The sequence below is a fragment of the Rhipicephalus microplus genome, chromosome 2 (genome assembly GCF_043290135.1).
Source record: "Rhipicephalus microplus isolate Deutch F79 chromosome 2, USDA_Rmic, whole genome shotgun sequence".
NCBI lineage: Eukaryota > Metazoa > Arthropoda > Arachnida > Ixodida > Ixodidae > Rhipicephalus > Rhipicephalus microplus.
Genome location: NC_134701.1, coordinates 154759151 through 154831239, shown reverse-complemented (window position 1 = coordinate 154831239; position 72089 = coordinate 154759151). Strand labels below are relative to the sequence as shown.

The 72089-nt window shown below is 45.9% G+C and overlaps 10 non-coding genes across 10 annotated transcripts; all 10 read right to left on the bottom strand.

The window, feature by feature from the left end:
• Nucleotides 1–29271: 29271 nt before the first annotated feature.
• Nucleotides 29272–29344, bottom strand: TRNAM-CAU (transfer RNA methionine (anticodon CAU)). The gene has a single exon. It is a non-coding gene; the product is annotated as a tRNA-Met (tRNA).
• A 383-nt stretch (nucleotides 29345–29727) lies between these two features.
• Nucleotides 29728–29800, bottom strand: TRNAM-CAU (transfer RNA methionine (anticodon CAU)). The gene has a single exon. It is a non-coding gene; the product is annotated as a tRNA-Met (tRNA).
• A 383-nt stretch (nucleotides 29801–30183) lies between these two features.
• Nucleotides 30184–30256, bottom strand: TRNAM-CAU (transfer RNA methionine (anticodon CAU)). Its single transcript has one exon. It is a non-coding gene; the product is annotated as a tRNA-Met (tRNA).
• Nucleotides 30257–30639: 383 nt separating this feature from the next.
• On the bottom strand, nucleotides 30640–30712 carry TRNAM-CAU (transfer RNA methionine (anticodon CAU)). Its single transcript has one exon. It is a non-coding gene; the product is annotated as a tRNA-Met (tRNA).
• Nucleotides 30713–31095: 383 nt separating this feature from the next.
• On the bottom strand, nucleotides 31096–31168 carry TRNAM-CAU (transfer RNA methionine (anticodon CAU)). Its single transcript has one exon. It is a non-coding gene; the product is annotated as a tRNA-Met (tRNA).
• A 383-nt stretch (nucleotides 31169–31551) lies between these two features.
• On the bottom strand, nucleotides 31552–31624 carry TRNAM-CAU (transfer RNA methionine (anticodon CAU)). Its single transcript has one exon. It is a non-coding gene; the product is annotated as a tRNA-Met (tRNA).
• A 383-nt stretch (nucleotides 31625–32007) lies between these two features.
• Nucleotides 32008–32080, bottom strand: TRNAM-CAU (transfer RNA methionine (anticodon CAU)). The gene has a single exon. It is a non-coding gene; the product is annotated as a tRNA-Met (tRNA).
• A 383-nt stretch (nucleotides 32081–32463) lies between these two features.
• Nucleotides 32464–32536, bottom strand: TRNAM-CAU (transfer RNA methionine (anticodon CAU)). The gene has a single exon. It is a non-coding gene; the product is annotated as a tRNA-Met (tRNA).
• A 383-nt stretch (nucleotides 32537–32919) lies between these two features.
• On the bottom strand, nucleotides 32920–32992 carry TRNAM-CAU (transfer RNA methionine (anticodon CAU)). The gene has a single exon. It is a non-coding gene; the product is annotated as a tRNA-Met (tRNA).
• A 383-nt stretch (nucleotides 32993–33375) lies between these two features.
• Nucleotides 33376–33448, bottom strand: TRNAM-CAU (transfer RNA methionine (anticodon CAU)). The gene has a single exon. It is a non-coding gene; the product is annotated as a tRNA-Met (tRNA).
• Nucleotides 33449–72089: the final 38641 nt, after the last annotated feature.

Below are 72089 nucleotides of genomic sequence, written 5' to 3'. Positions count from 1 at the left end.
AAAAGAAAACGCCACAAACCAACAATACTCGGCTTAGACGGGTACTTGCTTATCAATCGAATACAAAGGGGAGACCTGCACCGAAAGAAGTGAGCGTATAGGCAGATCGTTTATGCTTTTTACGAGGAGAATCGTCATCGATAGGCTTCCTTTTTGCCGCAAGGATAAAAGCAAACCAAACTCATGCAAGTGTTGGTGGTGCGAGAAAAACGCAAGCGATGGCTATAGGCTGAGAATGCATCGATTATATACGATCTTGCCAAGGACTTGCCTCTCAGCACTCTGAGTACAAGCATCTGAATAGAATGGTACTTTGTGTATACAACGCGAGTCTTTTATGCCTAACAATACATCATGTGTAGGGGGGAGGGGTGTTGAGTTTAGAAAAAAATACTGTTCGTACAGACAGGCTGTACGTCCGGGAGTTCTATACAGTACGTTTTTTTTTACTTTTGACATTCCTTATTTACGCAGACAAACGCCTACTGTGATAAGAAAGCAGCAACCTATGCAAATTCTTTATTGTATTTATGTGCACCGGCGGATCTCTCGCGTTGCACTTACGAAAAATAAGAGAAACTGAACGAAGATCACACAGGCTTCGCTGGGCCGGTCAGTGCGTGGAATACTGGCGTGGAGAAAGGAACAATGCTCAAGTGCCCGTGGGTGATATAGCATGGAAGCGAAGAAATAAGCACCAACTTCAGTGATAGAACGCAGCGTGTGCAATAAATTGCGATGGTAATTCCTGCCGGCCGTGCATTGGCTACCATCTCTTTTATACAGCTCTTGTGGCAATAGACCACCTGGTTGCCGACATACTGTTTCTCATTGGCGCTTTTATTTGATTTCATGTGTATTTAACAGCTAGTGGCTTGTTGTCAGCAGCTGGTTTGGTTTGGTTCTGCTAACTAAGTGGTGCTCGTTTAGAGCAGCAGCTGTGTTAGCATTGTTTCAGTTCATCTCATGGTTCTCGGGGTGTCCACTTCCCCTGGTTTGTTCCTTTAGCATCCGTTCCTGATCTTCCGGTTTCCACATGGCCCTTGCGACAGTGCCAGACTTTATCAAAACACGTAGCGAAGAATGTGTGCCGATGGTTCCCTCATACCTGATATTAGCTGCTGCCCTGTTTGTTCGGCAGGTGTGGGCATTACGAGCCCGCGGCGTAGCCCGTCAGAGAACGCCGTCACGAACTATAGACGTCGCACAATACAGGAGCGCGAGATCTCTTTGCCGCTCTTTGTGTTGACATCCCGATGTCAGAAATTCCGTTTTCCGGTTTTTGCGGGATGAACGCCATTTCAGCAGCGCCGTAGGCCCTAACGATTTTCAACCCTACTTGGGAACTGTACTGCGTTACCTTTCCTCGGTGTCAAGACAAAAAAAAATGTTTTCTTGCTCTTCTCTTCGTACGCAAGCGCCAGCTGAAATGGCGCGCAAAGAGGCACTGACGCTATATGAAGGAAGTTGCCTCAGGGCAGTGTCGCGATCACCATCTTTCTTAGTTTCGTTCCCTCACTGCAATTCTCGTCAAGAGTTTATGTAGAGAGAGCAGAATCGGGTTGAAGGTATGAAATAGGCTGTATCTATGGTCCTTCTTCTTTTTGTTCTTCTTTTAGAGCAGCCCAATAAACTTAAACAAAGAGGAAAGTGGGGAAAGTGCAGACTGACAATTTTCACCTAGAGGAGCACAACACCTGCCTGCTCTTTCGGGAGAAGGGTAGATATAGACGAACGCAAGATCGAAGGAAAGAGAAGGAAAACAAGATAGAAACTAAAGAAAAAGTAATACAAAGACTTAGGCAAAAATAACTAAAAGCGTTGAACAAAAAGAAAAGTCTCTTAATGACCACGTTTGTTTGGTTAATAAAAGGGAGCAGGTCCCAATGTGTGTGGTGAAGTCGACCGAGGCACTTTCGGTTTTGTAAGTATTGCAGCGGTAAAACCCTACAAACCATATACAGAGTTAGGAGAGAGAGAGAGAGAGAAAGTGAAACGGCTACACCCTAGTAATGCGAATACTGAAATATCAGCGAAGCTGGTGCCGTTTCTTTTTGCTTTTCCACCTCTTCACTATCACTTCACTTTCCCAGCACTTGCTGTACAATACGATGCAATGCTTCACGATTTCCCTCTCTCAGAAAACACTCTTTGTCACCCTCATTTTCCTTTTCGATGGTTTGATATCATATGCTATACGTTTTATATCATATGCTATGCCCTGATTCCGCAGACACTGCAAAATCAGGGCGTAGATGAAGTATATATAAACATTCTGGAAGAAATCTACAGGGGATCAACTGCTGCCAAAGTGCTTCATAAAGAAAGCAACAGAATACCAATCAAGAAGGGTGTAAGGCAGGGGGACACAATCTCCCCATTGCTATTTACCGCGTGCTTACAGGAGGTTTTCAGAAGCCTAGAATGGGAACAGTTAGGGATAAGAGTTAAGGGAGAGTACCTTAGTAACCTGCGCTTCACCGATGACATTGCATTGCTGAGTAACTCAGGGGACGAATTGCAACTCATGATTACGGAGTTAGACAAGGAGATCAGAAAGGTGGGTCTTAAAATTAATCTGCAGAAAACAAAAGTAATGTACAACCACCTCGGAAAAGAGCAGCGCTTCGAGATAGGTAATAGTGCTCTTCTGGTTGTAAAAGACTATGTCTACTTAGGGCAGGTAATAACCGCACAGCCGAACCACGAGATTGAAGTAACTAGAATAGTAAGAATGGGGTGGAGCACATTTGGCAAGCACTCTCAAATTATGACAGGTAGATTGTCACTATCTCTCAAGAGGAAGGTATATAACAGCTGTATTTTGCTGGTACTTAGCTACGGAGCATAAACCTGGAGACTTACAAAGGGGGTTGAGCTTAAATTGAGGTCGACGCAGCGAGCAATGGAAAGAAAAATGGTAGGAGTAAACTTAAGAGACAAGAAGAGGGCAGAGTGTATTAGGGAATAAACGGGGGTTAAGGATATCATAGTTGAAATAAAGAAGAGAAAATGGACATGGGCCGGGCATGTAGCGCGTAGACAGGATAACCGCTGGTCATTAAGGGTAACAACTGGATTTCCAGAGAAGGGAAGCGGGTTAGGTGGAGACAGAAGGTTAGGTGGGCAGATGAGATCAAGAAGTTTGCGGGTATAAATTGGCAGCAGCAAGCACAGGACCGGGTTAACTGGCGGAACATGGGAGAGGCCTTTGTCCTGCAGTGGACGTAGTCAGGCTGATGATGATGATGATGATGCTATACGTGGCTACCGCTTGTTGTACTACTCTAATACACTATACTATACAATATAATACCATGCTTTACAATACTATATTATACTACTATACTATAGTAGTTATGCTGTCATTCACCTTAGCGCCTCCTCTTTCCGACTCATTCATATATCATGCTATACATGGCTATTCTGTGTCTCACTCTCTCCCACATATCTCTCCCTACTCACGCTTTGTTGTTGGAGTTTCTCAGATGAATTCTATACTGTACTATACGGGTCCACGGTTTGGTGTTTTCTGCCTTCGTCTTTATTTCCGTTTCTTTCTCTCTCTTTACTCCATATTTGTAATTTTATCCTTATATTCACTTCCCTTTCTTTGTTGCTCTATTGTTTTATATTTAGTTTTCGTATATTATTCAACTTTGATTTATCTCTGTCATTCTTTGTTCTCCCGTATTTTTATCTCTTAATATCTATCTTCGATTCCCTGCTGTATTTATATCTCTCTATTTCTAACTCTTTATCTCTTTAATACTTGTTTCGCCCATCAGGGCTACTGTATCCCACACTAGACAGATCGGCTCACATGTTGTGGGAGTGAAGCAGAGAACCAATTTGTATTAGCATGAAGAAACACATCAAAATACCAAACTGCCTGAGGAACAGCTACAGACTCCACGTCCAAATATACAAGGTTTTTCTGTCGTAAGTGCTCTCCACAATTGGCCAGTGTGATTCGTTAACGATATGCTATTAATTAGTTCGGATTGGCTGGGGTTTCGCACTGAGCACACGTTTAGCGTGACATGTTTTTGGGAAGAAGGGAGGCTAGTTGCGTAGCCATGGTGTACACCGAGTCTGTGCCCATCACCGAAATCGTTTGACCATGGCATGCACATCTGCTTGTCCGGCTCTCATTTCAAACCAAGAAAGTCTCTCCTCCCTTCCCCCTCTCCCCAACTTCGAAGAAATGTTCCGCGCATGCCTCTGACAACGGCACACATGGATTCACAGTCTCACGTAGGCACAAAAGCGAGGTGTATACTTTTTGTACTGATTCGAAAAATTGTCACTTATTTTTTTCAAGGCAGTGATGTCGCTGCAGGTGGACAAAGAAATGGTATCGATAATAAAGGTTCACTCGACACACTGCTGTTTTTAGGCAGTGTCGACATTGTTATAAATAAAGCCAAAATCTTATGGTCTGCGTTTCAAGGCTTCACGTTGCGTACAAAAACGGAAACGAAATATAATAGTGTACATGCTAAAAGCGTTGTATGAAAGATAAACTGTATAAAAGAATTAAGGAGAGAAGTTTACAGCCTGCGTAACCAGAATACCGTTTGCAACATTATTCATCATCAGGGAGGATGGAAAGCAGGATGTACTTGCGGCGCGGAATAGAGAGAGGGATAAAACACACGCTTACAACGCACAATGTCATAGTGATGAGCTGGTTATGCTAATCACTATGACAGCCCGTAGTCACAGGTGGTGAAAGAGTCGCCAATAAAGACTAGTGTGGTTTGCACAGTTTTGGTATACTGAAGATTCCTACTTCCTACATCAGCTAGAAAAGTTTGTGAGGCTGGAATTGACACTATTTGCCCTGACTGCGGTTGCCTGTGATTGGCAGGCAAAAATCTTTTCGCCCATGTTTCTGACTAAAAAACAGCGGTGTTATCGAGCAAGATTGTTAGCGAGCGAGCACTATTATGCTTTATGCTATACACAGGGCACTCTTCGCGACACGGGACAAACACCTAACATGCACAAAATCTTGTAATTGATCAATATTTGTAAATGAAACTTTCAAAAAATGAAATATTGCGTAGTTTAAGGAAGGTTGCAGTCTGCGAACTGCTGTCCCGCATTCAGAGCGCGCACGAGGCAATGTTACGGGAGAGGTCACCAGATGGCGCCAGCTATCCACACGCTTCAACTCGGTCGCATTTTGCTCATCTTTGGTGGACAAGACCACATCATCCTTTGCGCATCGGTGCAGCTTTGTATAGTTTGTGCCACCAGGTTTCGTATGTTTGTTCGTTTGAGGGACGGGAAAGGGACGTAGGCGTGTGCATGAGGCGGTGCGGAGAGTAAGCGGGCAGAAGGTGCAGCTGCCTCGCCTAATCACTAGCCCCGCCCCGGTGGTCTAGTGGCCAAGGTACTCGGCTGCTGACCCGCAGGTCGTGGGTTCGAATTCCGGCGGTGGCGGCTGCATTTCCGATGAAGACGGAAATGTTGTAGGCCCGTGTGCTCAGATTTGGGCGCACGTTAAAGAACCCCAGGTGGTCGAAATTTCCGGAGCCCTCTACTATGGCGTCTCTCATAATCATATGGTGGTTTTGGGACGTTAAACCCTACATATCAATCAATCGCCTAATCACCAAGGGGCGCCGCCAATTCTCCCACAGCCAGGAAGAATTTTCATTATTTCAGAATGCTGAACCAACTAGCCGGGATCTCCACTATGCTCAGCGGAACCTTTTGCGTCACTTTCAACTGGGTAGTGTTTTGGCTACGTATAGTTTTGACCAGTATTTCTCAGCCATGGATGTTTCGAGGACGTCTCGTGACCTATGGAATTGAGAGGGACCCGTAGTAGCGAGTGAAAAAGGGAGTGAAGAGGGTGGCGGAGCGTCATAAATGAACACATGATGCAGTGTGAATTTGGCGCCTTTTATTACTCCCTGGCAAACAACGGCAAAACTAAATTGGCGCGTAAATTCGGTCTCCACAGCTTGTCTGTAAGTTGCGCGGCCTGCAGTCACATTCGAGTTGTTTCTAGCTGCGTTGGCGCTTCAAACTTGCAAGCCTAGAGAAAGTGTGCTCACGTGTCGTAGATATCTGCAACAAAAGCTTTACAGCCATTTCCTGGAGAAGGGGATAGGTGGCAAAGAATGATGGAAATGCGGAAAGGTAAACCAGACGCGAGTCCGCTCTGCTATCCTGCAATGGGAAAAGCTGAATGAGACATTAAACGATTGGGAGATAGAAAAAAAGAGAGCAAACGGAAAACTGCTGCGTTCCTTGGCAGTGAACGCATGATCTCGAGTGGTAGACGAGCAATGGTGCTTACTAAAGACTTGCTAGTGCTGAACGCATGCCATCTAGCGCTTGTTGCACGGGCTGAGCGCATGATGATTTGAGCTTGTCGACGAACATGCGAAGTGTGTTTAGGAGTGATTGAAGAACTATAAGGATTGCTTTGTCTCTTTCGGGCCGTTGGACAGTCGCCGATTCAGTGTTCACTGTTACCGATGTGCACTGTGACTCAGCACGTCGCTGCGACTGTCACGGCCTACATTAATGGTCATAAAGGAGTCCGCATGTTTAGAGGTGTGCCAATAGTGAAATGGCGAAACGAATCAAATATGAATTGAATATAAGAATTGAATAGTGATCATACCAAATTAAATAGGAATATGAATAGAATACTAATACATAGCTTTCAAATAGCGAGGAAACAATTTTCAGAACGGTAACATTACCGTTACAGATTATCGATCAGAGATGTGAGCTAGAGAGAGGCATGGTGGCTCCTTGGCTTCCTTCTACCGTAAACTTTTTCGTGAGAAGTTTCTGATAAAGATATGAAGGATGAGTCGTCTACCTAAAAAAAGAAAACGTCTTTACCGGATTGCAACCATTGATAACTTGCAGATGAAGGCGCGTTACCAAAAAGTGCATCGTAGAGCACCTTTTATGAGATATTGGCGTTAAGCAGCATTGACACCGTGATAGCAACACCTAAATAAACACTACCGCCGTCATGAGCTGACTCGCTCACCACATTCTTACCAAACCGTAAGTTTGAGTGTAAAAGAGCCGGGTTTGGTAACATTTTGATAAAGTTAGGTATGAAGGAGCCCGGCTGAGAATAAAATTAGTTAGTGTCCAAGCGAGCCGCAACCTCCAGATATCTGTATTGAATCTGAGTCAGATCCCCATTTTTTTTGCTGACATACGGCTCGAGCTGCCTCCTAACTGTAGGATGAATACCGAAGTAATTTCGGAATTCACGGTGGTACTTGTCTAAAATTTTGAATAATACTTCATGAATGAACATAACGAATCTCATGAAAATGATAGTGAATCGAGAACACAATCGTTTTGGTGAGCCGGGATTTTAAAGCAAATATTTCTTCATCGGTTGAAGACTGGAGCGTTCCCGGAAAAGTTGGAACTGCTGGGATCTTGGGAATTGTGTGATTAATTGATTAGTTACCGACCCATATCCCTAACCAGCGTCTGTTCAAAAATAATGGAACATATAATTTCTGAAATTGCTAATTTCCTCGCCTCAGTTAAGTTTTTTCACCCTAACCAACACGGATTCCAAAAAGGACTCTCATGCGATACTAAGCTTGCATTATTCATTCATGACTTAAGCGCAAGTGTAGACCTTAACATACCAGTTGACACCATTTTTATAGATTTCGAGAAGGCATTTGACAAAGTTCCGCACAACCGCCTTCTACTAAAGCTCTCTCATTTAAACCTTAACCATCTTGTCTACAATTGGATTAAAGACTTTCTCACTAACCGTCAGCAATTCGTTGAAGCTAATGATACGTCTTCGTCCCTTTCTAACGTCATTTCCGGTGTACCACAGGGAACAGTTCTGGGCCCTCTCCTCTTCTTAATTTACATATATGACTTACCCGATAACACTTCATCCAACATTCGCCTGTTTGCAGATGACTGTGTAATATACCGACCCATTATTAACGTTTCAGATAGAGTTACTCTCCAGCGTGACCTACTAAAACTTGGCGAGTGGTGCAGTAAATGGCTCGTGGTTTTAAATACTAATAAAACTGCACTTGTTTCGCTGCTGCTAACTATATAATTAATGACTGCACAGTTTCTTCCCTCAGCTGGGTTAAATACCTTGGCGTTAACATTTCACAGAATCTAAACTGGTCTTCTCATGTAAGTAAAATAGCTAACAATGCTAACAAAACTCTTGGTTACTACCGTCGTAACATACATCTTGCCATCCTTCAGTAAAATTACTAGCCTACAAAACTTTAATTCGCCCTAAACTAGAATACGCATGCGCCATTTGGGACCCACCACAAAGTAACCTAAGTAAATTCATTGAACTATTTGAAAACCATGCAGTTAGATTCATCTATTCTGACTACTCATACCACACCAGTGTGTGGTATGAGTAGTCACCCTTAAAAGTAGAGCAGGATTACCTAACCTTCACCTACGTCGTAAGATTTCTAGACTCTCATTGTACCACAAAATGTATCATGCGTTTCATCATAACTCCCTTATTCAGCCAGCCCATCGGACTTCAGCCCGCACCAGTCACCACAAGGTCGTGTACCCCCCTCGTGCTTGCACTACAGCCCACCTTAATTCCTTCTGCCCTCAGGCAGCCAGCGACTGGAACGATCTTCCCTCAAGTGTCGCCAACCATTCCAACACAGATACATTCAGGAATGCCATAGAATCGTTGTTTTACTCAATCTTTATTTTTCGCCCACTCTCTCATGTAATTCCCTCTCTTGAGGGCCTTTGAGATGTAATCAATCAATAAATAAAATTAAAATAAATAAATACGAGAAAAATGATGTTTCACTCTTTTATCGTGTTGTTCCTTTGGAGTTTTGCTGTCGATGTGGATTATTCGAAAAGTAGTAGAAAAATATTCAACATATGAGATATGAACTATTCAATTGAAGTACTAAAACGAATATATGCCACTCAAATGTCCATTTGAAATTTTGAAATTTTGGTTCTACGCTACTAACGTTGCATCAATGAAGTGTTTCCTTCTTGCTCTCAATACCGCAGAAAGCCATGGACAAATCACAGGCTTATGCAAGAAGCACTCCATCGCTTCGTTTTCTTTTTGCCTTACATTTCGGAGCTCGTTTTCTTTTCGGACTCGACGATTAGAAGAACCGAGCGTTGGGCGAGTTCGTACTGAATTGTGTATGACAGTTTGCGCTTAAAATACGAACAAGAAGAAGGCCATCGGTGAACATGCGTATAATCTCGCCGCCATCGTGTTACATAAATAAGCGCGTGTTCTTGCTTTTTTTATATGCCAGTTTTTTGACCACAAACTTGCAGTAGTTAGTCTGCGGCTGTTTGTGCTTTGTTACCTTTTGCATGTTTTTTGTTTTTTTTGTGTGTGCAAAATGCCATTCACTCGACCGATATAGGAAGGAGTACGGGGGGGGGGGGGCAGGTCAATGCCGCCTATGTAGTTTTAGGCCTGCTCACCGCTTCTGCCGTGGGCTCTGACGTCACTCAGTTTAGATCACTGTGTTTCTCTGCACAGACGTGCCTACGCTTGCTCACGTCGCTTGACAGACATCAATTGCCAAGCCTGATGAGTGTTTTTGTCGCGTGATGGTGTAGTCATTGGCGACTCAAGAAGACCGTGTTGTTCTGCGTCCGTGAACGGAGCATGAATATGTGATGCGGTTTGTGCACTGGATATTCGCGATGTGTACGGCTGCAAATCCGAATGGTTGGGCGATGCTGTGCGGCGAATTGTCGCGGAAAACAGGCAGAAGTTACCGGTGTTCTCGTTTCCTAAGGACAACCGAAGAAGAAAATCACAGCTCGTCGTCCGTCAATCTCACGTCGACATCTGTGTTCTTCGTGACCCGAAGGTACGTGTGCTTGTGCTACATATTTCGAAGCGTTTCCAATGGCCCTATCGCCACCGTGTTCAGTTCTTGCTCTAAAATAAATGTGTTGTGAGGGCTTGTGACTTGTTGCCGTAAGCCCTGGTAATAAAATAATAAACGTGGGGTCAGTAAGCATTTGCTATTGGCGATTAATAGCACCGCGCGGACTTCTTGCATTACCTCCGTTTACTTGTTTGAGAAAAAAGTGCATCGGTATCATGCATAGTGTTTTCTTGCTAGTGTACCAATCACATTATTGCGGTATTATAACTTTGTGCCAGTCTCGCCAGCACCTTCGTCTGAAATGTTTCCTAGAAATTTAGATGCCTGTATACGCTTAAGGTGAAGCGCTTTCTTAGTGTGAGCTCCATTTTAAGCTACAAAATTAAAAAAAAAACACCAGGCCTGCGCGGAAGGCGCAGCAGTAGAAGTAGAAGAAGCAGTGCAGTAGAAGCACCCACGGGTCCTACACGTTTTAATATACACTCAGTACTAACATTTTTCCCAGGTCCTAAGTTCTATGACTGACTACGCATCACTGCGAGAGGGCTGAGCAAAACAGGAAACGCCGCTCCTTGTGTCTGTCACAGGAGATTTCGGTGAAACAAAAAATTTGGTTTTCTCTCGCAATGCGTGGTCATCGCCCTGACATTATGCTGAATAACAAACGTGTGGCAGCAGCACACCCACTCCTCAATAATTATGTGTCTATGAAGACAGATGTTCGAAAGGGTACAAATTAAACTGCAGAAACTCTGCAAAAGAGTAGGAACAATTTTTCTCCATGCTCTAGATAGTGTGTGTGTGTGTGCGTGTGAGTGTGTGTGTGTGTGTGTGTGTGTGTGTGTGTGTGGCCATCAAATTTTGCTCCTATAGGTCAACCATACATTCAATAGCGCACCATTTTTCTCACTTTTTGGTGGAAAAAATGGCTCACAGATAAATGTTGAAACGCTTTCAAGCATATTACATTACCTAAACCAGCGCCTCTTTTGACGCAAAAGGCAGAATGAAGCTGTTGAACATGCAAAACTCGCCGCGAACCCTTTATCTTTTAACAAGAGACGATTGGGGCAATGGATTCACAACCTCTCGTACGCGCGCTCGCTCGGGCAAAACGAGTGACGTCATAGCGGCAGTGAAGAGGCCTGAAAATATTTTTTTTTTCCTAGGTGGCATTGGTTCAAGTACTGCGGGGAAACTTAACCCCCTCCCATCTTTCCACCTCCCTTACTCGTTGTTGGAAAACGCCGCGAAGGCATTCTGGATGACGGGTGGCTGGTAAAAGAAAACGTTAAAGCCCATGGCACTTGGTTTCAGTTTAGCCAACTAACGCATTTCTCTAGTCTAACAATCAAGAACGGCAAATGGCCATAAGTAGCGTCACAAACTCTTGCGTGGCTGCTCGTTATGATTTTGAAAGTCAATTCATGTCATGAAAGCGAATGGACAAAGTGAAAGGAAACCTTTCATTGATGTTTTAGGCTAACACAAACCACTTGTGTGCTCGAAATTCAGTGAAGCTGTAAAATGGTGGTTTCCGAAGCCTTAGGGCAATCTCGCTTACCGCTAGCTAAAATATGGGTGCCTGAGGTACTGCTTACTTTATGCCCCTCTGAAATGCTTTTCGTTGCAATCCAGTCTATAAAGACTCTTCAGTATGTTGGAGGTTAGTGTTTCGATAATTTCCACTATACACATTTGGGAGAATATTATTGCTTCGAAACAGTGAATAAATAGAGCAGTTGGAAAATGATGAGAATCTCAGAAATGCAGCTGCACTCCAGTGCTCGTACGATAAGGACACTCTCACCGCAATTTGTCTACACGAAGGATCTAGATCTATACATCCACAATTGTACGCATGTATGCTTATCTATGCATTCTTCGTGCATCTGTGCCAAGAATAAAAATGTCTATACAATTTGCTCGCTAGAGAGCGACTTTGCGGAATAGGCGGATAGTTCAAACAGTGCGAAATCGAAAATATTTTTTTGCCATATTCTCCCTAACAAACACGTGTCGTATCCAACAAACACGTCTTTGATCTTATGGTTATGTGTAGAGCTGTTAGCATGATTTATCGCTGCACGCTGTTGGTGACTAGTCTTTTAATTGTGAGAGCACGCGTGGATTAGGAATCGGTTACCTGCGTATATATGCAACCGCTGCTGGCTGAAGGTGATGTGTGAGTTGTATCTTCACGCAGGTAGTAAAATCATTGTTGTTTATTCAGAATACGTACTAAGCACACAAGACGTCCTGGTAAACACACACACCCAAGCATGCGTGCGCGCATGCTTGGGTGGGTGTGTGGGTGGGCGCACGCACGCACGCACGCACACACACACACGCACACACACACACACACACGCACACACACACACACACACACACACACACACACACACACACACACACACACACACACACACACACACACACACACACACACACATTACAAGAAAAAGAGTCTGACGAACACACGAAAATACTTTTTTAAAGTTTTCGGCCGTGGGCCCGGCCTTCGTCAAAATGAAGCGAAACACTGCTGGAACGGTCTCGCTTTATATGCCAGTGGGTCACATCAATTACAGATTGGTACTGTCGATGCAAGTGGGGAAAAATATTATTATCAGGCTCATCGCAATTACGCGCACGCAATAAAAAGAGAAAGAAACAGATTTGTCAGGGAATGTGAAAAACAATGAGAGCGGGGCATATGGAAAGAAAATCGATACCTGTAAATTAAGAACTAAACTACTAACAAAGGACATCCTGTGTACAGCAATAAATCAAGGAGATCAATGCACATGGCATATTATGTTCGCAAGAACATTATTGCGCCCTTCATCGCTATGGCCCCGCTGTGCTGGTCTAGTGGATAAGGTACTCGGCTGCAGACCCGCAGGTTGCGGGTTCAAATCCCGGCGGTGGCGGCTGCATTTCCGATGGATTCGGAAATGTTGTAGGCCCGTGGGCTCAGATTTGGGTGCACGTTAAAGAACCCTAGGTGGTCGAAATTTCCGGAGCCCTCCACTACTTCGTCTCTCATAATCGTATGGTGGTTTTGGGACGTTGAACCCCACATATCAATCATCAACCTTCATCGCTATGTCAAGCTGAATGCAGTAACATTCGGGCTGTTTCTAGCTGCGTTGGCGCTTCGAACTTGCAAGCCTAGAGGAAGTGTGCTTGCGTGTCGTAGATATCTGTAACAAAAGCTTCACAGCCATTTCCTGGAGAAGGGGATAGGTGGCAAAGAATGAAGGAAATGCAGAAAGGTCAACCAGACGCGAGTCCGCTCTGCTATCCTGCAATGGGGAAAGCTGAATGAGACATTAAACGATTGGGAGAATGAGACATTAAACATATCAATCATCAACCTTCATCGCTATGTCAAGCTGAATGCTTCACCTTTTTTTGAGCTGCGAAGCGGCTTATGCACAGTTAAATCCGGTGGTGTGCGGCGTGACCGCCCTTACTGCGCATGCGCAGCAGCTGGCCCAAGCACTGGCAGAACGCGCTCACGTTCTAGCGTGTTCAGGCCTGCGTAAGTGGCTGTGGACTTTCCCCCCTTACAGCCCATCAGCAATCACGTGATTGCGTCGGGGAACCTTATTGTGCAGACGCGCAATGAATGCACGTGCTCCCGCATGACATGGGGATGAACCCGGACGGCGTGCTCCAACAAGAGTTCGGGACGAGTAACAGCAGCAGAAACTACAGCGAATTCATTGTGTGCTTTACTTGCAAGGACGCTTTCAAATCGGGCAAGGTGTCCGTGATAAACGGAACTTCTAAGTTGACCCATTCACTCCTTTGCATGCTACTCATGGTTTTCCTTTAGTGGGAGATGGCGTAATTTCTCTCTTTCTCTTTGCTTATGTCACTGTCATTTTATCTATCTGTTTCTTTCCTACTATATATTTTATTTCTTTTTATCTCTCTCTATCACGTGTTTCTCTTGGTGCACTTCGCCGAGCAGAGTTTTAGCTTAAGAGTCACACCTGTTGTAAATAGTAATGGGGCGTGCCTAATTCCTGTGGCGCATACCCGCCTGAAAAAATGACAGACAAAAAAAGTCACAGCTTTGCCCCAGAGGCGAAGCAATGAACGCGATACAACAAATTGTAAGGTCGCGCGAAGAATGGCAAGCAGATCGTAACGTGTCCCGCATTTCTTAAGCACAAATGACTTACGAACCGTACTCACAGATACAGATGAATGCGAATAAGTGTATCAGTTGTTACTTCGCTATGTCTGAAAGGCGTGCTTTTTTCACAAACGAAGGCGGTGCAACGATTGTTGTGACATTTGTGCCCCCAGTAACTACAACAGAATCGTTCCGGTAAAAGTCCAAAGCGTACAATTCTCCCAATACGCGAGATTAGAGCGCGAACGCAAGAGCGTTCACCCCCACCCCATTTTCCGTGGTGCAAAGTACACGTGGGAGATGAGAGCGTGTGCCACCGCGTCGAGACGATCTGGCGATGCGCACTTCTTGCGCCATCTCGCTGGTAATGTTGAAATCGCACTAGGTCCCCCGAGATCAGCGTCGCTTGCGGTGAGTGGTAGATAGAAAAAGCTTGCCGTTTGAACGTTCAAGCGGTGCTCCATCGTGACTCAGTGCCAATGCTCCGCCCTCACAATTGCGTGCACCAGAACCTTTTTCTGAATAAATTTTTCTTGCATATATATATATATATATATATATATATATATATATATATATATATATATATATATATATATATATATATATATATATATATATATATATATATATATATTTAAGAGAGATCTAACACACAGTTACGCCAAGAATGTATAGGGAAAGTTATTAGAACAAATAGAATGTAAATAAGAAGAAAGAAAAGTGGGTTAAAAAATAACCAGCCGTGAGTAGGAATCAAACCTACAACCTTCGAATAACGCGTTCGATGCCCTCACCACTGATCTATCACAGCGGCCTTCTCTCCATCCACTTTTTTTGGTTTATATGTGAATTTAGAAGTAGTAGTGTCAGTCACACACGCACGCGCGCGCGCACACACACACACACACACACACACACACACACACACACACACACACACACACACACACACACACACACACACACACACACACACACACACACACACACATATATATATATATACATATATATTGACGCGCATATGTGCCAGTGCCAGTGGTGAGGACAACGAAGGAGCGCGAGTGTCTTTGGCCGAGGGCAAAAGACGAAGAAGTCGTTGCAGTCTGTTTCCTGCGATCGATAAATCGTATTTGTTTGAGGCGCTTTGTGTGCTCGTCAATCTCGCGTCGTCACACTGGTGGAGGTGCTGGGTAAACCCTTCGGCGTCTGTCTCATCGCCATCAATTTCATGAGGGAGCATTGCGTCTAACGTTGTTGTAACCTCGCGTCCGTAAAGGAGACTAAAGGGTGTCTTCCGAGTGATTTCTTGACGAGCCGTGTTGTACGCGAACGTGACGTAGGGCAAAATGATGTCCCAGTTCTTGTGCTCTACATATACGTACATGCTTATCATGTCAGCCAGGGTCTTGTTGAGGCGTTCGGTGAGCCCGTTGGTCTGGGTATGATACGACGTTGTCTTCCTGTGAGCTGTACCACTTAGTCAGAAAATGGTGTCCAAAAGCTCGGCCATGAACACAGTACCTCTGTCGGTGATGACTATTGCGGGGGCACCGTGTCTTAAGACGATGGCTTCGATGAAAAATTGCGCCGCTTCAGCTGCCGTTGCCCGTGGCAGAGCGCCTGTCTCCGCGTATCGGGTCAGGTAATCCGTGGCGACGATTATCCACCTGTTTCCAGTGGCAGACTTTGGGAAGGGGCCCAGAAAATGCATGCCAATTTGTGCAAACGGTGTCGCCGGCACTCGAACAGGCTGCAGCAGGCCAGCTGGTTTGATGGATGGTGGCTTGCGGCGCTGGCAATCTAGACATGCCTGCACGTAAGTTTCAACAACTTCGGCAAGGCTTGGCCAGTAATGGTTCTGCCTTATCTTCGCCAATGTTCTTGCGTAACACAAGTGACCAGCGGTAGGTTTGTCGTGACAGGCTTGCAGTACCTCACGGCGAAGCGAAGAAGGAACGACGAGCAAGTAGCTGCTGCCGGTGGGTGAAAAGTTCCTCTTATAAAGAACGTCATTTCTCAAGTAGTACGACGGCAGCCCTCTCGCAAATAACTTCGGAACGCTATTCGCTCGCCCTTGTAGGTAATCTATAAGTTGTAGCAGCTCAGCATCGCCACGCTGCTGTTGAGAAAAGGTGGCAGTGTCCACAATTCCGAGAAAGGCCGTGTCGTCATCGTCGTTGTCCGGGGATGCTGTCTCACTAGGAGACCGAGAACCACAGTCGGCATCGGTGTGTCGTTTTTCCGACTTGTAGGCAACAGTGAAGTCAAATTCTTGGAGCCGAAGACTCCATCGTGCAAGGTGGCCAGACGGATCTTTCAAGTTGACTAACCAACAGAGAGAGTGGTGATCGCTGATAACGGTGAATGGGCGGCCGTACAAATAAGGACGAAACTTCAGGACTGCCCATACCATTGCAAGACATTCTTTTTCCGTCGTAGTGTAATTAGCTTCAGCTCGGGATAGCGTCCCGCTGGCATAGGGGATCACGTTTTCATAGTTGTCCTTCGACTGTACGAGCACTGCTCCAAGACCTACATTACTAGCGTCTGTATGAAGTATTGTCGGCGCGTCTTCATCGAAGTGGGCCAGCACGGGGGGTGTTTGCATTCGCTGACGAACCTCAGAAACTTTGACCAAGGGCAAAAACACTCGCGCTCCTTCGTTGTCCTCACAACTGGCACATACGCGCGTCAATATATATATATATATATATATATATATATATATATATATATATATATATATATATATATATATATATATATATATTTATATATATATATATTGCCACCTGGTGTTTTGTGCCAGTGAACGAAGAAGATGAAGACGAGCAACCGGTGCCAGCGAAGACGTCCTTCTTTGTGTCTTAGATTTTGACAGTTGATTGATTGATATGTGGGGTTTAACGTCCCTAAACCACTATATGATGATGAGAGACGCCGTAGTGGAGGGCTCCGGAAATTTAGACCACCTGGGGTTCTTTAACGTGCACCCAAATCTGAGCACACGGGCCTACAACATTTCCGCCTCCATCGGAAATGCAGCCGCCGCAGCCGGGATTCGAACCCGCGCCCTGCGGGTCAGCAGCCGAGTACCTTAGCCACTAGACCACCGCGGCGGGGCTAGATTTTGACAGTCGCGTCTCTTTGTACGTTTCTTCGTGCTCTTAGCGCGTGACAACTGGTTGAGGTGTGGGGTACCCTATGCACCAAACCCCTCCCAGTACAAGAAGCTCCAGCCCCATACCAGTGGTTACGCCTGTTCACCATGCTAGCCGAAGGATCCGTGGACTGGACCCTGAGTTCGGACTTCTCTCAGAGAGGATGGCGGCCCCAACTATCCCAGGCAGCGCCGTCCCAAGCGGCACCAACTCAGCAGGTATGAAAGGCGCAACGCCAATGGACTATGCGCTGTTCATACCACGAACGCCGAATCCCTTTCATGGTGCTGTCCATGAGGATGTTGAGGATTGGCTAGTCCACTATGACTTCGCTGCCGCTCATAACATGTGGAATGACACAGATAAGCTCCGACATGTCTACTTCAGTTTGAATGACGGGGCGCGTGTTTGGTATGAAAACCGGGCAGGCCTGTTCACGTCACGGGTCGACTTCCAACGCCGGCTTCCCGAAGCGTATGCAAGTCCCGATCACCTATAGAGAGCTGAACGTGAACTCCAGTGCCGAATGCAAATGTTAAATGAAGGCGTAGCAAGGTAAGTTGAGGACATGACGCGTCTTTTTCGACGAACCGACCCTCACATGCCGGAAAAGAAGGTGCGATACCTGATGCGTGGAGTGAAGGAGCAGTTGTTCGGTGGTCTTGTACGCAACCCGCCCCCAAAACTACGTCAGAGTTTCTTGCTGAAGCCGTCCTAATTGAAAGCGCGCTTCGGCAACGGACACAGACGTACGAGCGACAAGTGAACTTTGCCTGTGCTACGGACTACATGGGCGGTCTTGGGGGCCACGTCGACTTCTTCCGAGAGCTCATACGCTCGGTTATGCGCGAAGAACTGCAAAAGTTTTCGGTACCCTTAGCCCCCACTGCCAGTTCTTTGTCCGGTGTCGTCCGAGATGAAGTTCAGCACGCACTACGAGAACCGTCCTGTCAAACAAAGCCACGGCCCCTAAATGACTTCCCTCGCATGTCGTATGCGCAAACTCTGCTCCACCTTTGGCTACGCCTCCCATCGCGGCCCCTGCCATGCTTCCGGCAGACCAAACTCTGCGCCAACCTGCACCGCATTTCACTCCGCCTCATACCCCGGCCCCAGCCATGCTTCAGGCAGTCCAAGCGGGCCCATACCTCAGCGACCGCCGACCGATTCCGTGAAAATCAGACGTGTGGCGGGCCTCTGGTCGACGTCGTCTTTGTATGACTGTGGCGAACCTGGGCACATCTACCGAGAGTGCAATTATCGTGAGCTGGGACTTCGTGGTTTTTCGGCCAACTCCTCACCTCTTCGGTTCGGCCAGCGGCTTCCGGAAATCGTGGACTACGTTGCCTAGCATCGCGGATCGACATCTCGGCACCACTCACGTTCTCCATCACCGCGGCGGTTCTCGCCGAATAATCACACCTATTCGGGCGTTGTGCAGGGCCGGTCACCTGGCCCGCGTCGGGAAAACTAGCCACAGCGACTTTCGGGGGCAAAGCCACTCAGACTGGTCATGCTCAAGGCCCTCTATCGAGGCGGAGTGAAGGTACCAACGATACATCGACAACGACATCACCGGCTGATTGCGGAAGAGTTTCCTCAGATATTCCTGTTCTGCTAGATGGTCAGGAAGTCAGCGCTTTAGTGGACACCGGTGCGGACCATTCCATAATTAGCTAAAAACGGGCCGCCCTTCTGAAGAAAGTAACGACTCTTTGGAACCGCACGCCAATTCGTACTGCTGGCGGGCATATCGCCACGCCACTCGGTATGTGCACGGCAAGATTGCGAGTCCATGGTTATACGTTTCTTGCCAGTCTTAGCGTTCTCCAACAGTGCTCTCGAGACCTGATCATTGGCATGGATTTTCTCAGGGAGCTTGGTGCTATAATTGACATTCGACGACGTCTAGTCACTTTCGCAACTACAAACGCCACAACAGCTTACGCCGACCCCAGCCACTCCCATGTGTCTCTTCGGGTTATCGACGACGCTGTCATGTTACTACCCCGTGCAACTGTTGAGGTTCAGGTGGCGTGGAACGGTGTGATGCATGGTGAAGCAGTCGTGGAAAGCAATCACTCGCTTTTGCTGTTTCAGGGTATCTGCGTAGCGAGAAGCCTTGTTGACTTTCGTGATGATCACTGTGACGCTTTTGTCCCAAACTTTATCTACGAGCACCGGCACATTTTTCTTGGAACTATCATCGCCTACGGCGACCCAGTCGCAAAAAACACCGAGTGTTTTGCTTCCGAGACCACCGGCACTGCTGAAACGCCTTTCCGCAGCATCGACCTCAATGCAACGCTTTCTGAAGCGAACAAGCAGCGTTTGAGCGAGCTGTTGCTAGAATTCTACACATGCTTCGCATGTTCTTGAAAGATACGTCAAACACCGATAACTAAACAACGTATTATCACCTACGACGACGCGCAACCCATACGGCAGCGGCCTTGTCGTGTTTCGTCAACCGAACGGCACGCGATTCAAACGCAGGTTAAGGAAATGTTTCAGAATGGCGTGATACAGCCTTCAAGCAGCCCTTCGTCATCACCAGTCGTTCTTGTGAAAAATAAAGATGGAACGCTTCGCTTTTGTGTCGACTACAGGAAGTTGAACTACGTCACAAAGAAAGACGTGTACCCGTTGCCCAGAGTGGAGAATTCTCTGGACAGGCTGCGCCGCGCGAAGTATTCTTCGTCCGACGACTTGAAGAGTGGTTATCGGCAAAGAGAGGTCGATGAACTTGACCGGGAAAAGACCGCTTTTGTAACGCCGGATGGCCTTTATGAATTCAAAGTGCTCCCTTTGTGCCCCTGTTCCGCTCCAGCACATTCCAGCGAATGATGGACACCGTCCTGGCAGACCTCAAGTAGAAAAGCTGTCTTGTCTACATCGATGACGTCGTTGTGTTTTCAGAAACGTTTGACGAGCATCTTCGTCGCCTTCGGAATGTGTTCGAAGCCATTAGATCGGCCAATCTCACACTCAAGCCTTAGAAATGTCATTTCGGCTATGAGGAATTAAAGTTTCTTGGTCACGTCGTGAGCGCCGTTGGTGTTCGGCCTGATCCTGACAAAACTGCTGCCGTCGCCGTTTTTCCTACTCCACTTCACAAGAAAAGTCTTGGACGATTTCTGGGTCTGCGCGCATATTACTTACGCTTTATTGAAAATTTCTCCAACATCGCGGAGCCACTAGTACGCCTCACGCATGATGACACACCATTTGTCTGAGCTGACGAACAGCAGACTGCCTTTGCGGAACTACAGCACCGGCTCTCTTCCCCTCCCGTGCTAGGCCAATTCGATGAAGATGCTGACACAGAAGTACGCACTGATCCCAGCAATATTGGTCTTGGAGCTATTTGGTACAACGATACGACGGCATTGAACGGGTAATATCATACACAAGTCGCACACTGTCTCGCGCAGAATTTAACTATTCTACATCAGAGAAAGAATGTCTCGCGGTCATTTGGGCAATTACAATGTTTAGGGCATATCTCTACGGAAGACCATTTAAAGTGGTGACTGATCACCATGCTTTGTGCTGGTGGACCAATCTACGAGACCCTTCAGGATGATTAGAACGATGGAGTCTGCGCCTACAGGAATTTGATGTTACCATCGTGTACAAGTCAGGCAATAAGCACGAAGATGCCGACACGCTATCACGAAAACCTCTTCAATCCGCCAGTACAAACGGAGAAGAGGACGGCGCCTTCGTGGCAACTATGAACGGGCGGGATCTGATGTCTCATCAACGAAATGACGCCGATCTATGAATGATTATAGATCACTTAGAAGTTGGCACCGCGGCCATTCCTCGTCCGATGTCGCGAACGTTGCCATCATTTTGCCTACGAAATGACGCCTTATACAAAAAGAACACTGGTGCTGGTGACAGATCGCATCTTCTCGTCATGCCTGAAGCCCTCCGCGATGACGCCTTACCAGCTTGCCACGACAAGCCAACATCCGGCCATCTGGGCTACTCGAGAACTATGGATCGGGTGCGACAACACTACTACTGGCCTAAAATGTCTGCCTTTGTCAAACGCTACGCGAAGGATGCCGTGAATGCCAGCGTCACAAGTCACCACCCTTAAAGCCTGCATGACATCTACAACCGATTGATTCACCCCATACACCGTTTGATCAAGTGGGAATAGACATCGTAAACCCGTTTCCTTTGTCTTCTTCCGGCAACAAATGGATTATTGTCGCAACCGATTCCTGACGCGTTACGCTGAGATGAAGGCATTGCCACGAGGGACCGCAGCTGACGTTGCCAGTTTTTTATGCATCAAATTGTGCTACGGCATGGCGCCCCGTTATATGTCATCACTGATCGAGGGACATCATTCACAGTGAAGCTCTTGGATGATGTCTTCAGGTTGAGTTATACAACCCATCGAAAGACCACTGCGTATCACCCTCAGAGTAATGGTTTAACAGAAAGGGTAAACAAAACGCTAGCCGACATGATCTCTATGTACGTGGATGTGCAGCACAAATTGTGAGACGACATCCTGCCGTACGTAACATTTGCGTACAACACTGCAATGCAGGAAACTACACGCTTCACGCCATTTCGACTCGTTTATGGTCGAGATGTCAGAACTGGGCTAGACGCCATAATTTCGTATGAGGACATCGACGAGCTCGACCAATTAGCCCCTGCATCAATGAGTACATTCAGCACGCTGAAGAAGCACGTCAACTGGTCTGTGCGCACATCAGAACTCAACAGTGCGCAGATGCACAGCGGTACAACATCCGCCATCGAGAAGGTAATTATGAACCTGGTTACAAAGTTTAGGTTTGGACACCCATTAGGGGCAAGGTCTCAGTGAGAAACTCTTGAAGAAGTATTTTGGACCTTACAAAGTACTCAGACGTGTGAGCGACGCCAACTACGAAGTGGTTCCAGACGGAGGCTCACCATCATCCCAGCGCAGGTTACCACGCCCAGAGACTGTACACGTCGTCCGCCTAAAACCATACTTTACGCGGTGATGCGAATTTTCTACGTTTGCCAGGGAACGCTTTATGTGAACAGTGGATGCCGTTTATTTCCGATTACCGGGCCCAGGACGCATTTTCTCTCGTGTGCTACTTTGTTTATTGTTTGTTTACGTTGCCTACTTTGACCCACTACTGAGCACATTTTTCTTGAGGATCGGGTCAATGCTTTCTTGGGAGGAGGATTAATGCCACCTGGTGTTCTTTATCAGCGAACAGTGAGCCAGTTCTGTGCCAGTGAACGAAGAAAACGAAGACGAGCAACCCGTGCCAGCGGAGACGTTCTTCTTTGTTTTGACAGCCGCGTAACCTTGTACGTTTCTTCGTGCTCCTAGCGCGTGACAATATATATATATATATATATATATATATATATATATATATATATATATATATATATATATATATATATCGATTTGTTCATGTAGTGAACACCCCAACTAACGCCATCTCGCATCTTTTCATTGTATGATCTTCATATACAAGTTCCGCCATCTAGCAGATAGCAGACTTTCGAAGAACTAAATAGTGGATAGTAACATGCCGTTTCGACGTTGGAGGTGCTACTTCTTGGCTCAGTGGATAGCGCCTCGCCCTCACAATTCAGAGGTCCCACGTTTGATTCCACGTGCCAGTGTCTCTTTCTGGATTATTTTTTTTCTTGCGTGTTTATATTGTTACACACAAGGAGGACCAGGACGTATACAGCTGAAGGGGCCGTTTATTTTGGTCGCGAAGAGAAGCGCCGGAGCGGCCAACATGTTGATGATCGCAGTGTCGTCGTCGTCTTTAATTCTCCAGCGTGGGGCAGCCAGCATGTTCACCCATCTTCGTTTTCTTCCCAGGCATGTGCAACATTCCTCCCCTCGAAGACGAAGCCCACCGGGCGAGGTAATTAATTCACCTTGGTGTGTACAACTTCGGTCGAGCAATATGGACTGCTTGGGTTTTAGCGGCTCTTCTACCACTTCTCGTGAGGCAAGCTATTGTGTACGTGACTTCCGTGATTTTGTTGAGAACAACAAACGGTCCGTCATATGTGGCCAAGAACTGATGGCATAACCCACGTATTCGTACCGGAGTCCAGAGCCACACTAAGTCACCTGTATGGTAAGTTACAGGCCGGTGGCGGACGTCGTAGCATGCCTTAAATTTTTCCGGTGATGCCAAAGTGCGTAGACGAGCAATACGACGCGCCTCTTCAGCAAGGGAGAAGATTTCGACGACTGAGAGGTTCTCGTGTGCCAAGAATGGCAAAACTGTGTCGAGTGTGTGCCGTAGCGGTCGTGCGTACATCAAGAAAAAGAGGCTATAACCTGTTGTCTCGTGCTTAGCGGTGTTGAACGCGTACGTTATAAATGGTGGCACGTCATCCCAGCTCTTGTGGTCGGATACCACATACATAGAGAGCATGTTTACAATTGTGCGGTTGGTGCGCTTCGTGAGCCGATTTGTTTGCGGATGGTATGGCGACGAGTGACGAAGGTGAGACTCACTCAATCGAAGCAGCTCTTCTACTATATCTGCCATGAATTGTCGTCCATGATCACTGATGATCACGTGAGGTGGACCATGTTTGAGGATAACGTGCTGCAGCAGGAACACAGAGACGTCGCTGGCAGTCGCGGTTGGTATGGGCGCCGTCTCGCAGTAGCGCGTGAGGTAATCGACGCATACAATTATCCAGCGATCGCCCTTAGCTGACTTTGAAAAAGGGCCCACGAGGTCAATGCCCACTTGTTGGAAAGGTGTGCTTGGAGGTGGCAAGGGCTGTAGAAGACCAGCCGGAGCAGTAGATGGGCGTTTGTGGCGTTGACACTGCGTGCAGCTGGCCACATACACTTCGACTGACTGTCGCATTCCCGGCCAATAAAAGCGTTCCTTAGCCCGGTAAAGCGTCCACGCAGAACCTAAATGTCCGGACGAAGGATCGTCGTGCATAGCACTTAAAATCGCTGTCCAAAAGCTTTCCGGCACTACTAGGAGGAAACGTGCGCCAGTGCTGGAAAAGTTCTTCTTATACAGGAGTTCGTTGCGTACACAGAAATGGCATGCTGTAGGAGCTGTGCAGAGCAATGATAGCCTGGTGTCCGTTTGCTGTTCATCTTTGAATGTACGGAGGTTGGGAAACTGATGACAGAGAAGCTATGAAGTGGTCGAGGTCATCGGCGTCACACTCTGTAGTGCTCAGTGGCATGCGCGAAAGGCAATCTGCGTCCGCGTGTCGCCGACCACTTTTGTACGAGACTATGAAGTTATACTCTTGAAGCCCAAGTGCCCAGCGCGCTAGACGCCCGCATGGGTTCCGAAGATTGACGAGCAAACACAGTGAGTGATGGTCGGTGACGACTGTAAAAGGGCGTCCATATATAGGTAAGACCGAAACCGCTCAATCGCAAATACTACCGCGAGACATTCTTCTTTTGTGATTGTGTAATTCTGCTCAGGCCTACTCAAAGAGCGACTTGCGTGTGCGATCACGTGTTCGCGGTTACCATAACGTTGAACTAGTACGGCACCAATTCCTATGGCGCTGGCGTCCGTGTGCAGTTCTGTTAAAGCTGATGGGTTGAAGCGCTGAAGAACAGGCCGCGACATCAGGAGGAACTTCAGTTGACGAAAAGAGGAATCGCACTCCGGAGTCCACTCGAAGGGAATATTCTTTCGTAGCAAACATGTCAGCGGATACGCGACATCGGTAAATTTAGGTATAAAGCGGCGAAAATAGGAGCAAAGCCCAAGAAAACTGCGGAGCTCCTTAACAGAGCGTGGCGCACTGAACGTTTCAACACCTGCTGTCTTCTGGGGATCTGAACGGATTCCCTCCTGATCGACTAGGTGTCCGAGAACAAGGGTTTGTCGGTCTCCAAAGTGGCATTTATTTGAGTTAAAAACAAGGGTTTGTCGGTCTCCGAAGTGGCATTTATTCGAGTTAAGAACAAGGCCAGCGTTTCTTGTGTAAGTCAGTACAGTATCCAGACGTAAATTGTGTTCGCTGAAGGTGAGGCCAAAGATGACGATGTCGTCGAGAGAGCACATGCAAAGGTTCCACTTCAAGCCACGAAGAACAGTGTCCATAAATCACTCGAACGTCGCCGACGCGTTGCACAGTCCAAATGGCATCACGTTGAATATGAAAAGGCCGTCAGGGGTTACAAAGGCTGTCTTTTCTTTATCTTCAAGATGCATGGGAATTTACCAGTAGCCCGATCATAAGCCTACAGAAAAAAAGTAAGAGACCGAATGTAGACAGTCTATGGCATCATCAATACGTGGAAATGGGTACACGTCTTTTTTTGTTACAGCATTCAATCGGCGATAATCAACGCAAAATCTCCAGGATCCGTCTTTATTTTTAACGAGAATTAATGGAGCTGCTAATGGACTCGCCGGCTCTTGAATGACTCCGTTTTAAATCATATCGTTCACGTGCTCATTAATAATCCGCCGCTCGAATGGCAAATTACGGTATGGCTTTTGTCGAATTGGATTGGCCAAACCAGTGTAGATGGTGTGACAGTTCCGAGAAGCTGGGATTAAGAACGCTTTGTCTTTCTGCGCAAAGTCAAATGGAGAAATGTGCTTCGAAAGTACATTCACCAATGTTCGGCGTTCACTTATGCTCAGCGACTTATTCACCATTGACAGAAGAGCCGTTTCCAAACTGTGACTATGATGCTCTTCCGGCGCATCTCTAAGCTCGGTCACCAGTAAGGCCTCGTGTGGTCCACTGACGACGGCTAACTTTAGACCATCTGGTTACAGCACGGGTTCTGTGGAGCAATTGACAGTCCATAAAGCAGCACGTCCACGTCTGATCGACACCGCACAATGTGGGATCAACACATTCTTTTTCATGCAGTTGGTGTACACTGGTTATACGTTGGCATCAAAGTTGACGGAATAACTGTCGCTGCAACCAACAGGTACACGAACGGTTGATAACGGTGGTATGATATTGTCGCCACAGACACACAATGCCGTCTCACCCTCCACAGGGTTTTACAAGAGTGCTGGCGGAACGTGATCACTCAAAAATATTGTCCCTGTGCGGCAGTCGACAGTCGCACCGCACTCCTTCAAAAAGTCCGTACTCAAAAGGACATCATGTGTCGCCTGCAGAATAATCACGAACTCCGTTGGGCTAACGTGGCCTCCGAGAAACACGTCAGCTTGACACACACCAACAGGATGCAGTGGCTCACCACTCACTCCGCGAAACTTCGAACCTTGAATCCACTTAAATAAAACCTTCTGTCCCAAGGTATCGTTATAACATGCACTCAAGCCAGAAAATGTTGCCCCTATGTCCACCAAAGCCATCACAGGCACATCGTCAACAAAAACTTGTACTTTCTTCTTGAGCATCAATACAGGAGGTATTTCTGATATTAGCACGTTTCCGGCGACCTCACCTCCATCGGCCGTGCTTGCTAGTTTTCCTGTGGCAAAGGAGACGTGTTGCGACGCCGTGGTGAAGAAGAACGTGGAACATGAGGTGGTCGAAGCGTCAAGCTCCTGTGAGATGTAGGGGAGTGGTTCCGGAAGCTGCGTGTCCAGTAGTCTTTGCGAGACAGCAGGTGTGTTGCCCTAGGGTCGTCATGCGCTCATTCAGACGATTGTGTGGAGTGTTGTGGTGGGCCTTAGTACGTTGCTCGCGGGTCGTCGCGAAGTCGTTCGGAAGGCCGTGCAAAGTGTGGTGGGTGGCCATACCGTGGGGCTACACGTCGACGATTGCAAAATAGCGAAATATATCCTGGGACACCACAGGAGTAGCAAACTGTGAGAGGTCCAAACTCTGTTTGTTCGTCGATGAGTCGAACATCGTAGTGGGCGTAGTGGGTTGGTTCGTCCCGTATATTAAGGGATAGACCGGGCGTCGCGAGGAAGGTGGACGCTGAGGGCGCCGGTCATGGTGAGGAGCTGGCAAGCGTGGTGCTCTTCTTGGCTGTGGGGGTGCGCTGTACTCAACAGCTGCTGCACAAACCATCGATTGCCAAGGGGTCGTAGAAGGTGGCGGTGCAGTCACAGCCTCACGTGGCACATATACCGCATTAATGTTGGTCGTTTACAGAATGGTGATAAACTGCTGAATGTGTCTGCTATCTATAGCGAAAAAGTTCTTCGCGAACAATCTGTAGAATTCTCGAGGACAGGTCTTGGGCAGGAGCTCGTGTCGATGCTGGCAACCGTTGTAACATTTGTGAGCAGGCCGAACTTTGGAGCAATCCTGCGCATTTTGAGCTGTTCGAAAGTTCGGCAATGACGAATGACGTCGGACACCGAGCTCAGGTGCTTTTTTCCGATGAGAAAATTATAGGCATCTTCGGTTATGCCTTTCAGCAAATGTCCTACTTTGTTTTCTTCTGACATCTGATCATTGACCACCTTGAAGAGCTTCAGCACATCCCCTATATACGTGGTACATGTCTCACCTGTAAGCTGCGCGCGTTGAGGCAATGTCTGCTCAACCCGCTTGCTTTTGACGCTCGAGTCGCCGAAACACGCTTTCAACTCCGCAACAAAAACGTCCCACGTCGTCAGTGCGTCCTCGTGGTTTTCGTACCACATGAGCGCAGTATCCGTAAGGCATTCGACCACATTGCTGAGCTGAACCGCGGCATCCCAGCTGTTGGACTTGCTGACTCTCTTGCACTGGACGAGCCACGCATCGACATCTTCTCCAGATTTTCCTACGATGGTTAGTGGGGCTCGGTAGTAGGGCACGGAACCCATTGGAGTTGGCCTTGAAGCGTGAGATGGCTGATCTTGGGCCATTACGATCGGCGCAGGCGGGAGTCCGGCAAGGCGGCTGCTGCGGCGAAGTCCTGGTAATGAAGCTCCCGTCGTTGGGCTTGTCTTACCCCGGCACCTCCACCAATCTGTTACGCACAAGGAGGACCGGGACGTATACGGCTGAAGGGGTCGTTTATTTTGGTCGCGACGAAGAGATGCGCCAGAGCGGCTAACAGGTTGATGATCGCAGTGTCGTCGTCTTCCTTCTTTCTCCAGCTTGGAGCAGCCAGCATGTTCACCCATCTTCGTTTTCTTCCCAGGCATGAGCAACTATATATATATATATATATATATATATATATATATATATATATATATATATATATATACGGTGAGTGATGGTGAAGCTGACGTTGACACCAGCGGCAAAATCCAGCCTAGATTGCCCATATATTTGCTCTCGCAATAAAGGAAATTTGACTCAAGCAGGCCTAAAAGATTGTCCTCGTTGGTTGGAGCTCTCATTTTATGATCGAATTGATTGGTTCGCACCACACCGCGCGCCCGCCGACCAGCCAGAGAAGTTTTGCACGATGGAGCACAACTTACTGATAGCTTAAACACCTTTACTTCTAAGAAAATTATGAGAGCGCGTGCTGGTTCATTACGATGATACTTATTTGTGGACATTCTACGCACTAAAGTTTTTACGGTCGTAATAAATTTTCGGCTTTCATGATGAAATGAAGAAATGCAGAAAGTTTAAAATTCGTCATTGCGCCAGGGCAACAAAGCTTTGCAGCGCAAAGGAGCACTTTATGAGGGCGAAGCTCATCAGCTATAAGAAAAAAAAACAGCAAAAAATAACTGGAGCTATTAAAGTGGCATGGTGTTCTTAAAGCTAGTTTCACTGCAATTCAGTTGTGTTGAAAAGCCGCTGGTAGTTAATCACGACAGCTAGTACGTCTGCTTTCGGGGGAATCGAAGTGGACGGAAACTGCGAGCGTGCATGGCAATTACGTGCGCTAAACTCTATTGCTGTTTTGTTGTTGCCATAACTTTTATATATATATATGTATATATATATATATATATATATATATATATATATATATATATATATATATATATAAGGGAAAGAAGTGTATACCTAAGGGCTCGTTTTTCCGTGTTTTTAACACAATAATAATGAGATATAACAGACAGTAATGCCAAGGAATGTACAGGGGAAGTTATTAACGTTATTGGAATGTAAATAAGAAGAAAGAAAAGTGGATGAAAAAATTACCAACTGTAAGCAGGAATCGAACCTACGACCTTCGAATTATGCGTTCGATGCTCTAACCACTGAGCTATTACAGCGGCACTCCCTCCATCCACTTTTTTGGGTTTATCTGTGAATTTAGAAGTAGGAGCGACAGTCAGCGCCATCTATAAGCCAAACAACGAGTGTGAAAACACTCTTATGCGCATGTTTGGCGTCACGTAGCACGTGAACTTATTATGAGCGGGCAGCTGATTAATTGTCCCTCTTATACAACCTAAACACACCAAGTCTGCCAGTACGAGACCCTCGTTCAATGAAATAAGGGAAAGAAGTGTATACCTAAGGGCTCGTTTTTCCGTGTTTTTAACACAATAATAATGAGATATAACAGACAGTAATGCCAAGGAATGTACAGGGGAAGTTATTAACGTTATTGGAATGTAAATAAGAAGAAAGAAAAGTGGATGAAAAAATTACCAACTGTAAGCAGGAATCGAACCTACGACCTTCGAATTATGCGTTCGATGCTCTAACCACTGAGCTATTACAGCGGCACTCCCTCCATCCACTTTTTTGGGTTTATCTGTGAATTTAGAAGTAGGAGCGACAGTCAGCGCCATCTATAAGCCAAACAACGAGTGTGAAAACACTCTTATGCGCATGTTTGGCGTCACGTAGCACGTGAACTTATTATGAGCGGGCAGCTGATTAATTGTCCCTCTTATACAACCTAAACACACCAAGTCTGCCAGTACGAGACCCTCGTTCAATGAAATAAGGGAAAGAAGTGTATACCTAAGGGCTCGTTTTTCCGTGTTTTTAACACAATAATAATGAGATATAACAGACAGTAATGCCAAGGAATGTACAGGGGAAGTTATTAACGTTATTGGAATGTAAATAAGAAGAAAGAAAAGTGGATGAAAAAATTACCAACTGTAAGCAGGAATCGAACCTACGACCTTCGAATTATGCGTTCGATGCTCTAACCACTGAGCTATTACAGCGGCACTCCCTCCATCCACTTTTTTGGGTTTATCTGTGAATTTAGAAGTAGGAGCGACAGTCAGCGCCATCTATAAGCCAAACAACGAGTGTGAAAACACTCTTATGCGCATGTTTGGCGTCACGTAGCACGTGAACTTATTATGAGCGGGCAGCTGATTAATTGTCCCTCTTATACAACCTAAACACACCAAGTCTGCCAGTACGAGACCCTCGTTCAATGAAATAAGGGAAAGAAGTGTATACCTAAGGGCTCGTTTTTCCGTGTTTTTAACACAATAATAATGAGATATAACAGACAGTAATGCCAAGGAATGTACAGGGGAAGTTATTAACGTTATTGGAATGTAAATAAGAAGAAAGAAAAGTGGATGAAAAAATTACCAACTGTAAGCAGGAATCGAACCTACGACCTTCGAATTATGCGTTCGATGCTCTAACCACTGAGCTATTACAGCGGCACTCCCTCCATCCACTTTTTTGGGTTTATCTGTGAATTTAGAAGTAGGAGCGACAGTCAGCGCCATCTATAAGCCAAACAACGAGTGTGAAAACACTCTTATGCGCATGTTTGGCGTCACGTAGCACGTGAACTTATTATGAGCGGGCAGCTGATTAATTGTCCCTCTTATACAACCTAAACACACCAAGTCTGCCAGTACGAGACCCTCGTTCAATGAAATAAGGGAAAGAAGTGTATACCTAAGGGCTCGTTTTTCCGTGTTTTTAACACAATAATAATGAGATATAACAGACAGTAATGCCAAGGAATGTACAGGGGAAGTTATTAACGTTATTGGAATGTAAATAAGAAGAAAGAAAAGTGGATGAAAAAATTACCAACTGTAAGCAGGAATCGAACCTACGACCTTCGAATTATGCGTTCGATGCTCTAACCACTGAGCTATTACAGCGGCACTCCCTCCATCCACTTTTTTGGGTTTATCTGTGAATTTAGAAGTAGGAGCGACAGTCAGCGCCATCTATAAGCCAAACAACGAGTGTGAAAACACTCTTATGCGCATGTTTGGCGTCACGTAGCACGTGAACTTATTATGAGCGGGCAGCTGATTAATTGTCCCTCTTATACAACCTAAACACACCAAGTCTGCCAGTACGAGACCCTCGTTCAATGAAATAAGGGAAAGAAGTGTATACCTAAGGGCTCGTTTTTCCGTGTTTTTAACACAATAATAATGAGATATAACAGACAGTAATGCCAAGGAATGTACAGGGGAAGTTATTAACGTTATTGGAATGTAAATAAGAAGAAAGAAAAGTGGATGAAAAAATTACCAACTGTAAGCAGGAATCGAACCTACGACCTTCGAATTATGCGTTCGATGCTCTAACCACTGAGCTATTACAGCGGCACTCCCTCCATCCACTTTTTTGGGTTTATCTGTGAATTTAGAAGTAGGAGCGACAGTCAGCGCCATCTATAAGCCAAACAACGAGTGTGAAAACACTCTTATGCGCATGTTTGGCGTCACGTAGCACGTGAACTTATTATGAGCGGGCAGCTGATTAATTGTCCCTCTTATACAACCTAAACACACCAAGTCTGCCAGTACGAGACCCTCGTTCAATGAAATAAGGGAAAGAAGTGTATACCTAAGGGCTCGTTTTTCCGTGTTTTTAACACAATAATAATGAGATATAACAGACAGTAATGCCAAGGAATGTACAGGGGAAGTTATTAACGTTATTGGAATGTAAATAAGAAGAAAGAAAAGTGGATGAAAAAATTACCAACTGTAAGCAGGAATCGAACCTACGACCTTCGAATTATGCGTTCGATGCTCTAACCACTGAGCTATTACAGCGGCACTCCCTCCATCCACTTTTTTGGGTTTATCTGTGAATTTAGAAGTAGGAGCGACAGTCAGCGCCATCTATAAGCCAAACAACGAGTGTGAAAACACTCTTATGCGCATGTTTGGCGTCACGTAGCACGTGAACTTATTATGAGCGGGCAGCTGATTAATTGTCCCTCTTATACAACCTAAACACACCAAGTCTGCCAGTACGAGACCCTCGTTCAATGAAATAAGGGAAAGAAGTGTATACCTAAGGGCTCGTTTTTCCGTGTTTTTAACACAATAATAATGAGATATAACAGACAGTAATGCCAAGGAATGTACAGGGGAAGTTATTAACGTTATTGGAATGTAAATAAGAAGAAAGAAAAGTGGATGAAAAAATTACCAACTGTAAGCAGGAATCGAACCTACGACCTTCGAATTATGCGTTCGATGCTCTAACCACTGAGCTATTACAGCGGCACTCCCTCCATCCACTTTTTTGGGTTTATCTGTGAATTTAGAAGTAGGAGCGACAGTCAGCGCCATCTATAAGCCAAACAACGAGTGTGAAAACACTCTTATGCGCATGTTTGGCGTCACGTAGCACGTGAACTTATTATGAGCGGGCAGCTGATTAATTGTCCCTCTTATACAACCTAAACACACCAAGTCTGCCAGTACGAGACCCTCGTTCAATGAAATAAGGGAAAGAAGTGTATACCTAAGGGCTCGTTTTTCCGTGTTTTTAACACAATAATAATGAGATATAACAGACAGTAATGCCAAGGAATGTACAGGGGAAGTTATTAACGTTATTGGAATGTAAATAAGAAGAAAGAAAAGTGGATGAAAAAATTACCAACTGTAAGCAGGAATCGAACCTACGACCTTCGAATTATGCGTTCGATGCTCTAACCACTGAGCTATTACAGCGGCACTCCCTCCATCCACTTTTTTGGGTTTATCTGTGAATTTAGAAGTAGGAGCGACAGTCAGCGCCATCTATAAGCCAAACAACGAGTGTGAAAACACTCTTATGCGCATGTTTGGCGTCACGTAGCACGTGAACTTATTATGAGCGGGCAGCTGATTAATTGTCCCTCTTATACAACCTAAACACACCAAGTCTGCCAGTACGAGACCCTCGTTCAATGAAATAAGGGAAAGAAGTGTATACCTAAGGGCTCGTTTTTCCGTGTTTTTAACACAATAATAATGAGATATAACAGACAGTAATGCCAAGGAATGTACAGGGGAAGTTATTAACGTTATTGGAATGTAAATAAGAAGAAAGAAAAGTGGATGAAAAAATTACCAACTGTAAGCAGGAATCGAACCTACGACCTTCGAATTATGCGTTCGATGCTCTAACCACTGAGCTATTACAGCGGCACTCCCTCCATCCACTTTTTTGGGTTTATCTGTGAATTTAGAAGTAGGAGCGACAGTCAGCGCCATCTATAAGCCAAACAACGAGTGTGAAAACACTCTTATGCGCATGTTTGGCGTCACGTAGCACGTGAACTTATTATGAGCGGGCAGCTGATTAATTGTCCCTCTTATACAACCTAAACACACCAAGTCTGCCAGTACGAGACCCTCGTTCAATGAAATAAGGGAAAGAAGTGTATACCTAAGGGCTCGTTTTTCCGTGTTTTTAACACAATAATAATGAGATATAACAGACAGTAATGCCAAGGAATGTACAGGGGAAGTTATTACCGTTATTGGAATGTAAATAAGAAGAAAGAAAAGTGGATGAAAAAATTACCAACTGTAAGCAGGAACTTTTCTCCACTTTTCATCCACTTTTCATCCACTTTTCTTTCTTCTTATTTACATTCCAATAACGTTAATAACTTCCCCTGTACATTCCTTGGCATTACTGTCTGTTATATCTCATTATATATATATATATATATATATATATATATATATATATATATATATATATATATATATATATATAGTCTAGTAGATCCTCCGTGAGCGGTCACAACGTGGTTTATTTCGACGTTTCGGCCTAGAGTCTGGCCTTCATCAGGAATAAAGATACAGTTTGTCGGTGCTCAGCTTTATACAATCTCAAATCAGAGGGCAAGGTAAGAGGGAAAAAAAAAGGAAAAGAAAAAAAGAAAAGAAAAGAAAAGGAAAAAAAAGAAAAAAAAGAGAAAAATAATATACGGTGAACGCCCCTCGGGTGCCCCCCTTCCACTTTTCCCTCCACTCCCCCCCATCTCTCTCCCCCCTCTCCCCTTCACCTTTCTGATGTCAGCGGTCTGTGTATGTTTCCGTTCACTAGCGCATTCCTCCCGATCAGACGGTCCCTCCTGGCACTGGCGGTTCGGTGTGGGGCAAAAAAGAGCTTTTCAGGAAGTCCTAAGCCTTTAACTGCTCGGGGTCCCGTAAACAATTCGTCGTAGAAGGACGGGGGCCGCGTATTGTGGCAGAGGCTGGTCAGCGGGCATTTTAGGAAGTTCTAAGCCTTTAACTACTCCGCGCCCTGTCAACATTTCGTCGTAAAAATAGGGGTGCCCCGTATTGCGGTAGGCTGTGCAAGCGCGTGCAATGCGAATTCCTGGCCCGCTTCTAAATTACGCGTGTCGTGGGGGCCTCCCGGCCCCCACGACACGTCTCTAGGCCGAAACGTCGAAATAAACCACGTTGTGACCGCTCACGGAGGATCTACTAGACTATATGCAACGCTACGGCCACTCAACCACCATGCCTGCCTATATATATATATATATATATATATATATATATATATATATATATATATATATATATATATATATATATATATATATATATATATATATATATATATATAACGCGTTAATGTCGCACCGTGACACATTCCCCTTGAGAATCAGTGGTTCGCAAAAAACTTTCAAACATGCCCTAGCAGTATTGAGTTAAGAAAGTCCAACGAAGTGGTGCTTCAGTTAAGGAGCCTTGAATAGTTTCACGTTTTTAAATGTAATATTGCACAAAAATATTCATGCAGACGCTCGAGCTCGTAATAATTCCTGAAGTGTACCGCCTCACCGACAGGTGCTGTTCTCACCGAGTTCAATGCAAGCGTGGCTGCGCGCATCCGCCGTTCGAGCACCTTCTGAGACTAGTAATTATTGCCCACTTAAATAACGAGAACGCAAGCCTCCGCAGTCGTATCTCTACATCATGCCTTTATCGCGACGCATCTCCAATGGCTTTACGGGCCGAATAACCGCTAGCAAGCCATTAAATATTACGCTTACGCAGCCGGCTGTCGCGGTGCTACTGTATACCTCCTTGCTCGTACCACGCTTAAACCACAGCGGTCCTCACCACGGACGTTAACTGCGCGAAGAAGTGCCGAGTATTTTGCTATGCATGCGCGGTACACACCTCGAGCGCGGTGGTTGAGTGGAGACATCAAAGGAATATACTTTCGCGCAATGTCTCCTTCGGGATTTCATTGTTGGTGGCCGTGCTGCAGGGTGCGATAACTATACGCCCATGAAACAGCGCATTGCCTCGTATCACAGCCACTTTGGCCACCTTTTTTGAGTATTTCGCGTTGCCACCGAACTCCAAGCTGTTACTGAGGTCGTCGTTTGAATATTTGATCCAACTACGTCGAGATATGTGTATACATAAAGAAATCCAGATTGTGCTAGAGGTATGCAGAAGCGTACGGAGAGTATCGCCGCATAAACGGAATACTCAGGGCCGCGAGGTACTCGTACAGAGACTACGCGGCCCCCCGTGATGAAAATAACACAAATAACAAAGAAACGTAATCGATGAATTCGTAGTCTACGACTGTTGCGCTCACTGTTGCTCTATAATGCAGTGGTCTGTAAGTGGCGTTGTAAATGGCCCAAGGCCTAACCCATGGTTTGATGCTACTTTGTAGTAACGCAGTTCATATTTGTTTTTTTATTTGAGCGTTTAGGACAATAATGGAAAACCATCGTGCTTGAAAATACAGAAAATAAGGAGCCTTACCTGGTGAGTATTTTTAGTTTTTTATTTAAATGAGTACGCATTTTTTTTGCCGGCACGCAAAACGTGTGTGTGTCCGTGCTTCTGTCACATCTGATAAACAGCTATAGAAAGAGCTGAACATGGAAAACGAAAATGTTTTTGCTGCTGATTGCTTTAGAATCTACGGCCCCAAGCCCAGGAGTAAAGGATCTTAGCCGCCCGCGTTAGTCTTCGATGCATGCAAGAATGTGAATATAACTGAAGCGCGCCAGTGCGTTGTATACGGTGTAAAGAGAGGCCTATAAGAGTTAAACGCTTTTCATAAGGGCTTAGTTGGAATATTTAGTTTTGTTTGACCGGGAGCCTTATTAATGTAAAGCATACATCAGGGCCTGTATACATCAGGAAAATCGCGACTTTGCGAACATCTTATGGGAAACACGCGTTTCAATGGTCACCGGATGATTATTTTTAGGGCCATTTCAGGTTCTCATGAACGACAGGAATATTGATTGATATGTGGGGTTTAACGCCCCAAAGTCACCATATTAATTTGAGAGACGTCCTAGTGGAAGGCTCCTTAAATTTCGACCACCTAGGTTTTCTTAACGTGCGCCCAAGTCTGAGCACATGAGCCTATAGCACTTTCGCCTTTATCAGAAATGGAACCGCCGCAGCCGGGATTCGGTCCCGCGACCTGCGGGTCAGCAGCCGAGTACCTTAGCCACTAGACCACCGCGGCAGAGTGAACGACAGGAAAGCGAAAGAGGACAGTACTTGGTAACAACGCTTTAGGAAATTGGCCCAAGCGATAAATTTTTCAACAATGAAACATTAGCCCACGCTTCATCTAAATTCTCAACGGTTTGTCCGAGTCTACAATAGCTGGAGACACATTGAGACCAATCGAGTGTGCTGAGCCACTACTGGGAAGGAGCGCGACACGATTATACCTTATTCATTGAAAGCGTTCCTTATTTCTTTATAGTAGGTTCCGATTCATTTGAAGATAAGGACTGGCCGTTTGTCACAGTACTTGAGTGTGAACTAAATAATTGAAGACGTAACTAAGTTATGATCGATCATTGCATACCTCGGCGAGCTCATTTTGGTGTCCGCGCAGTGCCTCGAGACGTTTCGGTACTTTCTTAAAATTAAGTAATGACTGTAAATACCGTTAGGGATTTGTATGAGAGTGGGAGCCCCAAAATAACACAAACATTGCGATACACATTCGTTAAGTTAAACAATGGTTTATTGGGCAATGAAAACAACAAAAAGACACGATAATCACTGTGGACCTATGTTATTAAGGAATGCAAAAAATGATAATACAAGAAAACTTTGAGCTACATATGAAGTGCTACAAAAGAACATAACAGAAAATAGAGAACAGATACCGCATGATATAGAAATGATTAGAACTTTATCTTGTAACATCACAAATAACAAATTTATATCTAAGACGAAAATTATAAACGCAATAGCGATAGCGTCGCTAACGCGTTGCTGACAGCACAGTTTGGCCAAGCAAGTTCAACAAATTTATCAACATTCGGCTGTCTGACCACCGTCTGCAAAAAAGCGTGCTTGGGTGAAGGCGCACGCCCATATTTTGGAGAAAGTTATCCAGTAATCCTTTTACACGGCAACAGATGCAGCCCAATAGGGTCCACATGGACGTCATAGATATATAGAACAGTATTAATCATCATCATTACGCTTTCGTACAGTAAAGGCGTGTCACCACCGACTGCCAAGGATCGGAGTATGGGCTTTACGTTAGCTTTGGTTACGCATTTGTCAATAGAAAATGCTAAAATGCAGTAAACAATCGCTGTACCCCGGGACTAAATCACGCAAAGGACGTAGTTGGTGAGCGCGCTTTAGCCTTTTACGGCTACTTCCCACACATCTCAAAGGGCCATGTATATTCTCCTACGAGCTAGCGCTACGCAGACAACGCATTGCGGAGAACACTCGCTCAACATGTCTGCCTCTAGCGCTCCGAAAATCACCCTGACAAATGCTCGCCGGTAATTGAAATTCTTGTCGAGGCCTCCTGTACCGCCGCAGACTCCGCTTGTCTCCGCTGCTCGTAAGTCACCACGTCCCGCTGCTGCTGCAGTCTGGTTCATGCATACGTCAGCTCATCACTTCAGTATAGAGCACAGAAGAGTGTTCTCAAAGTAAAGGAAAAAAAAAGAGGATTCAGTGATGTACGTAACCTAAGCGAAGCGTCCCTTGTTGCTCTAGAGTTTGAAGCATGAGAAAGTAATGCCGGTTATAGGATTTACCTGGTTCATTACTAAAGCAATACTGAAGTAGTACCAAAGTTGTACTAAATTATTACTGAAGTGGCACTAATGTAAAGTACTACCAAAGTAGAAGACCCAATAACGGCGAGTCGTCAGTCGTTTAATTTCATGTCTCCGCCGGAGGCTAGAAGCAAAGCCGCGAGTAGAAGATTGAGACAGGAGATAAGGAAAAAAGACATAACATCAGGATAGAGGTTTAGACCATCGCGGTAGCAGGCGAGAAATCATTAAATATAAATTTAAATGTAGGTAGCGGAAAAACAAGACAAGTCGCTGGAATTTCGCCATGCGAGATGAGGTTCGGCGGCTCTAGCTGGCGCTTCGCGTCGTGCCTAATGCTACATGAAGTGCTGCGACTGACTTGACGCTCAAATTGATAGGTGAGCGAACGTCAGCGCAGAAGTGTCGAGCGAACATACATAAAAAAGAAGAAGTAAAGAATATCAGGGCGCTTTGACTTAGTTCACGAAACTTTTTGCTAGGGAAAGTAGAAAAAACATACAAGGTGTCCAAAATGAAGAAGAAAACTTGCCTCTGTTTCTCATCGAGAGATCTTGGTACGTCGAGAACATTTCTATCTGATGCATGAATCGAACGCCCATGATGTGAGGTAGCCACAATGTAGCAAGTCTAAGTCTAATTTAAAATGAAGAGAACTATTGCGCATGTTTTAGCGAAGTGTATGAACAGCTAGGGTAACGTAATAGTAATAATAATAGCCGAAGCGACACTTGATTAGCGAATCTACAACAACAACAACAACAACAACAACAACAACAACAACAACAACAACAACAACAACAACAACAACAACAACAACAACAACAACAACAACAACAACAACAACAACAACAACAACAACAACAACAATAACAATAACAATAATAATAATAATAATAATAATAATAATCTTGATGTCTCTAGAGACAAGAACTCCTAAAAGCTGCTTTTTTATTTTTATTTACACTCATACTCACAGCGCCATTCAGGTATTTCAGTAAGTAGGGGGTTTACACAGAGAACTTATACATAATGCATTTAAAGAACATTGGTAGAGAAGGTAAATAAACAGAATTTGAACCATAATTACTATAGAGAAGTAGTTGCATACACTGTTGTTAATGCACATGAGTGACACCAACATAATCTAACCTAGACGAAGAGAAAAAAAACACAAAAGCATACTGTATTAGCATAAAAATAGAACTATGTGATAAGAGCTAAAGAATTCGGCCGATTGCACGTACCTGGGAATCGACGTTATGCGGAGTGTGCTCAGGGAACGCGACCGTGTTGCAATTCTTTAGGGGCGAAGCTTCTTATAGCGGCACTCGTTCGTCCCTCTTAGCCGTTGTAGTATGTTCCAAGTATAACATTTTGACCTCCAAGGTAATGCCGGTGAGAGATTTCTTCTGTGCGCTGTTGAACAATAAAAAATAGTGCTCAGTGTACATGCCAATGGCTGCTAATGAGGAATGAGAGACAGGAGCATTTGGCTTTTAGTTAATGCGCAGGCTGCGACAAGAAAAGTTGGCTACGTTATACTCGCTGGGTGTAACCTCCTTAATTTTAGAAAGGTTTAGCGAGCGTTGAGCCACCGTGCCATGAATACAATGAACTAGTATATACCATGAATGAACACGAGGTGGTTATAGGTGGGAAGTAGATACGAAGCGCAAGCCGTAAGAAAGTAAAAGCCGAATTCTCCTGTCTCTCGTTTCCCATAAGCAGTCATTGGCATGTACATTGAGCACTATCTGACAGGAAAAGGTTGCTACGTTATACTCGCGGGGCGTAACGTCCTTGGTTTTAGAAAGGTTTAGCGAGCGTTGGGCCGCAGTGCCATGAATACAGTGAGCTGTATATGCCATGAACTTGAGGTGGTTAAAGGTGGGAAGTAAACCCGAAGCGCAAGCCGTAAGAGAGTGTGCGTGTGCCACCTCTCGTTTAGTCCTTGTAATGTCCGCTGGATGGCGGTGCTTCTATATGGGGAATATATGATGAAAAAATGCAAGATGGTCGTACTTGGAGTGTTGAATAGATGGACGAACGGACACACAGACAGATGCATGGATGGACGCATGAATGGACGCAGGGGCGGATGCATGGACGAACGCAAGGAGGGACGCACGAACAGACGCACGCACGAACGGGTGGATGAACGCATGGATGGTCACACAGACGGACGCATGGACGGACGGGAGCAAGAACGAATGAACGGACGAACGCTTCGCCCCACTCTCCATCATTCACTTCGTGAATATGCTGCCATTTTTTTTTGTTGAGCGACACGTCATGAAATGACGCTGAATATATATACAAATGTTGCGCGCACAGACATATGTTGAAGAGTTGCAGATGTTTAAAACACTTATAGTTTGCACTTGCGCAACGATGTCAACTGGAACATGCGTATCAGCAAAACCGGAAGCTGATATGAAGCACTGATGCGGGACCTGCACGCTGCTATATAAATCAACTTCAGCGCATGGCACCTAACCACAATTGACGTTAGTGACGGCTGTATCAAAGAAGCACATATGTAATGTTTATGAAAGTGGGTACGCAGTACTGCAACCACTATCGACGTTTCACGAAGATTAGCTTCTATTTGAAAAGTAGTTCACAGACCTGGCATAGCTCTGTGGTAGAATGCCTGACTGCTACGCAGAATGCTTGGGTTCGATTCCTGGTGGCACCTTGCAATTTATTATTTGCATTCGTTGGAGGGTCAGCGTTGCCAATGTCAAGCTTTTTTTAACATTGACATTTATTTTATGCCTTAGTTGGGTCGACGCTACCGATGTCGGGTTTCGCTTAATGCTGACGCGTTAAAATTGCCCATGTGTGTTTTCGTCGTTCCTGGGTTGATACTAAGTGTCCATCACCTGTGGCACATACCCGCATTCCGGTAAAGCACACCGGTAGCACCACGCTCCGCATTTCGTCCAGTTGAGCCCCGAGAGCGTGATCATGAAATTTTGACGATGATCAAGTTTTTCATTGATGCAATACGCACCCTTGTAGGTGATACATATACCCCAGCAGCACGTTGCGCAGTGCAAGTATTGGATGCCCTGAGTCCAGTGCTTGACAACCTTGCGTAGTCACAATGGCTCGTCCGCCACCTTCATTCCGTGGAGTAGTGCGTAGTGCGACGGTTTTCCAGTGGAATGCCAGAGGACTGAAATCCCGGATTTCCTGTTTTCGCCGGTATGTTTTCCGCAATAGATTTCCTATATTTGTAATATGCGAACCAAACCTATCAGAACAGATCAAGCTTTTTGGCTACCAATTCTTGTCTTCATCGACTTGTGGTGAACCCAGCAAAGTAAATATATATATTCGCTCAGATCTCACCTACATTCCGCTGTTGGTGCAGCCCCACAACGCAAAACAGCACGTGTGCCTCCGGGTTACAAAACATAACGTAACCTTCACGCATATCGGAGCTTACATCTTTCTATCTGTTCAGTTCTACGGTAAAAGACTGCATGACATTTTGATAGCTACACCTTCTCCCAGGATTATCACTGAGGATTTCAGTGCTAATCACTTTCTTTGGGGTAGCACCAAAATTGAATCCAGGGGCCGGAAACTTGCTAACTTCGCCTCACGCCGCGAACTTCACATTATGAATGACGGAAGTCCAACGTTTATACGTGGTTTTAGTTATAGCAGTTGTTTTGATTTGGCGCTGGTGTCACGGCAATTCACTCAAGAAATGCGATGATTCACCGATGTTGAGACTCGTGGCAGTGACCATATTCCAATGTATTTGAAGGTCACAGGTTTTGCAAATTCCTCTTCTTCAGTTTACAGAAAGGCTAATTGGTAAATGTATAAGACGAAGGAGTGTAAGACATGCGAAGGTGTCACGTGCGGCCTGCATGAGGTAATCGAAAATGTGTTGGAAGCGCTTAAGAGCACCATTACGCACACATCAAAACGCACAGAGTTTGATGTGGAACTTGAGCAATTACGTACGATTCGGAGGCGGGCTGAGAGGAGGGTACAGGCGAGTTATTTCAATGCATGATCGCGGAAATGCTTGACGTTTACAAAGGAAAATCCAACGTCGAATGGACAAGCTGGAGGGCCAACGGCGAAGGAAATTTTGCGAATCACTGGATTCCCGCAAAGCGATGTCTCTTATATGGCGAACAGTACGTGGCCTTGGGTCTAATCCACAACAACGACATCCATTCAATATACTGGCTCTCCAACAAGACCACCTGCAAGTTGACATTGCCGAAGATTTCTGCTTGAGGATTGCGGGTGATGTGGTCACCATGAGTGATGAGGTTCCCAACGATGCTCTGGTAGCGCGTGTCCCTGAACTAAAAGTGCTTTTCTCACTCGAAAAACTGGACGCGGCCCTAGCTACCTGCAGGCGTTCATCTTCATCTGGGCCGGATGGCATCACGTATGCTGCGTTATGCCATCTTGGAGGACGGGGCCGAGACCTGCAACTGGAATGCTACAACCAGTCATGGACTGACGGTGTCGTTCCTGGTAGGGGAAAATCCATTCGCTTGGTACCGATCCTCAAGTCTGGCAAATCTCCGCTTGACTTCGCATCATACCGACCTATTGCGCTGTCTAGCTGCGTGGGAAAAGTAATGAAAAGAATGGTCCTCGCATGCCTCGAATGGTACCTCGAGCGCTACAATACATATCCTGAGGCTATGGCTGGTTTTCGACGAGGCCGTTCTTCTATAGACAATGTCATCGATCTTGTCACCTCTGTGCAACAACAGAAATTCCTGAAGCGCGCATCCGTTGTTATGTTCCTCGACGCGAAAGGGGCCTATGTTAACGTAGTACATGACGCCATTCTCGTTGCCTTGGAAAATATTGGAATCGATTCAGAAATGTTTAAATAAATTCGGAGCTACTTATTGAAGATATCCTTCTTCATGCACAATGCAGAAGGCCGCATCATATACCACTACACCTTTTGTGGCGTCTGTTCTCAGCCCTACTTTATTTAACCTGACGATTATTGAACTGGCCCGAGTTCTGCATTGATCAGTCAACCTTTCTGTGTACGCCGATGATGTCTGCATCTGGGATTCGGTAGTGACGCGACACAAGGTACGGGCAAGGCTCCAAAAAGCAGCGACAATAACGCCCAAGTATTTCCGTGCTCGAGGGCTACGGATTTCCCTCGAGAAATTTGCCTTAGTTCCTTTCACTCGCAAGGCGATGTTCTGGTATCCCTTTTCCGTCAAGAATGTCAGAATTTCGTACGCGAGACGTCATCGATTCCTGGGCATCATTATTGGCAGAAATCTTTCGTGGAGTGCTCACATCACGCACTTTAAGAACAGGATCAGTTCTATCACCCATGTAATGAAATTTCTTGCCTGTATAACTTGGGGATCATCCGCGTCAGCCATGCTTGAACTGTACAGAGCGCTCTTTTCGGGGTATTTTTGGTATAGCACACCCGTGCTTTCAAACGCCGAAAAAACCAAAAAAGCATTCAAGACCAAGTTCTTCATACATTCTTGAGATTGCATAGTTGTGCTAACACAGTCGCAACTATCGCCATTGCCAAAGACCACCCGATTACGACCTATATAACTGTGGACACATTCTGGGCGCACATTCTTCATATATCCAGACTGCCTAACTACCACATTGCTAGCCTGCCACTGGAAAGACCGAAGGCAGAGTGGTGGCGGCTAGCCAGCATTCCGTCTCCTAGAGATTGTCACCTGCAACCATACCGCTTTGCCCGGAGTGGTGCCTGCAATGACCACCTGTACACCTTGATGTCCCGGGGATAACCAAAAAGGCTAGCCTGTCATCCGCAGCCCTCAAGCAGATCTCATTGGATCTTTTGCATGTATCATCAGAAAACCGAACTCATATCTGCATGGGCGGTTCAGTCTCCGGAAGTTTTACATGCGCTTGTGTGATTCCATCTTAATCAACCACCATCAAGTTTAAGACTTCACACGTCACAACATCTACGAGCTCCGAGCTTGCCGCCCTTCTGGGCGCAATCAGACTTGTTATGCGAGAATTCCCTGCTAAATGGGCTATCTTCTGTGACTCCAAGGCGGCCCTTCATGTATACGAAGTCTACGACGTGGGAACTAGTCTCGGATATTATCTCAAAATCAATGGAATCTGTCATCGCGCCACTAACAAAGGACATGGCATAATCTTTCAATGGCTGCCTGGTCACTGTGGGATTGGTGGTAACCACCTCGCCGACAACGCTGCCCGTTGTGCCCACGACGGAGCACCCACAGTGCTCATACCCCTGTCAAGGGTTGATGCCGCAAAAGAACTTTGCCGCGTCGCGCACAATACCACAGTTATGCATTGGAATAATCCACTAAACCCCACTCGACGCCCACAGAACCTCGCTCCATTACTTATATTACAGATGCCATCAAACACTTCGCGACAAGACGCTACAATGCTGTGTTTGTTGTGGGTCGGCGTTTCCTTTACCAACTCATTGAGTTATCGCTTTGGTATGGCTGACTCCCCAACTGTAATAACAATGTGTAGAAACTCTCGACCATGTCCTGTGCCATTGCCTAGAATTTGAAGATCGCCCGACTCTCCAGTGTGCCTTAAGGAGGCTAGTTGACTGACCCTTTACTCTGAAGAAGATCTTGGGAACGTAGCCTGCACGTACTTCAGCCCAGAAATCCCCACGAGCCCTTCTACAATTCTTGAGGGCAACGGCACTGTGCGACCGCTTGTGAAACCTGAACTGTGTGTGCGGTGTGTGCGTTATGTGCAATGTGTATTTCCTTCTCTCTCTCTCTCTCTCTCTGATTCCCCTCTCTGCCATGTAGGGTAGCAAACTGGAGTTAGTATGGTTAATTTCCCTACGTTTCTGATATTTTTTTCCTCTTCTTCTTACTATCTAATTCGTAAAATGCAATGAACCAACCTGGCTGATTCGAGTGGCGAAGTCGCACATGATAATTTTCTTGTTATCATAGTTTTCTTCTCACCCTTATAAATCACATCAATTTCTGAACGTTAATGATGTTGGTAACGCTGTCCTTCGTGGTAGCGTTGTGGTTATGGTGCTCTAATGCTGAAAAGAAAGTCGTGGGTTTAATCGTGTAGGAGCGATTGCATTTAGATGCAGGTGAACTGCTTGAGGTCGCTTCCTAATACTTATGTTTAATTCAATGACCCTTGCTCTACGGCATGCCTTGTGATCTTACTATGTTCTTGGCTCTTAGAACGCCACATATTTGATAAACGTTGAGCATATCCAAATAGGTAAAAGTCTTAAGACACTAAAATGGCGATATCGATGAAATATTGCTATTGTGTACAACGACGCAACGCCAACAGCTGAATTAGGCAGGCTGTGGGCAGTAGAGCTTAAGGCAGGCTGAGGGCAGTTAAGCAAGTGCTTAAACAAGCAGGGGGACCTGTCGTGGTGGTCTACTCTAATACTGTTCAAGTTACTCGACCACTGAACTGAATGTCGTGGGATTGAATACCGGCCATGGCGGCCGCATTCTCGATCTCAAGTATTTAGTCCAGTGTACTTAAGAGGCATGTTAAGGAACCCTAAGCAGGTGTTCGAAGTTTCCAGAGCTCTTCACTACGACGTCACTCAATGTCTTGTCGTGCTTTGGCGACGTTAAACCCAAAATATTATCATTAAAAACAAGCAGACAATTCAATATGTGCGCGGAACGTCAAGTTCTGGGGCTATAAATAACGTTTACAAACTACGCATCGGAGCCGTTCGGAATTTGATCCATAATGAGAGTGCCATGCGCCGAGGAGGTTCAAGTAAGGCAACGACAGCATGTGGCTGTTGCTGTGATGTAAACCGGGAGCTGCCAAAGATCATCAGCTGTCGCGTTAAGAAGCTCAACTTGACGTGTCCTCATATGATTTGTTTTGAAACCATTGTGGCAAATAATTCAGATTCGTGGAGTTTCTGACCTGTGGCCGCCGCACATATCTCTCACTGATATCTTGATATAGCCTTCGTACGCGAGGTCCCATGCTTCTGAAAATCGACTTTGGTGTGCAGATAACAATAATATTAGAGATTTTACGTCCCAAAACCACAATATTGTTGAGAGACACCGCAGTGGATGGCTCCGGAAATTGCGATCATCTGGTGTTCATTCGCGTGCACTGGCACCACACAATACACGGGCCTGTGGCAGTTTTCCTCCATCAAAACGTGACCGCCGCAGCCGAAATCGAACCCGGGACCTTTGATTCAGCAGCCGAGTAGTATAACCACGGCTCTAACGCGGCGAATTGGTGGATCGAGCATCAGAAATTGTTCTTCATGAAGATTGTCACAATGCATGTATCTTGCACGGTCTGAGTTGCAGGCTTCACACACTATTGCCATTGGGCTAAATACCGTGGTTAAAACGTTACAGCGGGTTGAAACGTAGAGTGCCAAAGGAGAATAAGGACGATACGAGTGTTCTTGTCGTCGATATTCTTTTTTTGTCTTGTGTATGTTTTACACTGTTATAATCAATATGACGATGCAGCGGCTGTCCAAAAGGATGTAAAAACTGTCCCAAACATCAATATTTGCAGTATATTCGAAACCATTGCGATATATCTCGAGAACAACGCACGCCGTAACCTATAGAGTAATAAAACATTTCGGGCCTACGTATAGTTTAATAAAACAGAGTATCATAAAGATTGAATAAGTAAACAACAGACTGTTTTCTGGTCATTCGTGACTATTCTGCATCGACCTGTCAATTAACGCAACAGAGAGTGAAGTGTTATTCTCTGACGCTTGAGTCGCCTGCCATCGCTTTTATTCTGTCAACCTTTCTTCTTCCTTCCACAAAGCACCAACGACTTCTCCTCAGCGTCTTTGGCCGGCGTTACCAGTGGTAGTAGCGGCGCATCGCCATTCAAGGCGGCCACTCAAGAAGTCGGCAATGAGGCCTCATCTCGCCGTTGCAACGGGTCGACGCATTGTATTATATACACCCGTGGAACGGCGGCGGCCAAGCACAAATGTGTTTCCATGAGAAAGCCAGGAACGACTAAACGCGCTGGCCACATATACTGTCTTCTTTGTTCGTCCGTTTTTTGCCGTATTTCCTTGATTCTCCCGGCGGCATAGCCTCGCCCCGACGCAGCCGCCTCTTTTGTTCGACTCGAGAGATCGCGGAGAGTATGGATAATATTTCTTGCGTCCCCTAGACAGAAAAAAAAACGCAGGAAGAAAGGCTTTTGCTCAGGAGCCAACTGTGCGAGCTGTATCGACACACTCAGCCTCGGGATCATCTCGCTCATCTTTTCTGTACGTCGGCCGCTGGCTTCCCGCGCGCAGCTGCTGATTACGGTAACAAATTATGCATCCGGGAATCTTCGGCGTCGAGTGACTCGCGTCCGTACAGTTTTCCTTGCTTCCGCGCTTGATGTCGCCCTTCCCCATTTACTCTTTCCCTCTTCCCCTCCTTCCCGGGCGCGTATATTGAATTCGGCCCCGAGAACTGTGCGAGCGGCTGTCTCTGCCGCTGGCGCTTGGGATAGGCCGTAAAAAGAAATGAGATCTCGGTGATTGCGTTTGGCTTCGTACCACAGTATATTTCAGTGAGCGGCGAATTTATGTCCCCTGTTGAAGTAAATTTCGGGCATCAAATTTGTCGTTTTTTTTGTACTGTCATGCTTTTTTTTGTTTCGCTGAAGTTTTACGTGGACAGAAAAAGAGACGCTCCTTTCAATCGCCTATATATTTACACCGCTAAACCCTGAGTTGGTTGATTGATATGAGGGATTTAACGTACCGAAACCACCATTTGATTATGAGAGACGCCGTATATAGTGGAGAGCTCTGGAAATTTCGACCACCAGGGGTCTTTTAACGTGCACCCAAATCTGAGCACACGGGCCTACAGCATTTTCGCTTCCATCAAAAATGCAGCCACCAAGCTGGGATTCTATCCCGCTACCTGTGGGTCAGCAGCTGAGTACCTTAGCCACTAGACCACCGCTGCAGGGCGAAGCCCAAAGTAGTACAGAAGTTTGTTGATTATGAAAGTACGAAGATGGCTGCACGAAAAAAAATTGAATGAGCACGAAAAACAAAAAACCAAACAAACTATTATTCTATATAGTATGCAATTTGAGTGCATCACGAGAACGCCGAGTCACATGCATATGGCGTCAGAATGATCGTCCGTTGAATCTGTTTCACTCACTGCGAGTATTATTAATGCAATGTGCCGCGCGCTGTGACTGCAGGAAACAGTCGCCACGTAGGAGACAATTTGGGAAGGCGTAAACTTTACAAAACTGATTTTACGTGGCCGAACATTCTGTGGGGTTTTCAATACTCGAAGGAAGTCGCGTATAGACTTCGTGACCATCACTTAGTTGCCGAATTCTCCAGAAAATCAATCAGCTTATTTTGTTCGTATGCTGCTCAAACACTTCCCTTCGTAGCTCAAACAGCGCCTTTGGTTTTTAGTGATTTCGTGCATCCTAGACCAGGGCTACTGATCAAGAAGTAACGGTCAAATCAGCTACGTAGCGAGCAGCCATGACCTTAGGTTGTTCTCGTTAATAATGCAGACAGCGTGCGAGCGTTCACGATAATAGCTGAATTTTCCACTGCGCGGGCATATTTTCACATAAAGAAGCGTGCGAAACAGAAGAATAACAAAATGATTCTAATGTCCCCAAGATTCTGATTGACAAAGTTTTAATGCCACTGAGAAACATTTACCCTACATATAGGGCAAAGTCTGTCCATCGATGAAAAGTTGATAACATCGGAAGTGGCGAAAACTCAGCACAAAACGCGGGGCGGGCTCGTTGAATATTATATAGATATTGGCGTGTTCCGATATCGACAAACATGCGCAGTGGGTGCGCACACAGGCAAGCGCATCTTTCCAGCTCCACTCAGATACAACCGAAAGGGACACTAAGGTAACAGCCATTTGGGGCGTGTTAGTAAAGCACAATTTCACATTCCCCAGTCTCAGCGTGACACGACGCATGGTAAGCGAGAAAACGCGCGAAAAGAAAATACGGATGAAGACGCCACCTTGAGATTAGGGCGCCAAACAGCGTGACGTCATCGATATTGAAGGCAAATACCGGGTCTTACGTAGCTTTTAATAAAAAAAATTGATTGATTGATTGATATGTGGGGTTTAACGTCCTAAAACCACTATATGATTATGAGAGACGCCGTAGTGGAGGGCTCCGGAAATTTCGACCACCTGGGGTTCTTTAACGTGCACCCAAATCTGAGCACACGGGCCTACAACATTTCCGCCTCCATCGGAAATGCAGCCGCCGCAGCCGGGATTCGATAAAAAAAAAATTAAGTATATTGTCATCACTGAATGCCATAGGCCTAGCATTTGAAGTTTGAAAATTTTCATCAAGCCAATCTTGCGAAAATGCGAAAAATATATTTTATAAGTCCAGAGGGCCCAAGAACTGGCGGAACGCCACCACGTTCCCGCCCCGACTCGGGCGTCGCCTACGGTAGCGGCTGCTAGGATGTCCCACGTGGGCACCCTGGTGGCTTAAACTCCTCAGGACCATATATTAAAGTTCTTGACTGACTGATAATTTCTTACGTCACGTGCGGCGATTTTGCGTGATATTCAAAAATGAAACTTAAGCTCTGTTTTTTTTTCGATTGTTAATGAAGTGAAACTTACGGCATTATATTTCTCAGAGTGCAGTTTATCATTCTAAACCAAGTCATTGTTCCTTTTTTAGGGCTTCTTTTGTAACTGCGGAGAGGCGTCACCGAGATTATCACAGGGAGGCATCCGATCGACGCCGCCACTGTCTGTTTAGTCCCGCTCGTTCAATCGGCATTGTCCTTCGAAAAGGGAGTTACCGGCCACCCAGTTCGTGACGTCAGCTCAAAGTGCGCATCCATTGGTGCTACCTCGTTTGTGGAGAGGAAGTGCCGCAAACTTCTAATGTTTTATGCGAGTTTTATTAGTGCGAGAAATTCCGAAATTAATTGCATGAAAACACAGAAGAGAAAATCATTTTTTTTCGTATTGATTAAGTTCAGTTTCACATTCTCGAAAATATCACTCTTACTGCGAGACTACACTCGGCAAGAGGAAGGAAAAAATATGACAGATCCCACGTACAGTAGGAATCGATGATATGCGAAGCACGAATGAGAAATATTGATATGTCACTTTAAAATCAGCACAACGTTACGAGGTGGAAGTAAATGATGCCGTACATGACTTCCGTAACATGATTACCATGTATGGATGCGTCGCTTACCTTTGTCATCTATTCACGTCAAGTAACACCAAATTAAGCATATGTGGAGCTAGCGAAACGGCCGTGAGCATGCTATGAGCGTGGTATGTTGTCATGTTTTTACATGACACGCATGTCAGGATTATCATGTTTGCACTAGTCATATATTTCGTCATTAATTGACGACATGTAACACCAAATTTAGTATATGTGGAGCTAGCAAAACGGCCGCGAGAGCATCATGAAGGGCCCAATTACTCCAATGTAGCGTTGACGCGCGCGCACGCTGGGCACACCGACGCTACGTTAGCAAAACGCGAGCACTCTATAGTCTGACACCAGGCGTGACCAATGTCCGTTGAAAAACTGGTATGGTATGGCAAGTTTGCATGGTGAACACAAGCGACAGACCCTAACATGGAAAGCATGACATCCGTTTCATGTAGCAGCATGGCTACATGCCACGCTCATAATGTGCTCGCGGCTGTTTAGCTAGCGTCACATATACCAAATTTGGTATTACAGTACGTGAATGTATGACGAAGGTATGTTACTAATGCAAACATGATAATCATGACATGCGTGTGATGTACCATGACTACATGCCACACTGATGATGCGCTCGCGGGTGTTTCGCTAGCTTCACATATGCCAAATTTGGTAACACGAGACGCCAATGGATGACGAAGGTATGAGACTGGTGCAAACATGATAATCATGAGATGTGTGTCATGTGAGAACATGACTACATGCCACAGTCAAGGCGTCAATACATTTCAACGTGACGCGGTGTGCTTGCTCGCCAGCGTTCATTTTGTTGCGTCACGCCGGCGTTGCAACGCCAGGCGCCGGTCCTGCCATGCACTCGCAGGCGCGCACCGCGCTGCGTTGCTTTGAGAGAGAGAGAGAGAAGAAACTTTATTCAAGTGTCCCTGCTGGGGTCAAAGGTGGCGGGGGGCCGGGAGACGGGCCCCTCTGTAACCCCCTTCCTCAGGCGGTGGCCAGGCCTTGAATCCTGGCGGCGTCTTCGGCCAGCCGGACAGCCCAGAGCTGGTCCTCCGGGCACGATTGCTTTGACGCATGCGCATGCTTTGGCATCCGGCGTCCCCACGTCACGAAAAGAGGGAGACGCAGTGTTGTCTGGGTAACGCATCGGTGCGAAATGGAGCATGTCGCATTTCGCTCCGGTTTCCGTCAGCTGGGTACGAAAGGAATACTACAAGTTTTCTGGACCGCCATTTCAACAATACACGTCGACTTCATAGTTTGCTTTAGTGTCCCTTCAAATGTTGTCATACAGTGAGGTTTAACTCTGACGTAAATTAATATTTTTGAATTTAGTGTTCCTTTAAACACAAAAGGAATTAGTTTTTTTCTAATGTGACTGCTTTCCTTCTGCAGCTTGCGTAAAGAATCCAACCTTGGCCAAAAAATTCCATCTCAATCGGGCGTGACCGCGAATAGAGATGACCGCAGGACATCATATCGCCAATTTCTGCAGATTTCATCTTGCCAACTGTGACTTGAAACACACAAAACAATTATAAACAGTCACTGAACTTTTGTTGTTTGAAGGATTACTGGCATAAAGTTGAGATATTTTCAGATATTCGCTTCGAATGAAAAAACTCAAGGCGAGAACCCTAAAACGTGTAATTCAGTTATTTGAATGCGTGGCATATATTTTAATACCACCACACTGAAAAAAAAAAACCTTTTGGTTTTGATATTGAGAGGATGGCTTTTCAGTGACGTTTCATGGCAGTGTGACGTCAGGAGCTGACAGTAAGTCACGACGTATACTAACAATGAGTCGGTCATATGCACATTGTGCGTGTAAATAACAATGGGAGAGCTGTGGCCTGTGACCGCCACAGCAGTTTTCGCGAATTTTGTTGCATCCAGGATGCAGAATTCACAAACACAGTCGAACTGTGTTTAGTCGTCAAGACAGTGTTCATTGCGGTTGGCTGATGATCACTGTGGCTTGTTGTTGTCTGACTGTGACGTGTGCACAGGGTTAACACTGCGTACCAAGGGTAAGGAAAACGCCCCTTTTTCGATGTCACAAAATCGTGCCAGTACTGCTTCAACAAAGGTGTGAACGGCTCGGTGGCTGCTTCGGGATTATAGCTTCGATTGTGGTGATATAGCTGTAGTCAGAGTATGAGCTATAGTTCTTTCGCTTTGTCGAAACGGGTGCTTGACTGGCAATCCCATTGAACGATCCCTCATCGACCTAGGCTTCCAGTCTTCCCCGAACTTCTCTGCTGTTTATAGCTTAGTTCGTTTCTTCGTCTTTGCTTCACGGTTCCGCTTGCTATGATGTCTGTGACAGGCACATACTTTCTTGATATTTTTTTTGTGAGTGAGCGGAGGGCGGGGGGGCGCCATGTACAGCTGCTAAAGGCTTTAAGTTTTCGAAAGAAAGCAAAGAAAAGTCGGTGCATTGAGTCATCAACGATTGATCGCTCTTGGCAACGGCAATAGATCTGTAGCGTTGCGTTAACATACGTCGGTGTCGAGCACCAAACTTTAATTTAGCGGTGATTTCAGAACCGCTGGCGAAACGACACTGCTCTTGTACTAAGATATCGTCTACGAGAAATGTACGATCGATTTTTTAAGAGTGGGTTGTCGGAGCGGAATCGCTTTCCACGAACTTGAAAGGAGATGAACGGTGGCTGGTCAGTGCACTCGTGTTAAGGTCAGTGAGAATTTAAACTTTTCGAATGCTGGTCAGCGTATCACCTCAGACATGACGCAGTGCGCTAACCTCATGTTCACTACTGGTGTGTTTTTTTTCATAACCTAAAGATAGGTTTCTGTATAATTTTAAGGAGTCATAAATTGCAGTCTTGAATGTCTTTCTGTAAACACACCGTGATATCTATTTTTTGTACAACTTTCCGAAGAAAAAACTCACAGAGCAGACGCTACTTGTTAAAATGACAAAATGCTCGAAAATATAGAAGCAAACACTACACTCTTGTTCTGTTCCAAAATTTTGAAAGACGTTTGCCTGCGTACAACACAATACCCTTTTAAAAAGGTAAACTACTATTGTGTAGGTGGCGTTGCACTTTATATAGTGCAGAAATAATAACGCCATAGGAGGCAGTACGTACGGCTAAATGATGTTGCATCTAACCAACTGTCACTTCCTATGTGCCTCAGGGCTGTATATTAGAATCACTATTGTTTTCAATATATAATAATGATGTGCCAAACTATACTAGGCTCTCATGACACGTTTACGAATGCAGAGGACACGATCATATTTTTTCAGCTAAATCTCTTTTACAAGTAGAGGCTACGGTAAACAGGTACTCGAGAAGCTTACAAGGATGGCTACAATGCAACATGTTTTCTACGAATTTACCGAAACTAGCGTAATTATATTAATTTCAACTAATACTGCTGATTCCTATAAGGCCAATATTCAGTTTATACGGGCAAGAGTACATGAGATAGATAATATTTCTCTGTGTCTGGTTCCACCAAAACCTTCCCTAGAACACACGTGTGCTAAAATTAGCATCGAGAACAAGTAAAAATGTTGGATGTCTCTACAAAGTAACTATTCTGGTAACCGTGTAGTTGAGACTGCAGATGTATTATGCACTTGTGTATTCTAAGTTATCCTATTGCATTCTCGGAGGGCAAGAAAACTATGCCTACTAACTATCAAAACCTGGATGCATTTTCGATGGAGGTGAAAATGCTGTAGGCCCGTGTACTCAGATTCGTGTGCACGTTGACCAGGTGGTCAAAATTTCCAGTGCCCTCCACTTTGGCGTCTCTAATAATCATATGGTGGTTTTGCGACGTTAAACCTTAGATATTTATCAAATCATGTAAGATGCCCAAATTACCTGCGGGCAGTGTGAGGTTAATAACAAGACAGAGAGATGCTCTGAATATTAGGGCCACGTGCCCGGTCTCGCTAGATGAAGCTATCTCCAAAGCAGCAGACCTTACCAGGAATGACCGACTACCAATCTTTCCCAACTTCACGCAAAACGTAAGTGGTCAGCACATCCGAAAGAGCTATGACTGAAGTAGGAGTAATTAAGGAGATCCAGATTGAGAGAAAGAATCACACAATATCCACGGAGTGAATGATGACCAGCGGGGCGAAGCGTCCATCAGTCCGTCCGTGCTTCCGTCCGTCTGTTCGTTCTTGCTACCTTCCGTCCATGCGTCCGTCCGTCTGTGCATACATCCATCCGTCTGCTTGTCTGTCCATCCGTGCGTCCATTCATCCGTCCATCTAGTGAACACTCCAAGTACCACCATCTCACATCGTTTCATCGCGATCGTCTCTCTCCTTTCCCTATGGAACATACCCGTCTATACCCGGTCGCCCATACCCGCTCTCTCGGGTATGTGCCACCGGCGGTTAGGACCTTTACACGCACTACCCGCACAGCTGCAGCGCACGTGCCGGGACCCCTGCCGCACGCAAGCGTGGGACAAATAAGCCAATTGGCGACACTCTGTCCCCCTCCGCAGCGTCGCCAATCGGCTTATCTGTCCCCCGCTCGCGTGCGGTAGGGGTCTCGGCATGTGCGTTGCGGCAGTGTGGGAAGCGCGTAGAACGGCCCTTACGCACAACGAGAACGTGGGACACACAAGCCACGCCTTAAGGAGCTTCGCCTCTAAAACGCACAAAGTAAATGCATATGTCTCGGCACCGGACGAGACTGCTAAAGGCATAAAAAATGGGCAGATCCCACGTACAGTGGGAATCGATAATATGCGAAGCACGAATGAAAAATGTTGATGTGTCATTTTAAAAACAGCCCAACGTTCCAAGGTGGAGGTAAATGATGCCGTACATGATTTCCATGCCATGATTATCATGTTTCATTGTGTCAGGAACCTTTGTCATCTATTTACGTCACGTAACACCAAATTCGGTATATTTGGAGCTAGCAAAACGGCCGTGAGCACATCATGAAGGGTGCAATATACTCCAATGTCGCGATAAGGCGCGCACACACTGCGCCGTGCTCCTGACCAGGCCGCAGAAATTAGGTGCCTTTCTCCTCTTCTAACCACTACTATCACCACCACCACGCCGGGCACATCAACGCTACGTTAGTACAACGCGAGTACTCCAATAGTCTGATGCCAGGCGCGACCATCGTCCGTCGGCGCGGCCCGACGGCAATCGGCGCGAAATGCGACATGCTGCATTTCGCGCCGATGCGTTACTTAGACAACTCTGCGTCTCTCTCTTTTCGTGACGGAGAGACGCCGGACGCACTGAAACGCGCATGCGTTCAAGCAACGCAGCGCGGCGTGCGTCTGCGACTAAAAGGCAGCACCGGCGCCTGGCGTGGCAGCGCCGCGTGATGCGGCGAAACGAACGCCGGCGAGCATGCGCACCGCATCACGTCGAAATGTATTGGCGTCTTGACTGTGGCATGTAGTCATGTTCTCACATGACACGCATCTAATAATTATTATGTTTGCACTAGTCACATAGCTTCATCGTCCATTGGCGTCACGTAATACCGACTTTGGCATATGTGAAGCTAGCGAAACAGCCGCGAGCGCGTCATCAGTGTAGTCATGTTGTTACATGACACACATGTCGTGATTATCGTGTTTTGGTGTGTAATTTACCTATGTCGTCTATTAGCGTCGTGTAATACCGAGTTTGGTACATGTGTAGCTAGCGAAATGGCCGCGAGCGCATCTTGTGCGTAGCAAGTAGTCATGTTGTTACATGACACGCATCTCATGTTTATCATGTTTTAACCAGTATCACACCTTCGTCATAAATTGACGTCCCGTAATACCAAATTTGGTATAAGTGAAGCTAGCGAAACGGCCACCAGCGCATCATAAGGGTGGCATGTAGTCATGTTGTTACATGACACGCATCTCATGATTATCATGTTTGAACCAGTCACACACCTTCGTCATCCATTGACGTCACGTAATACCAAATTTGATATATGTAACCCTAGCAGAACGGCCGCGAGCGCATCATGAGCGTGGCATGTAGTCATGTTGTTACATGACACGCATGTTATGATATTCATGTTAGGGTCTGTCGCTTCTGTTCGCCATGCAAACATGTCATACCATATCAGTTTTAAGTTTGAAGCATTTCCTAGCGAACTTCAACAACTTTGAGCATATCTATCTATCTATCTATCTATCTATCTATCTATCTATCTATCTATCTATCTATCTATCTATCTATCTATCTATCTATCTATCTATCTATCTATCTATCTATCTATCTATCTATCTATCTATCTATCTAGCCGCTTACGTTTGGGTGCTCTCGTGCTCACCCCCTTAACTTGGCATGAACCAAAATTAGCCTTGGAGGGTGAGATTGTTTGACGAATGTCACGCGCTGCTCAAGACCTCATTATTGTCACAATCCTGTCACGTACGTCGTCAAACACGTCCCGCCAGACAGTGGCACATACCCACCAGAGGGTATGTGCCACTGGTAAGCGGGTATGTGCCACAGGTGATTGAATCCGCCTGCCCACGGCAAGTTATCTTTTCACCCACTTTCCCCTTGGCACTTAGTATCCACCTAGGAACGACAAGAACACACACGGGCAATTTTAATGCCGAAGAATTAAGAAGTACCCAAAATCGGTAGCTTCAAGCCGACAAATGCAAAGAATAAATGTCAGGGTCCCAGCTAGAATCGAACCCAAGCATTCTGCGTGGCAATGAAGCATTTTAACACAGAGCTACGCCAGGTCTCGGAACTACTTTTCAAATAGACGTTAATCTTCGTGAAACGTCAACGGTGGTTGCAGTGCTGCCTATCCAATTTTATAAACACTACACATGTTTACCTTTGATACAGCCATGACGTCGGGTTAACGTCAATTAGGGTTAGTAGCCATGCGCTGAAGTTGTTTTTCGTGTGGCAATGTTCAGGGCCGAGCATGAACGCGTCATATCACCTTCTGGTGTAGCTAATACGCATGTTCCAGTTGGCATCGTTGCGCAAGTGCAAACAACTGGTTATATAAACATCTGCAACTCTTCAGCATATGTCTTTGCGTGCAACGTTTGTACATATATTATTCATCCTTTCATGACGTGTCACAGAATAAAAAAATTGCAACATAGTCACCTTCCCTCCACATGCTTCGCATAACGTCGATTCCCAGGTACGTGAAATCTGACAAATTTTTGTTCCAACATGCCATTTGAACGAAACCACCAGAAAAGCTTCAGGAACATGAAATGTAAATCATGACATTCGTGACATACATTACATGATTTTCATGTAGTGATTGGGCAAGTATATTCTTCATACAGTCATGTTATGCCATACCGAGTTTGGTATCGATACCATTAGCGAAACGGCCGGGCGAGCTAAAAGTCGTAGGCGGCTAGATAGATGGATATATAGATAGATACGCTCAAAGTCGCCGAAGTTCACTAAGAAATGCTCCGCATTTAAAAACGACAGCATATCCACAAGGTGAATGACAGATAGTGGAGCGAAGCTGGGTCCACACGCCGCTGCCGCGCCGCTTCGGCATCCCATTCTCGTACGCCGGGACCTTGTCGGCGCCACCGCGCACCTTCAAGGCACTCTTCTGCCTCGCGTGCTCGCACATCGGGGTTCAGTGTTCGAGAGCGAGCGGCCGCCGCCTTGCGCGCAGGCCGCTCTGCAGTCTTGTCCATCCCCCGACCGTCTGAATGAGCGCGTGTGCCAAAACGGCTTTTACTACACCATGCGCCCTAGCGTATGGCGCCGCCGACGAACATGGATTGCCAACGTCTTCGTGTGACGTCATTTATATTTTCTCGCGCACTCGCACATCGGGTCTTCGAGCGTGAGCCGCCGCCGCATTGCGCGTATCATACATGTTATCGGCAAACCGTGAATCATCCGCTGGCCGCGTCCGTCCATCGTCAGTCTGTCTGACTGTCTGTATGTCTGTCTGACGCATGGACGGATGGAAGCATGGACGAACGCAGAGACGGATGCACGAATGAACGAGAGGAAGGATGGACAAATGGACGTGCGGATGGACGCATGGACGAACAGATGGACGCATGAACGGACGCACGGACGGACGGATGCACGCACAAATGGACGCATGGATGGACGCACGATAGGACAGATAAATGAATGCATGGACGAATGCATGAATGGATGGACGCACAGATGGACGGACAGACGCACGAATGAATGGATAGACGTACGGACGGATGGACGCGTGGATGAACGCAGGGACGGATGCAGCGACGCACGGATGGACGCACAGATTAACGCATGAATGGATGCACGAGAGGACGGTTGGACAGACGCATGGACGGATGCACGAATGGACGTACGCACGGATGAACGGAGGACGCACAGATGAACAGATGGAAGCAAAAATGGATTTTGGACGTTGAGATAAACAGATAAATGCGCGGACGGACGGATTGACGCACGAATAGACGGAAGCACGATTGAATGGACGGCCGGAAACACGAACGGAATGACGGACGCTTCACCCCACTCATCATCAATCACTCTATGGATATGCTGTGATTTTTATTATTTATCATGTTATAAGTAACGTCCTCTAGTATCGTACCATTTGCATTTTTGAGCGTATGTGCATTTCGATATATGTACAAGTACCGCCCTGTACGGCCGGTTCAATAACTAACGAGATGTGGCTACTTACGATTAGGACGGGACGCTCATCCCACGCCTTAAGTATCTTCGCTCCTAAAACTGTATACACGGTGTGGGATGCGCAACCCAACGCAAGAGCACCACTGCAAACCACAGTGCAAACTTTGTGGAGAAGGTCACCCCACAGCAGACCAACTGTGCATTCAAGACGCCATACAGTGTGAAACAACATAAATGGGGATCTAGGGCTGAAGAGAGAGATTCATCATGTTCACCTGACGCCCCCCAGTCAGAAGCAAGACCGGCGACAAAAAGCAGAGGAACATCAAGGTACAGGCCTAGATCCAAAACAAGATCGCGATCTTGGAGCACGGTGTAAGATACAAACACTTTAGGTGGGGGCACTTCTCGTCTTTCTTATGGGACGCGATCGACCAGTTAAAGTAATAGAGACGCGCGTCCGTCAGACTGCTGCTGAAAGCGCACCTATCGGCAAGCCAGTGCTTCTTAAAAATAGAAGAACGTTTTCACGCACCGTTGCTATAGGAGCCAACGCTGGCATTCCAAAAGCGTCGCGTTTTTCGCTGGAAAAAACTAAGGTCCCTAGATGAAACAAGTTTTCAAGGTAGTGTTACTCATTGTTCTCGAGCCGTCCTCATCACTCTCTCAATTACCCCTCCTTTTCTCTGCCATCAGCGTCTGTAATTGGTGCATTTCTTGCACGTGATCTTCCAAATGGCTGGTGGTGTTGTTTATTGTGCAAAGGGTTCAAATCGAGTACGCACACGCAATGGCTCCAGTCGGATTCTCGCCGGGACCAAAGACGAAATCGTAGCCAGGACATAAACTCAAGAGAAGGAGCGTTTCAGTGTGCGCCAAGTCGACCAACATTGTTTCACGATGCTCGTTCAATGCAACATCCGCGCTTTTCAACAATGCCGCGTTGCCATGAAACAACAGAAAACGGTTTAGCGCTCTTCCAACTTACCTCGTGCTTTCGGAGAGGAAGCACACCGTGAAGTGTAGCTGTGAAACATTTCACGCGAATGCTTTTGTGCAACTTCGTCGACTTACGTCAACGCGGATCTGCGAAGCGAGTTTATTCGTCGTTTTTTATTGAAACGCCATCCGCGCGTCTAGTGCATGCCAGTTGGTTCAAATACTTGTGCGTATGCACGTATACAGAGGAGCTGCAGGTTGTAATCAACGCACCTTCAGAAAATTCTCACGCTTGACCAGTTCATGCTCGAGCCGAAACGCGCTGCTTCGGGACACCTCACCCGTAGAACTCTCACTTTTTACGAAGTTTCGAGCACCGCATCAAAATCACCTGGCATCATGATTGTCCTAATGGGCACATTAAAAAAAACTTCATCGCAGTGCTGCTAGTTAAGCGTTCGTACCAGTCTGGCCATAGTTTTTGTTGCGTGTGCACAAGCCGGCTGTAATCAATCGTCACAACGTCACGCAATTTGGTCACTGACAGGATCCTGCAAGAAGCGCATTTACTGTGTCACAACAAGCAAAGAACACATTCGGAAACAGGTTTGAGAACATTCGGAGAACTGGATGAACTACAATGTATGACGGGAGATGCCATGGCTAGTAGTGTAAAATATACAACTGCAAAACGTTGCCAGTTGAGTAACGCACATCCCGCTTGCTCTTGTGCTGTACCGTTTATATTCATAAAGATAACCGTTTATTCTACGGCTCATTTCGTTTTAAATTGTTTCATTTACATATATTCACCGTAGCAACTGAACCCAAACATTCGCTTTTTCATGAAAGCTTTTAACCGTCTAGGGGGCGCTTCAGAAACATAGGCGAGGAGAAAAGAGAAAGGTGTCGCTACATAGGAAACTTGTTTCATCTATAGGGACCTTAGCAAAAACAAGTTATTCGTCCGCTTCAGTCACTAGCATACCTTTGGCGTGTTTCATGAAGTGGCGTTTCATCACCTGTTTGCGAAAGAAAATTGAGCAGCCATGAATGAAATGTTAGTGAGCAGCCATGAATGCAATCATCTGAAAGAAGACGTCCACCCAAAGATGAGAAGAGAGTATTTTGTTAAAGGTTTCTGGTCAGATTATCCTACGTGCCTAAAAACTTAGTATTATCCAATGTTCCTTCTGATCCTTAAGGTTCACATTGCGGGAAATATTAGGCTTGTAATTCATCAGCGAACTGTGAGCGCGGAATGAACACACTTTAACGACGGACCGAATCCGGATGTGGCGGGACGGACGGTGCGTCACGTGACCTCACATCAGCGATTCCCCTCGTCCGCGACTCATACGCTCGGCTCGCGGACGGATGACCGCAACCTGTTTCTGACATTGGGATTCTGGCGGAGGAAAGCCGATACTTCAGCGGATTAGCTCGAGCTTTCTGGCAACCAGTACACTTTTCGTCTGCTCGGGGCATGTCCTCCATGGCTCGCGAATAGCTGCATGACTGGTCGGCATCATCTACGCTTGAGCATGGTTTACTTAGTTTCCGGGGGCTTTGTTCTCAGGTGATTAAATACGCAGAAATCACTTTTGGTAATTCGGGAAAAGTCGCCGCCGTCGTTTGACACGCGAGATTCTTAGCCGTCATGATGGTGAAATATTCTAACTTCTGCAACCAGCGACGTGCCGCTTCTAAAGAAAGGATGTGAGACGCATTCAGAAGTTCTACAAGTCGGGAACAATGTAGTTGAAAAAACATTCTGCCAGTAACTCCTTTTTCTCCTGAAAGAATAACACTCCTCGTTCATCTGTCACAACGCGACAGACATCGCAGTAAAGCGTCGCTTCTTGCGTGCATCCATGTTGAATACTCTCAAACCGGTCTGCTTTCAGCGCGCGCAGGTGAACGCTGAACCTGCTGTCGAGGGTAATCCGGCTGTTTTCTCCTATGACACCGTCCGTCGTGTGGATGCGCCTGCCGGCGGATCATCCGCGGATTACCCGTCCGCGTCCACGAGAAATCCGGATTCGGTCCGTCTTCTGAATGCACCATTACGAAGCAAAGAGGGGGCACACATCACAAGGTCCACACAGCACGATTTCCATCCTGTTGCAATAATAGGCTTGTCATAGGGGGCGATTTTACCCACCTTAGCAGCAATGGGGCTACCCGTACATCACAAAAAAGGGTAGGAACCTCATTCAATTTATAGAGCAGGAAGATATGGTGATGTTTAACGAACCCTAATTCTGTACGAGGATTGACATAGGCTTCAATAGAGACCCCACACCAGACCTCACCCTCTGCAATGCCCCGCCGCGGTGGTGTAGTGGCTAAGGTACTCGGCTGCTGACCTGCAGGGCGCGGGTTCGAATCCCGGCTGTGGCGGCTGCATTCCCGATGGAGGCGGAAACGTTGTAGGCCCGTGTGCTCAGATTTGGGTGCACGTTAAAGAACCCCAGGTGGTCGAAATTTCCGGAGCCCTCTACTACAGTGTCTCTCATAATCATATGGTGGTTTTGGGACGTTAAACTCCACATATCTATCACCCTCTGCAAGAACGTGGAGCAAGTTATGTGGGTGAATACTCTTCAGTACCTAGATAGTGAGCACAGTATCCTCAGCATCTGCATAGAAAACGCGGTTCTTCAACCAAAACTCGGGCAGACCAAGCTCGTAGACTGGGATAAGTTCAGAAAAAAACAGGGACGAAAAAGAACAGAAACCTATCACGACCAATGAGCAATGGCATGAAGAATTACTATACGACGTCGGAAAAATCACTATTGACGTGAAATGAAAGGACTGGGATGAGGACGAGCATTCAAGGTTTAACGGCAAATTGTCGCACCTGAAGGAAGCTAAGAAATTGATCCAGGTGCGGCTCGAAGAAAAAAAAAACAACCGAAATTTGGGAAGAAAAATTGCACAACTAAAGAAACAACCAAATAGAAGAACACTTCGCCCAGCTTTGCTACCAGGAATAGGACGAGGTGTGTGCCACTATGGACAAGAACTTTACCGCGAGCAAGACGTGGAGGATTTTTACACACCTACTCGATCTAACCAACACCAAGGCAGCATCAAGAGCCAAGATGAGTGAAATTAAGCAATAATACAAGGGCAACATGAAAGTAATGAGAGAAGATATTGTCTAAACGTACCTTGCGAGATCTCCAGGCATCATTCACAACAAGTACGAGGCCCATTTAATGATGATCTGGATAGAGACTACTCAGAACAAACCCCCGCAGGGGCGTCTGTGCAAGCAGGTGTTGGTGTGTAGCGACACCACGGACCCGAGCTAACGGGGAGGGCGTTTCGACTCCCTCCCACGCCTAGCCATGCGTGGCTTTGCCGTGTCCAGAAAAAAGGGGATCGTGGGGGTTCAGCCGACGCCGGGTGATTGGACATTGAAAGCCCCCCGGCAGAGGCAACACACCCCTTTGGCCCTGACTTCACGCAGACGGCACCCCTGGGCTGACCCACCCAGGGAAAATCGGCAGTCGCCTTTTCTTATCTCTCCCTCTCTACATGTTCATCTTTATATCTCACCTTTTATCTGTCCTGTCATCTTCTGTTTTGTGTTTACTTCCTATCTTTCCTGGCGGCAAGGGCTAACCGTGTGTATGTGCTCTGTATTGGGCATATAAATTTGGTTATAGCAGCTGTGTACAGGTTACTTGGACATGTCCCATACAATTTTAGGGCCTGTCACGTCCCCGTGTCGGGCTCCATGGTTGGCGGCTGGCGTGGCTGCTAAATTCTCAGCTGTTTTATAGATTTTACCTATCTTCCTTCACTACACGATCGTCCTCTCTCGAAGAGAGGACGCACCGAAGACCTTTCTAATTATTTAAAAAACCAAGAGAAACTTTCCCCCACTACCATGTAATTCCCTGTGAAACTGCTGAAAAGAACGCCAGAACAATCTCGCCTTTTTTGTTTCGAAATGCCTCGCCACCGCACTTGGTCCAGGTTACCATGCTACAAGAATGGCCAGTGTAGATCCCCTCCTCGAAGTAGAAAGTCAGGCTCAGTATGTAAACCTTTCGAGACTAGAATTGTTTGGAAACATCCCTATCTTGATTTCACCACACCGTTCGCTCAACATTTCCCGAGGTGTTGTGTCCGATCAAGACTTGCTTGGCCTGACTGAAGGCGAGCTCCTCGAGGGCTGGAATGACCAGCAGGTGACATAAGTTCAAAGAATAAAAATCAGGGGTGATAAGACGGAAGTCCCAACCAAACATATAATTGTGACATTTTGCACCAGTACCCTGCCTGAACGTCTCGAAACAGGATACTTGAAGTGAAATGTGTGACCCTGCATTCCAAACCCACGACGTTGCTTTAAATGCCAGCGTTTTGGTCACGGCTCTCAGAGTTGTCGTGGCCAACTCACCTGTGCAAAATGCGCCACCACAGGACACGCCACAGACGATCGTAAGGTGGAGGATAGGGCCCACCGCGCAAACTGCGATGATGCCCACCCTGCATACTCCCGAACGTGTCCAACATGGAAAAAGGAAAAGGAAACAATCATAATCAAAATAACACAAAACCTAACTTTTCGAGAAGCCCGACAACAAGTATCTGGATTTTTCACAAATAAACCACCGTTTGGCAGTGTAGTACAACAGGGGGCAGCACTACATCGGCCCGCGGCAGCTGCCCATGCCAGGCACAGTGTGTCCAGGCGGTAGCCAATGCCCCCACCAACGGTGGGAACAGCCAGGGCTGCCCTGCCACTCGTCCCCACGGCTACACCCGCAGCGGCTGCAAGCTCTTGCAGGAGCCAGGGTATCCCAACAGCGAAGGAGGTCACCTCGACCTCTGGCCCGTTAGGACCAAAGGTTTCGCATCCCGAGGTGAAGGAGACCCCAGGTTCGGCCGATATAAAGGCCTCTCATCTCACCAGGCGAGGCTTCAAGCTCGAAACACCAGCTCGCAAATGCGAGCATGCAGTGCCTCTGAGGAGCCAATAGACACCACGGTACCCCTGGTGTAGAAAGAGCGGCGTAGCTTCCTGGAGCGCGCCAAGAGAAATAAAAAGCCAATAACAGGTCCCTAGGACGGCCCTGTTACTTGAGTCTTAACGTCCAGCTTAAGGAGTAGACACACCCATTTTGTACACACAGCACTACATTACCCCCAATATGGTAACGTAAATAATACATTGGAACGTCATAGGACTGCTTAGAAACCTCGATGATGTCCAAGAGCTCTTATAGAAACATTCGCCAAAACTGCTGTCAGTAGAGTCAGTAGAGGAAACACATTTAAAATCTAAAAACACCAATTTTTCGCGTCAGTATGTTGTATTCTGAAAGGACAGAGATGATGCTGCGGCGTCATCCGGCGGTGTAGCCATTATTGTTAATCAAAAAGTAGCATGCACACATTTACCGCTACAAACAACTCTAGAGGCTGTGGCTGTGCGAGCAGTTTTTTTTTCAACAAACTGGTCACCATCTGCTCTCTGTACAAACCCCCACACCACCGTCTTGAAAAACGAGAATTCTAGTCCTTAACAGATGAACTACCTCAACCTTATCTGGTCCTTGGTGACCTGAATGCTCATAGCAGTCTGTGGGGTGATCCTCGCTGCGACGCACGAGGCCGTCTCATTGAACAGTTCCTTTTCTCTTCTGGTGTCTGTCTGTTGAATAGGAAAGAGGCAACATATTATAACCTTGCCAATAAAACTTACTCCTCCATTTACCGTAGTATCGCATCTCCTTCACTTGTACTATTACTACAATGGAAAGTTCTAAATAATCCCTACGTAAGTGACCATTTCCGGTCATTTTGAGTACACAAACATCATACGGATGTCCTTTATGAGTTCCCAAATGGCGACATACAAAGCCGACTGGGAACAGTTTCATAACATTACTCATTTATGTTGGACTGACATATGTGGGTTATGCATAGATGAAGCCGTGCAGTACTTGTCAGTTTTCCTTATTGACGCAGCAGCCAAGTGCATCTTGCAAACATGTCAACTGCCCGGCAAGCGACACATCCTATGGTGGAACACTGAGTGTCGTAATGAGCAAAAGGAGCAAAATAAGGCATGGAGGTTGCTTCGGAACTCACTGACAGCCGAAAATCTTAAAAGCTTTAAGAAAATAAAGTCTCAAGGCAGGAGAACGTGTCGGCAGGTCATAAGAGAAAGCTAGCACAATATTTTATCAGAAATCAATTCGTATACACAAGAAGCTAAAGTCTGGAACATGGTTAGTAGGGTAGCAGGTAGTCAAGTACACTCACTCCCACTCCTAAACACACAGGGTGACAGCCTGGAAGATTAGGTGAACTTCCTCGGTGCGCACTACGTGCAGATGTCTAGCTCGTCCACTATACTGATGGTTTCCAAAGATATAAAGCAAGAATAGAAAAGCAGAAACTAGAATACAAGTGTACAAAATACGAGGCATACAACCAACCTTTCAACTTATCTGAGCCCCAAACGTCACTAAACTCCTACAGTAATTCTCCTCCAGGCTACGACCGTGTCATGTATGAAATATGTTGAAAAACCTGCCACTAAAAACGCGGAAACCTTTATTTTCTTTATACAATGCTATCTGGCATTCTTGCACCATCCCTACTTCCTGGAAAGAGGCTATTGTTATCCCTATAATGAAACAGGGCAAGGAACCTTCTTCAGTTTCTAATTATAGGCCCATTGTACTTACAAGCTGCCTTTGCAAACTTTTTAAAAAGATAATAAACCGCCGACTTTTACATTACCTAGAAACACATTATCTGCTCGACCGATTAAAGTGTGCACATAGATTTCGAGATGGTAGATCCACCACTGATCATCTGGTGTGTATCGAGGCAGAGATCCGAGATGCTTTTGTCCAGAAACAATACTTCCTCCCTGTGTTCCTCGATTTTGAGAAGGCTTACGACACAACATGGCGTTTTGGCATATTAAAGACTTGTCTCACCTGCTTATGCGTGGTAGAATGCTTTCCATAATGGAGAGTTACTTGCCCAATCGGTCGTTCCGTGTCCGTCTGCGCAGTGTTTTGTCCCAAACTATCATCTCTCAAACAATAGCTCAGGGATGTCTGGCAGAGTAAATGTAATAAACACACACAAAACAAACTACACATTATTAAGCCACACCTTGGTCATCGGCCACCAGTATCGAAATCACGTCTAACAGAGGTAACACTAACGAGGCTCAGGATAGGACACACATACACGACGCACTTATATCTTTTGTCCGGTGGTGACCCACCATTGTGTGACAGATGTGGGGAAGCACTAACAGTTCTTCACAATTTAATTTAGTGTGAACAAATAAACACTCTAAGAAGACAACACTTTCCATTACCCTACCGACAACATAAACCATTACACCCTGCAATGTTCGTCGGTAGGAAACCACTTTTCACTCGTAAATCATTGCTATCTTTTTTAAGAGATGTCCATTTCTACCATGTAATATACCCAGGCATTGCGTAGCGCGACCTCTCAAGAGAAGTTGCTGCAGCAGTAGCTACATTGAAAAGCACTTGTCTCGCGGCCCTTGTCCACAAGGGCGCTGATCAGGCACAAGTGCTAGTGACAAATATTTTTACACATGCTTTTCATATCAAAAGTTATTGTCACCCATTTTTACTATACATATCACGCCACTGTCATGATTTTAATACTTGTTTTTACCAGCCTTAGCGCGAGGAATTTTAAGGCCCCTATACAGCCACGCATAAAATATTGTCCAGATCTCTAGTCTTTGAAATGGCGCTCTTGTGCATCAATGGCCCTTGCGCCATAAAGCACCACACATCATCACTCAGAACAAGAAATCAGAGCTGGCCTGCAGAATTTCAAGACCAAATGAGCCCACGGGCCTGACATAGTATCTAACAAAATTCTCTGGAAAATGGATGATCAGGCAATAAAACACACAGATTACATCAAAACGTGCTGAACGAATGGCAAAATACCGGACGAATGGATAAAGTCGGACATGGTCCTCATCCCCGAGCCCGTACATTCAGAGTATGAGGCTAATATCTATTGATTCGTGTGTCGGAAAGTTATGGAGCGTGCTTTCCTTAATGGGATCAATGCGCAACTGGAAGCAACCAATGCGTATCCCACATCCACAATAGGCTTCAGACCAGGACTGTCGACCCGCGACGCCATGGTACAGATAAAGGAACAAGTCATTGACGTAGCAGAAGAGGAGTTCCGTGCCATCGTAGGGTTGGACTTAAAAAAAGCTTTCGGCAGTGCTCATCACTCGACCGTCCCAGAGAAATAGTGAAATAATTGGAAGCACAAACCAACGGGACACAAGAGAATAGACAAACAAGCGCAGTTTGTACCAACTAGCTCGCCTGTTAACCCTTCTGAAAGTCCCAGAGAAAATAACACAGCTTAATCTAGGAGAGGGGGCTACGAATATATCAAGGGCTTCCTCACTGCTAGAAACGCCCAGATAAAACTAGATGAAGAAGAAAGCATACCAGTCGACATGAGAAGCGCGGGTACCCCACAAGGCTCTGTAATCTCCTCAATGCTCTTTAACCTCATATTGAATGGACTACCCCGAAAGCTCAACATTGAAAAAATTGATCACACAATGTATACGGATGATATACTACAAGAACCTAAAGAGATACATCCACAACCACACAGATAGATAGGTCTCAAGAAGTAGACTGGAGACGCCTACTGAGGGGAACATTTCAAATATCAGTGCGCCTGAACCACATATATTCCAATAAATTTTCCGACGCTGGCTAACCTCCCTGTCCTTTCTCATTTATTCCTCCTCTTCCGACGCTGGCTTTCTCATATGTAAACACAAATACGCAGACATAGAACACATCTTTTGGAAATGCGCACACATTACACGGTTTTTAAATCACGAAAACCCGGACCTCCTTGAGACGCGTTGGCTCGGCGCTCCGGCTAGCTCAGAATTTGAAGAACAAATTGGTACCAACCAGGAGGTGAGGGAACTGGAGAAATAGCTAAACCTTACCGGGACTGCCCAGGTGGCCTATAGGCCCGGACGCTAAGCTGCAGCTTTTAAACGAGGTTTTGTCCATTCATCCTATGCTAACATGTGCATATCACCAGAAAAAGGAAAGAAACACATTTACCAGGCGTGCCAGTGATCCAGTATTGTCCCTAGCTTTGAGCAGCACGTCAGAATCTTCTTTCACTGAACCAAGCTGGGTAACTAGCAATTCTGCCCAATTATCTTCCTAATCAGTTTCTCTAGCAGAAAGTCTCTAAGAAAGAAGTAGCATTATCTCTTACGAGTTGTCACAATCTTTCATTCATCGTAAGACAACCAGTAATCCGACTAACTGAGTAATAAAAACGCGTTGCCTAATTAACTTTCAGAATGGTAACTATAATGAAAAATTTTCAAGATGAAAGTTTTAAGGTTTGCTGAGTAGTGTAAACTTTTTAATGTATAGTAAGAATAACTTTACTGCTTAACCCTTTCCCAGCTTTTATGTGTGCGAAAAAAAAAACGAACCAAAAGTGTAGGTGGCCGCAGTTAGCTCAAGCATCCTGTGCTATACAGACATAGCAGCATGGGAAATTTCGGTTTTTTACATTTCTTACTTTTTCCCTTCATTGTCTTTTGAACCTTTAGGAACTGTAAACACACAGAAATAAAAAAGTACGTAAACAATTGTGTGGTATAACACTCAAGGTGTACAGTACTTCCACGACGTTCGATCCTGGAGTGACGTAGGAGCATACAAAAAAACGAGTTAACCGATGGGTTCAGCTTCGTATTTCAGGGTAGAAAGCTGTCAAAAAAACAAAAAAATAAAATCAATTATGTCGAGCCTCATGTGATAGTATAACAATCCAAAGTTCACTAAGGATATGAAGAACGAAAAAAAAAGAAAAAGAAAGTAGTTTTGGCATAACCCTGACGACACCGCATCTTGAAGATATTTGCTTTGTTTTGAAAGATTCACAAACTATTCCCGGAAATTGGATTTACGCTATCCCAGACAAGAATGTTTTCGAGAAAAAAGCTATTATACTTGGAAAATCTGCCTTTAGGAACGAGCCTTCCTAACACATCTGCCTCTTCTTCATTCTTGATAAGAACTAACAGAAAACGACGGGAAGCAAAGTATTGAAGATGTTATTCGTGAAAACGTAATGCAAATGTGAAGAAAAAAGAAAGTGCAAGGGAAGATAACTTGCTGCTGAGTGGAACCTAACCTGCGAAAATCGAATAACGCGTCCGATGCTCTTCCACCTGAGCAATGTCGGTGGTGCACGTACCCGTTCAATTCGTAGAGTATGCAGGTTATACGGGCAGAAAATGAGTACTCGCCGTCATGGCCATCACTGGCGCTGATTAAGACTCTCTTGTTTAAATGCACTATATACCCATAAAGGGAATGTAGTGACCAGTGCCGCTGTAGCTCAATGGTTGTGAAACATCAAACGTGTTATTCGCAGGGCGCCGGTTTCGTCCCTGCCTGCGGCAAGTTTGTTACTCATATAGTTTCATTTGTTCACATTGACATTAGAATTGCTACTAATAATATGTCAAACAGATTTCTTCGTGTTATTGTCTGCTATTTACTATTATTACATCAGTTTGTTAAAAAAACAAAAACGAGCGATCAAATTCCCACTTTCCTTGTTGATTCGTTGGGTGAGATAAAGAAAGATAACATATTTGTACACATAGTCACGCGTATGTAATTGTAACTATGCTAATGGAGAAATGACATCGAGACATAGGTGAATCCCTGCTCCATCTATACAGATAGCTGCGCCAATCACCATAAACGCGGAAGTGATATCTCTGTTACAATGTAAAAACGAAGATCTTCGATGATGGTATTGATATGACTGATTGATTGATTGATTGATTTGTGGGGTTTAACGTTCCAAAACCACCATATGATTATGAGAGACGCCGTAGTGGAGGGCTCCGGAAATTTCGACCACCTGGGGTTATTTAAAGTGCACCCAAATCTGAGCACACGGGCCTACAACATTTCCGCCTCCATCAGAAATGCAGCCGCCGCAGCCGGGAATCGAACCCGCGACCTGCGGGTCAGCAGCCGAGTACCTTAGCCACTAGACCACCACGGCGGGGCGATGATGGTAATGATAATGAAGATAATTATGGATATGAAAAAAATATGTAAAAGCAAAAAATGGAGGTAGGGTGCATATTCTGGGAATGCTATGAGAACCCCTGTGACAGACCGGGTCCGCTGAATGATCACCCGACAGGTCTTGGGGCCACCGTCAAAAAAGGTGCCTTCTCACGGCTCTGGTGTGATGGTGGATTGATGGATTGGTCGGAGAGAAACGAATCAGGCAGCGGTGCTCTCCACGGCGACGCCGAAAATTGTAAAGGTCGCGCTACAACTTGGGCAGGCGTCGGCATAGCGAGTTGAGTATATTTATGCATAAGGTGCAGATTTGTAAAAAGTTCGGTTTGGCAGCCGGCGAAGTAGGACAGCCTACTCTCGTGTGTAGGATATTGGAGGCTGATGAGATAAGGAGGAAGGAGGGGAGTGGGACAGCTAGACCTCATAATCTCATGTTACACGAATGATGGTTTGTTAAAACACAAGTGCAAGAAGAGGGCAGGATAAGTTTGTGATCATCATCATCATCATCATCATAATCCTGACTACGTCCGCTGCAGGACAAAGGCATCTCGCGTGTTCCCCCAGTTAACCTGGTCCTGTGCGTGCTGATGCCAATTTATACCCGCAAATTTCTTCATCTTATCTGCCCACCTAACCTTCTGTCTCCCCCTAACCCGCTTCCCTTCTTTCGGAAACTAGTTAGTTACCCTTAATGACCAGCGGTTATCCTGTCTACGCACTACATGCCCGGCCCATGTCAATTTCCTCTTCTTTATTTCAAC